Below are 72089 nucleotides of genomic sequence, written 5' to 3'. Positions count from 1 at the left end.
AATGGCCTCCACAGTCACCAGTGTCAATTCAATAGAGCACCTTTTGGATGTGGTGGAAAAGGAGATTCGCATCATGGATGTGCAGCTGACAAATCTGCAGCAACTGTGTGATGCTATCATGTCAATATGGACCCAAATCTTTAAGGAATATTTCCAGTACCTTGTTAAATCTATGCCACGATGGATTAAGGCAGTTCTAAAGGCAAAAGGGGGTCCAACCCAGTAAGATGTATGTAATAAAGTGGCCGAATATCAATAAAGGAATTAGGTAAGACTAATTTGTGTAACCTTTCAACCTTCACTTAATTAACCCTAGGCATCTTTGTGCATTAGACATAAATCTAGTCAATACCAAAGTATGATCAATAACTGTAAAGCGAAAACCATTGCAACAAAAATCCCATGATCCGTGTCATTGAAATATACGTCACAATGACCGAAATTTGCACTGCAGATGACTGTGAACTTTCTGACATGAGGCTTAATTATGAAATATAGCGACCGGCAGACCACCATTCAATATTTATGGTGCTCTTTGGAGCAGTCGGTTAAATCTCCTAAAACGTGTGAGTTTCTCTAAAGTGCATGAATCATCTGAAGCACCTCCAGAAGGAACAGAAGAAAGATATATGAGGCCAGAGGGAGAAAAAAAATGGGAGAGAAAATTATTCATTTGCATGCAGGGAAAGCGCCGCCTCCGCCTATCAATCATGGCTGACGCTCAGAGATTCTCATCCTGTCAACAGAGCCACTGCGGCCCATCAGTGAGTCAGCAGGACCGTCTGCAACATAAAGCGAATGGCATCTTGTAAACCTGTTCAGTGATTTGTTCTCTAAGATAGTGCCCACTGAGATCAGTGTGTGAGGTCTTGGAGTCCAGACTTAAAAAAAAATAAATAAATACTTCACTTTGGTGGTTGTCACATATTTCGCCTTTAGTATTGGAGTATACACAATAAAATGGAACATTGAAACACATTCACAGTTTCGCTCAGCAGTAAAGCCTCGAACTCGTTGGTGCTTATAGAGTGCATAAAATGCCCACTTTTCAATGGCATTGGCTTTGGAAGATTTCTTATTATTTATTAAAATGTTATAAGACATTGATTAAAACAATGAGCTACAAAGTTAACATTCATAAGGTGAACATTACCAAATTTGATTGAAATAAAAATGTGATTGAACATTAAAGAAAAATACAAAGGGTAAAAGTGTATGGCTTCAGTGAGGGAAAGACCTACAGTTGAAGTCAGAATTATTAGCCCCCTTTGAATTTTTTCTTTTTTTTCAAAGGGCCACGAAACCCCCCCTGTTTCAGCAGGGTGTTTTCACACCTCTAGTTTGGAAAAAGTCAGGAAAGTGGGCGTGTCCGGCTCTGTTTAGGGGGGAGTGTCGGAGAAGGTAAAGAGGGAAGGTGCATAAAAATTTGCATGAAAATGGGAGTTTTGATTTGGGCACACACCGATTTTCACAGAGGCAAAACAAACACAGAGGGCTCTATTTTGACCATCCATGCGCAAAGTGCAAAGCGCAGGGGCAAAAGCAATAAGGGCGTGTCAGAATCCACTTTTGCTAATTTAAGGACAGAAAAATCCGCTTTCCGCTATGGCGCATGGTCTAACAGGGTTGAGCTTATTTTCTTAATGACTTATAGGTGTGTTTTGAGAATAAACCAATCAGAGTCTCATCTCCCATTCCATTTAAGAGTCAGTTGCATCGCGCCATAGCGCATTTGCTATTTGCATGACAGACTTTGTAAGTGGAAAAACTGAGCATTTCACTAGCAAGAAAACAGTTAAACAGATCATCTACAGCGCGAGAATAAGAGATGAGCCTCCTCATTTACTTTCGCTTTCACTCTCGTGGATAAGGAAAGGTGTTGTATGCACAGACATCCATTAGCCTATAGATAATTAATTTTGTTTGTTAAGCGCAAAGATTTGTTTCAAAACTATTTCTAAATTCAGTTCTAATTTCCAGCAAACGAATAAATGAACAATAATAACGAAGTGTGTTCAAAAAACTGAGTCATATCCAAATACACATGCTGTGCCCCATATGGTCTAAAACCTGACAGGTGGGTAAATCTAAGCTTGTTTTTAATAAAATATACATATGCATATAATAAATACTACTACTAATAATAATAACATTATACAAAAGCAAATTGTTATGAATAAACTGAAAAAGCTCCCCGAGATGAAGACATAAAAGTATGGTTTTTATATTTATGTAGGCTAGAAAATAATATATTTTTCTATATTTTAATCCTTTATATTTATATCCCTAATATTTTAATTTTTCCATATGTAAAGATATTTGCGTATGGCTGTACATCCAGTCTGTATTAAGCAATGTGTAAGCAAGACGCATGGACTTTAGACTGGCTTTGTTCTGGTCTTTTGAACAGTCCATTATAGTTTCTCAAAATGCAATGCGCCACAACACGCCTCCTTTTTTAGACTAGAACGCTTATGGGCGCACATTTTAGCGCAAATGCATTTGCTATTGAAACGTCAAAACGACTCTTGCGCCAAGCTGAAACTAGCAAACAACAATTGCGTCGTGCCTTGCACTGGGTGTATGATAGGGCCCAGAGACGCAGGGCAGAAAGACAGTGACTGTGTTTACATGGATATCAGTAATCGAAGTATTTGACAATTTATTAAATGGTGGACTTTAACTGCAGTTTAGCACTTTCATTCAGGAATTTCATTCATGCTCCTGGTGACAAACGAGATATTTGATTCGAGGAATTGCTGGAAGCGTGTTTTTTAATGCAATGTTTGATACCGCACGGCGAATGAGAGAAAAAAAAGCCTCCGCATTTCTCGGAAACTTAGATGCACTCTGTAGGTAGCGTCAGAAAGCCGTGGGTGTGTAGACTATCCTGTCCAAAATGCGGCGAAAATCCTACACGATGGTAATAGTTTGAATATGGTGTTTACATGTTTACACTCGGAGAGCAACATTTAAAGCGAATCTTTCAATCCATAATATTGTAGCGATATTAACGTACTGTAAACTTTAGTAACTCAGAAATCATTTGACTAAGGTCCGTCTTTAAACACTGAAAGAGTACTGCTGATGATACGAACTAACTTTGCCATCTGAATAAACAAACAAAGACACTGACCGCTTACTTACCAAATCTGTAGAGACAGGACCATCAACACAAACTGGAACCGCGTCTTTATTAAAAGGAGACGAGCAGCAAATCCGGATTTCACCATTTCCAGATGAGAAGAAAAGCTCGGGTAAAAATGTTCCTTAGACACGTATTTCTGTCGCGCGTCGTGTACTGTAATCCACACGTGAGTCCAGCTGCGCTCTCATAGCGGGAAAATGAAAACAAAGCCTTCGATGCAGCAAATTATAAAAGCAGCACTGACGACCCGTATCTCCAAACAATTATTGTTCTCGCACTTGTTTTGGCAACACAACGTGGCGTCTCTGTGCCGTCTGAACACTGTACAGGTACAAACAGTCTTCAAAGTTATCATGCATATTAATGAAGTTGGCATACACAATAGAGCGCGCTGATTGGTTTGAACCAAGTCTTTCTCATGAATTAATGCAGCACACTCAGAGACGTCACGTAGTACTCCCAGGTACAGACAGCCACGTGACGCAGCTTCAAAAATTTGTTTCAAACCGGAAGAACAAATTTGCTCGAAATAACACAAAAACAACCAATTTTACCTTTTTATAAAATATATGTGTCCTAATAGTGTTTTTAGCAGCGTGGGACACATATATGACTGTTAACAGCTCCAACATTTCCCAAATGATGTTTAACAGAGCAAGAAAATTTTATGTATGTCTGATAATATTTTTGTCTTATGGAGAAAGTCTTATTTGTTTTTTTCGGCTATAATAAAAGCAGCTTTTTTTAAATACATTTTAAGGTCAAAATACTAGCCCCTTTATGCATTTTTTTCTCGATTTTTTTTAGTCAACAAAACAAACCATCATTATACAATAACTTGCCTAATTACCCCAACTTGCCTAGTTAACTTAATTAACCTATTTAAGTCTTTAAATGTCACTTTAAGCTGTATAGAAGTGTCTTGAAAAATATCTAGTCAAATATTATTTACTGTCATCATGGCAAAGATAAAATAAATCAGTTATTAGAAATGAGTTATTAAAACTATTATGATTAGAAATGTGCTGAAAAAAATCTCTCTGTTAAACAGAAATTGCGGGGGGGGGGAATAAACGGTGATAATAATTCTGACTTCAACTTTATATGAAATATGCATATAGTTTGTTAAGAAAGGCTTAGGTTTGTTTTTGTAATAATATGCATATTATTTGTAGTTTGTCAAAAAAACTAATTTGTTTTTAGTTTTTTTATATTTATAAACTGTATTTTACATAATTATGTATTTTATATATACTGTATATTATATTTATACAACTGTAATTTATTTAAAATATTAAAATGTAAAGTTATTTACAGTTTAAGTTATTACATTTTTACTTTTTCTATTTATTTGTTTGTTTGTTTATTTGTTTGTTTGTTTACTTATTTGTTTGTTTATTTGTTTGTTACTTTATTCATTTATTTATTTGTATGTTGCTTTATTTATTTGTTTAGTTATATGCTACTTTGGTTATTTATTTGTTTATTTTTTTGTTTGTTACTATATTTATTTATTTATTTTTATTTGTTTGTTTGTTTGTTTATTTGTCGTTGTTGTTGGCCGTCTAGCAATGGTGGGGTGGAGAAGGGTGGGTTATAAATTTGGACAGTTGCATTTCCTGAAGAAAATTCAACAAACAGTTGGCAAAAAAAGAGAAATTTTACATTTAGATTTTTTTTATTATTTAAAAAACTATTTAGAGAAAAAATGAAAAGGTCCCCAAAAAAAAAAGAAAGTTCTGACATTTACTCACCATTCACTTATCGACAGTTCACCCCAAAATGAAAGAAAAATACAAAGGCTGCAAGTGTATGGCTTTAGTAAGGGAAATACCTATTTGTGATATTTGCATGTTATATATAGTTTGTCAAGAATTATAATTTTTTTTAAAAATAATTTTTATTTGTAATTTATAATAAAAAAAATAAAAATAAAAATATATATATATATATATATATATATATATATATTGCAATTAAATATTAGAATTATTTACAATTAAGGTCTATAATACATTTTTATTTATTTATTTGTTTATTTGTTTTGTTTGTTTATTTATTTGTTTGTTTTGTAACTTTATTTATTTATTTATTAATAAAACATTATTTATTTGTTGTTGTTTGCCGTCTAGCAATGGTGGGATGGAGTAGGGTGGGTTCTAAATTTGCACAGTTGCTTTTGTTTAATATTGCTATTTCCTGAAGACAATTCAACGAACAGTTGGCAAAAAAAAAAGTAAAAAAAGAAAGTTTACATTTAGACATCTTTAATTCTTTAAAAAACAATTTTTTGTTAGAATTATTTAAAGTTAAGGTCTATAATGCATTTTTATTTATTTATTTATTTATTTGTTTGTTTGTTTGTTTATTAGTTTTTTGTTTATTTGTTTATTTATTTATTTATTTGTTTATTTGTGTGTTTATTACTTAATTTATTTGTTTGTTACTTTATTTATTTATTCATTCATTCATTCATTCATTCATTCATTCATTCATTCATTTATGGCAAAAAAAGGAAAGTTCACATTTAAACTTCTAAATACTAAGAACTATTTAGAGATTACCCAAAAATGAAAGTTCTGATATTTATTCACCATTCACTTATCGAGAGTTCACCCCAAAATTAACGTTTGCTCACAATACACCTGTCACTGTCCCATAGGTGGGACTTTTTCAGTACCTGTAGCATGGTGGCACTACTGCATTGTTTCCATTTTTTTATCAAAGGCTTAGTAAAAGGAAAAGAGTAAGCGCTGGACATAGGTTATTTCCATCTTTGGTAGTTCATTTGAGTGCATCTTGCGTAAAACATCTCCACATTTACTGAAATACATTAAAAAAACTGAACCAGAACTGATGCAACCTTGTACAGTTTGTTGCATATAACCCACACTTTTTCAACACTTCATATTTTTAAAGCATCTTTAGCTTAACTTCAAGCAGGTCTGCTACTGCTTTAAATCAATGAAACCTTTATATTCAAATAGATTATGACTGGCTATTGGCTATTGGTGCTTTATCATTTATCAAAAAATGCTTGTTACCCGTCGCTATCAACGGTTTGTTAATTATTATTAAAAATCCCCTATAGAGAAAATGAATGGAGTTTTGTTTTCAGGAACCCGGCTGTTCCAATTCTGTCCAAGAATCATTTAATCTGGTTGACTGGCCAATTAACTGTTTGTATTACGCAAAGATTATGAGGCTGAGACTAACACCAGCATGCATTTTTACAAACACAAAACACATAAACACAGCAGGACTCGCTGCTTTACTGGATGAACGTGAGATGGATCAGGAAGCAGACAATGGACTCACGCTTGGAGAAACAGTGATGTGGGGTTATCCCTCAGGATCAGCCCTAGTAACGCGAGACACAGATTCACCTTCACGCCAATTTATAGACTCTGTAAAACCACTGCCCTGAACCAGACTGTGTGCAGAAACAATGTGCCCTCATTTCTCTTTCTATCTGCAGAAATAGAAAGGGCACCGATATAAAAACCTACATCCAGAGATACTGCGGGATGAGAAAACATGGGAGAACTGAAATAATTTGATCATCAAAAAAAAAAAGTATATTCTGCCATAAGTTGTTCGTGAGGTTTCACACAAAAAAATAGACATTTTGAGAAATGTGCATGCTGTTCTTTTTATGCAATCACAATAAATAGGAACCAATGAAATGTGAGAATTATTCATATAGTATTACAGTTATTTTAAATGACCTTTCATAGTTTTCCTTTCATTTATATATTTTAATGGACATTTATATAACAAAATATCAAACTGAAGTGAATTTTTTCAGTAGCTTTATTAGTCCTATTACTAATTTATTTTACTCTCCATGGTGAAGCAGCTTCAATTAAAAAAATAAGCTAATTCGAAATACTGGTTTGAAATTCTGGCAGCTACATTATAAGTTCTGTGGGCGGCACGGTGGCGCAGTATAGCAATGCCGCCTCACAGCAAGAAGATCGCTGGTTTGAGCCCCGGCTGGGTCAGTTGGCATTTCTGTGTAGAGTTTGCATGTTTTCCCCTTGTTTTCGTGGTGAATTGGGTAAGTTAAATTGTGCGTAGTGTATGTGTGTCTGTCCTGATTCTCCAGGTTGGAGGTTAAGCGTTGAGCTAATGACCCATCTTGTAAAAATTTGATGTTATGAAACACCAACATGTGCGACTAAATATCAACTTCGATATAAAACAGTCCTCGGAGTAAGCAAGTAAGAGTAAGTAAACTCTCAGAAATAAAGGTATGCGAGTTGTCACTGGGGTGGTACCTTTTCAAAAGTTACAAATTTGTACCTAAAAGGTCCATATTAATACCTCAAGGGTACATAAAAAGTAAAAAAGTGTCCCTCTTAAATTTTTAGGTACTAATATATGGTTTTGAGGTACCAATATGGACCCTTAAATGTGTAACTTTTGAAAAGGTACCACCCCAGTGACAGCTCGCGTACCTTTATTTCTAAAAGTGTACATGATAAGTTCTGTACATATTAAATCCCAAATGTTGAACAGAAATCACAATCCCACATGATGGGGCTGTAATGCTTACAGAGTTCATTATTTTTAGTTTTACACACAAACATACACACTCTAAAAAAAGTTGACTCAACTCGCATTGCAAGGCAACTTTTTTGAGTTGTGTCAACTTTCAACCTGACTCAATTTAAGTCCACTCAAAAAAGTTCTGCAGCAAGTTATCTTACAATTTTAAGTTGAGTCAACTTTTTTACAGCACACACACAATTTAAAATAGGGTGGAATGAACTGGAAATACATTGACTGAAATACACTTTGATTTTGTTTGTTTTTTATAGCTATTTTTTAACTGTATAAATATACATACACTAAAAGGTCCAAAGTTTGGGGTCAGTTTTTTCATGTCTTTTTTTTATATACTCTACCGGTCAAAAGTTTGGGGTCAGTTTTTTTCCAAGTTTTTTATATACACTACTGGTCAAAAGTACTATTACCATTAATAATAACAAAATTAATAAAAGTAATAATAATAATAATTATATAATAAGTAATAATTAATATTAGAGTGATTTTTAAAGGGTGATGTGACTCTGAAGACTGGAGTAATAAAGCTGAAAAATCATCTTTAAATTCCCTGGAATAAATTAATAAATTAAATTATAAGCTTCTTTTGAACACTTATTTTACAATTTGTAAATAAGTTTGGTCACACTTTACAATAAGGTTCATTAGTTAATGTTAATTAATGCATTTACTAACAACAAACAATGAACAATAAATTTACTACAGTATTTGTTCATGTTAGTTAACATTAGTTAATGAAAATACAGTTGTTCATTGTCAGTTCATGTTAACTCACGGCACATTAACTAATGTTAACAAGCATGGACTTGGATGTTAATCAAGCATTAGTAAATGTTCAGTTATGATTACTAAATGCTGTACAAGTGTTTTTCATGATTAGTTCATGTTAGTAAATGCATTAACTAATGAACCTTATTGTAAAGTGTTACTATAAGTTTTCTGTATTTTTCTGTATTATTGATTAAATAAAGGCAGCTTTAGTGACCAGGATAAGCTTATTTTAAAACATTGAAAATCCTACTGACCCCAAACTTTTGACCGGTAATATATATATATATATATATATATATATATACAACTGAAGTCAGAATTCAGAATTATTAGCCCCCCTGAAATATTAACCCCCCTGTTTTTTTCCCCCCCAATTTCTGTTTAACGGAGAGAACACATTTCTAAACATAATAGTTTTAATAACTCATCTCTAATTATTGATTTATTTCATCTTTGTCATGATGTCAGTACATAATATTTTACTAGATATTTTTCTAGACACTTCCATACAGCTGAAAGTGACATTTAAAGGCTTAACTAGGTTAACTAGGCAGGTTAGGGTAATTAGGCAAGTTATTGTATAATGATGGTTTGTTCTGTATCAAAATAAAAAATCTAGCTTAAAGGGGCTAATAATTAAAAGCTGATTAAAAACAGCTTTTATTTTAGCCGAAATAAAACAAATAAGACTTTCTCCAGAAGAAAAAATATTATCAGACATACTGTGGAAATTTCCTTGCTCTGTTAAACACCATTTAGGAAATATTTAAAAAAAAAGAAGAAAAAAAAACATTTAAGGGGGGCTAATAATTCTGACTTCAACTGTATATATGTGGCTCTGAACAATACAGTCATAAGTGTAATTTACACATCTGAAAGCTGAATAAATATGCTTTTGGTTTATTATGATTCAACAATATTTGCCCGAAGTACTATTATATAAAAATATAGAAACTGAGGGTGCAAAAAATATATAATCTAAATATTAAAATGATCACTTCTTAACAATGCTCATTTATATTCAATAGTGTTGATATATTTATGGTGGGAAATGTTTTAATTTTGTTCCCATAAACCGTTCAAATGATAGCTAATTCACAAAAAGCTTTCATATGACTTTAGCAGGCTTGTAATTGAGCATCATTGGAATCATTTTTGATGATGGTTTTATTACCCTCCTGCGTCCCCTTTTTTGATGTTCAAAAGCCTCGGTTCCTATGGAAACTAATTGCATGACAAAGAACAACATTATAATTCTCCTTTTGTGCTCCCTGATGACAAAAAAGCAGTCTCAGATCAAATAATAAAACAATGACATACAGTATTAAATGAATTTTTAGGTGATCTGTCCCTTTAAGAAAGAGAAAGAGAATATCCGACTGGGCATCCAAGTGTAACACCAGCCATATGGTCATTACATAAATGTGGCAGTCTCACTTGAAGTCCCTCGAAGGCTACTTTCAGCATACATTCTCTGTGTGTTCTAGATGAGACGGCGCTGAAAACTGCCAGCATCTCCTGTGGACAGCACTTCTTACTGATGGTTTATATGACAAGCACCTCTAGCCTGAGGGGACGCTCTATTACTGAAAAGCTTGTTTCTCTCATAGACAACTCAGTAAGCCTTACACCTTCCCTCAAGTGCTGTTCGATCTGTCTAATTTATTCATTTTTAGTAAAACATTGTAAAAAAGAGATTTTACCAACTGATTGATCGGGATGCTAATTACGTATTGATCTCTTTTTTTCCATTTAAGAGCTGTTTCCCTCTTGATCTCGTACTCAATAATCATCATACAGTAGCCGTAGGCAGACAGAACACTGGCTGTGACTCGTTTAAAAATGAATTTGCACGTCCAATTGTTTTGCTGCAGAAGCTGTAATGCTATTGTAAGGGTTCCTAATTTTGTGTTGGAGGTCTCATACAGTTGGCCAATTCATTACTATGTTGCATTCACTCAAAAAATGATGTTTGCAGCTTGTTCAAACTACCTATTTAAAATGAGCTCAAACAACACAATTCTTAATGTTTTTTTGAGGGGAAGACTTAATTGTTTTATATTAAATTTGCAAAAATGAATCAGTTAACTTAATTCCTTCATGTTGTCCCAACACAAATCAACTGTGTGAAACCCAGAATTTGTTTTAAGTGTATTATTATTATTATTTTATTGTATTATTTTTGTTGTGTACACCTGCTTTTAAAAATGCTGTTGTAAATCCAGTCACAAGCAGACAACACTGTACAAAATGCTGGGTTCCACACAATTCCTCCATGATGTCCTGACACAAATCAGTTAGCTTAACTTAATTTTTTACAAATTTAAGTGGATTGAACATAAAATAATTAAGTTGCCCTCCAAAAAAACTCTAGAATTTTGTTGATTCAGATCATTTTAAATATGTAGTTTGAGCAAGATAAAAAGTGCAAGTGCAAATAAGGCTTTTGATCTAAAGATGTTGTTTTTATTCAGGCTTTTTTTTTCAGGATTTATGCAGGCTTGTTATTTTATTCTTATATTTTATTATAAGTTTTTTTATTTTTTTATTCATTCATTTATTTTTTTTCAGCTTAGTCCCTTTATTAATCAGGGGTTGCCACAGCGGAATGAACCGCAAACTCATCCAGCATATGTTTTTTATGCAGCAGATGCCCTTCCAGCTGCAACCCATCACTGGGAAACACCCATACACACTTATTCACACACATACACTACAGACAATTTAGCTTATTCAATTCACCTGTACCACATGTCTTTAGACTTGTGGGGGAAACCGGAGCACCTGGAGGAAACCCATGCGAACACGGGGACAACATGCAAATTCCACCTAGAAATGCCGACTGACCCAGCCGAGGCTCGACCTCCACCTCCAGCACTATCCTCTGCGCCCCCGCACCGCCCCTTTATTTTTCTATTGTAATCCTAATTCTTTTCTTTTTTTTCTAATATTAAAACACTTTTAATCAATCACTGTTGTGTTAAAATTGTGCTCGATAAATAAAGTTTGCCTTGCCTTCCCCTGCCAGAAACATCTTGAGCTTATCCACTTTTGGCCACTTCAAGATATAGTCAAAACAGATTTAATCAGATTGGATTTGTTTTGTAAAAGCCAACTCAGACTCATTATTGACACGTACACCATATACATTTCTGGAGGTCACAAAATACGTCCCAGGAGGTAAGTTTTTCTTTTGCAGTTTTTGTTTTCGTGAATCCACCAGAGTCCGCTGTGTACGATTTTTCAAAGCTCAAATTCGAGAGTGCTCGAGAGTGCTATTTGCTCCTGCTCTTCTCGCGTAAATCCACCAGAGGCCGCTGTTGACTGACTGACCGACTGACACCTATAAAGACCTATTATCTTTATACTGATCTAACATTTAATTGTAATGCAATGTGCTGTAAGAAAGTGCACCAAATCAAGGTGTTCATATTATTCTGTGTTGAACTAAAACACATGGATTATGATTTGCAGCATAGGCTACTGTCATCAACATCCTTTCCATTCATTTGTTTTTCTGTTCACCTGTAAGCTGCATAATATGGGGTTGATTATTCAATGGCACTCATGCAATGTATTGAGCTCTCCGGCAAAAGAGTTGTAAAGCTTCATAAAATATCCAAACACTGGTGGTCATAAGAGACACAACTAAACACTCAGAAATAAAGGTACAAAAGCTGTCACTGAGGCAGTATAATTGCCATGTTCACAGCCAGGGGTGTAGCAAACATTTAAAAAAAAGGGGGGGGGGCGGGGTATTGACAGCTGTATGAGATCATACGTTCATATAATTATTAATCACCTGTTTCTAAATGGTCTGTCTCTAAAAGTGAGAGAGACGGACAACCCCATCCCCCCCACTCCCCCCGGTTGCTACACCCTAGCTCACAGCTAAGCATTTTTAGAACAGCCCTCACATTTCTAACGCGCAAAAAACACATCAAAAAACACATGTGCCCTTAAAGTGAATAAGTAATCCATGCAGGTTAATCCATTTTAAAAACTTTTTAATCAAAATCGAACCATTTGTTTCCCCTGTGGAATGGCTGTCCTTCTCTGATGATGTCAGTTTGAAGGCTTAGGCAAATTTGCTTAGCCACGTCTCTCTACCTGTTAGTTTGTTGCAAGTGAAAGATGAGAGGGGAAGCAAACCTACTAAATATATTCCAACACAAGCTTGTTATGGATACATATCCCTGTCTACATTTCTGGGGAGCTCGAGTTATGTAGCCAGAGGTATGTATGGCTGCATTTTGTCTTTACACCATGAACAAACGAACGTTATGGGGTGGTATGATGCCACCAACAACTTCTGTTAATTTTAGCGGCTACCAGCTGACCGCTTACCTCTGTACGGATGGGTTTTCCAGTGTTACCAGTTTGCCCAGTAGCTCACCTCATACTTAGGACGTGGAGCAGAGTTGACTGTGACGATGGGGTTTGAATCTGGCGAAGAACGGTTCCAGAAACCAGGTAAAACAAAAGCAAAAAAATTATAACTAAATAAACAATAGGCTGAAAACGCGGTGAAATCACGTGGCTATGACGGCTTTTCTTTTTCTAGATTGCTTTTGAAAATGCTATCGGATGGGTTTAGGGAAGAGGGTGATGGGTCAGTCGATCAGTCATTCAGTCGACAGCAAGCTGGTCTTGTCGGCTGAAGTGTATTTATGCAAGAAGAGGACATGCAAGAGGAATTTGTGATCATCAAAAAGCATGCACAGCGCCCTCTGGTGCATTTGCAAAAACAAAAGCTGAGAGTAGACCTACCTCTGGTTACGTATTTCGCTGTCCCCAGAAATGTAGACCTGGTATCCGCAATGAGCAAGGGTTGAAATACTCTGTTTCAGTTGTAAATATGTCACCCTACTAAAATAAAAATGCAGTAATTCATACAGAAATTAAGGTTCCATGAGGTAAACTTTTATTGTTTTTAGGTACTAAAACAAATCAGTACAAATATGGACCTGTAATGTACACTATTCAATTCAATTCAATTCACCTTTATTTGTATAGCGCTTTTACAAAGTAGATTGTTTCAAAGCAGCTTCACATAAAAGGTCATAGTAAATAGGAACAGTGTAATTCAGTTTTTAGTGTTTAAGTTCAGTTCAGTTGAGCTCAGTTCAGTGTGGTTTAATAATCACTACTGAGAGTCCAAATACTGAAGAGCAAATCCAACGATGCGCAGCTCTACAGATCCCGAACCATGCCAGCCAGTGGCGACAGTGGAGAGGGAAAAAAAACTTCACTAATTGGCGAAAGTGAAGTAAAACAACTTTGAGAGAAACCAGACTCAGTTGGGCACGACCATTTTAATTTCTCCGCTGGCCAAACGTCTTGTGCAGAGCTGCAGTCTCAGCGGCGGAGGCTGGAAGCTGGCCTCAGCAAAGACTCGTCTGTCCCTGGAGCATCACAGGAATCAGTCTCATGTTCTCCACTCCTCCATGACCACCACAGTAGCTACTCAGGATATGACCTGGTCCAGGATATGGAAACTTTGGGATCATCTCGTCTTGGTCTTGGATCGAATCAGTGACTCTGCATAGCCTGAGGGCCTCAGGAAGAGTATCCCCAGGTGGAAATGGAGAATAAAGAGAATTATTAGCATAGCTGCTGTTCATAGTGTATATAAACAAGATGCAGAAACCTGTGTGGAAACCCGCTAAGTGGTGCACTGAGTGTATGCTTTAGTAAACAGATAGGTCTTTAATCTAGTTTTGAATTGGGAGAGTGTGTCTGAGCCTCGGACGTTATCAGGAAGGCTATTCCAGAGTTTAGGAGCTATAAATGAGAAGGCTCGACCTCCTTTACTCGACTTTGCTATTCTAGGTACTACCAGAAGCCCTGCGTTTTGAGATCTTAAAGAGCGAGTTTGATTTTAGCGAGACAGAAGATTGGTTAGATAAACAGGAGCTAGATTATTTAAAGCTTTATAGGTAAAAAGCAATATTTTAAATTCAATACGAAACTTAACAGGCAGCCAGTGTAAGGAGGATAAAATTGGAGTGATGTGATCAAATTGTCTAGACCTGGTAAGAACTCTGGCAGCTGCATTTTGTACTAATTGAAGTTGACACACATGAACCTTTTAAAAAAGTACCACCCCAGTGACAGATTTTGTACATTTATATATTTATATATTAATACCTGGTGGAAACAGTAAAACCTAGCTAACTACTTTTGCTCAAATCACTGAAAACACACAACTGCATCTTTTTCACCTACAGTATGTCCTAAAAGTATGTACTTTGAGTCTGAGTTCTTATTTAAAAGAGCATGTAAAGTAGGTTTGTTTTTCAGCACAGAAACTGTAGAAAAAAGCATCTTCTTTTCAGTTAAACCACCCAAATTTATCCAGATCTCAGCTACAACTACAGTGTATGACAGTCACAGTACACATCATTCACTGACAGCCACTAAACACCATTGTGCAAATCTGAGACATTAGGTTACAAACCTGATAATGTTTGTGCAGCAATTACTGACTACTTATTTCAGGCAGTGTCTTTCTTTTGGGAGAAAATAACATTTATGGTAATTTTTTTATTTTGATAACCTTTACATTCACAAGTAACAATACTACACAATACCTGAAAAGTAATATCTGAAAAGGCATAAAAGGAACACTGTATATTTCACATTGGGCCCACAATAACTCAAGCCACAAGAGACATAATAGTGATGAGCGATCAACCGTGTATATATGCGTTTTTGTCATCCACACAGTAAACCCACATTTAATCAATATCCCGATCAATTAAAGATGCTCTTAAAGTGATGCCTTGACGAACCTAAACACATTCATGCAAAATGACAGAGGCAAAGGAAACTGCTATCAGATCTTTATTCAGTGCACTGGAAAAAAAATAACTACTAAGCCTTTGCAAAAAGATGTAAGAATGTCCCAAATATTGTACCCAAGTTGTATCTGTCACAAGGGCAGGAATAACAAAAAAATGTGCAAAAAGTTTCTTCACAGATGGCAGAGTTTGGAACTGTGTATGTGTGTGGGGACACGCTGTCTCTAAATGTCCTGCTCTCTTAATGTCTCACTCAGCCATTAAAATCAGAATGTGTTGAACTCGTTCTTGCTCAGAAGGTCAGACAGCTTGCAAGGTAAGAACTCTTTACTTTACTTTGCTGAGGATTGCACATCTCTCCCAAATAGAGGAATGTATATTATGGTTATTTTTTATGTTAGGTACTGCTGCTGTTTTATTTTATTTATTTTTCATATTATATATACATATGAGCAATATCACAGTATCGCACTCGTAGCAGTGCGATATGGCTATATATTGGCACTTGTTGGAGGTGTGCGTTAGTGTCCCACCAGTGACAATATACAGCCATATCGCACTGCTACAAGTGTGATATTGCATTTATACAACAGTTTGATGGCATAATCGTGGATATAGCAAAGAAAATCAAACACGGAGAGTCTCAAAATCCTTTTGTATGGGGAATTACTTTCTTCCACCACTCATTTACATCTGCAGCTGACAGCAGAACAGCAGAAACGATTGTTTCTTCACCAACGTCAGTTTAGAGCTAGTATTTGAATGATTCTCTGTGTATGTGATTTTGCTCAACTTTTAATGTTATAAGGCTGAACGGCATAAAATGCCAACAGAATAGATTTCAGAAAAAACAAAATAGATTTCACAGTATTTCTTTGTTGAAATCAGGATACCACAGTAATTAACCCTGAAAAAGCTAAACCAGCGTAAACACTACCAGATTACTTTTGTGTTTGCGATAAGGAAAAACACTAAACACATGCAGGCATTTCTTCTGTCTTTCTACTGAACTAGTCTGCAGTAACAAGGAGACGCATTAGAAACAAGCAGATGGCCAACCAAAAAGTAACTCAGGGTTATGCAAAGAGTAGCTGACAGAAAATACATACATTCCTAATATCTAAGTTCCATCTCACACGCACTACACTACAAATACTATGGTATAAATATAGCACTACAACATACAAAAGAGAGAGATCGACTTAGAATGTCACTTACCAGTTTAATAATGATTTAATCAGCTGTAGTTACGTTTGAAATTACGTTGTTTTTATTCTCTAAGGGCTTATTATGCGGTATGTGTCGCCATCTTGTGGATGAACAACATCAACCGTCTTTGCTCTGCTCAAAGACAGGCTAATGGCCTCTATCTCTCAGATATTATAAATATTTAAAATAGGCACTATCCTTATGAAGGAACTGCATAGTCGCAATCTAAACAACTATATTCGCAACTAAAAAAGCCTCAAAAGTACATTACGTTGTCTAACAGCAGCAATATTTGTCAAACTGTAGAGTGTCCTCTGCTTGTCGCTGTGTGTGGATGGAGTAATACACAAGGGTAAAGAAGCTGGATGAGTGCTGTTATTTTCAGAATAACGAACGGCTATAAGCCAATCAAATTCTAGAACCAAAGAGAACGAGACAACGCACGCCTCTCACCAGTGCCAATATACAGCTATATCACACTGCTACTTGTGAGATTTTGCTCATATATGTATAGTATTACAGCTTCATTTTAATTATTGAAATATATTTTTTAAATGTTAATTAATAATTGATAATATGCATACAATAACTAATGGACAAACAATAATGACAATAATGTGTGACTCATAAACCATTTATAAACCATTACTGCATTAGCAACTACAAATATCTCATTACTAAATTAAGTAATATGTAAACTGCTATTAAGGAAATGTGCGATCATGTAATAATTTCTAATACATGTATTAGTAAATAATAGCAACCAACAGTTCAAAGCTTTGTATTTCAAACTTCTAGTTGTATCTTTATTATTTAACCACCATCTAATGCTTTACAAACACGATTATGTTACGATTATTATGACTTAAACACAAGATTTGGGTTTCAGCTTTGAAAATTGACATTTTTGGCTGTTTACTCAAACTGCTTATTTAAAATGAGCTAAAACAACACAATTCTTGATTTTTTTAATGGGACAACTTAATTATTATATGTTCAATCCACTTAAATTTGCAAAAACAAATAAATTAACTTAATTCCTTCATGTTCTCCCAACACAAATTGATTGTGTGGACTTTATTCATCCAAAATGCAGCTACATTGTATAAGACACAAAAACTGAGTATAGACCAAGTGTTACATTTGATAAAATCTCCATTGAATCAGCAAATCTTGAATGCATATGTTGTATTAATATTTGGCATACTGACAATATCAGGCCCACTGTACATTACAATAATGAAAATGTGACAGTCCTCATGAATGGAAAGCGTATTGTGTGAATTTAAAGTGGTGTCATCCTGTGGCAATTCCTTTTTTTGGGTATTCTCTCAGCACTTGGCACGGGAGTGTAAGGAGAGAGCTGGAAAGACCCCCACAAATTTAGGAGAGTGGTTTCCCTCAGTAAGCATTCTGGCAGGAGCAGGCAAGAGGGAGCGATGAAGACACCGCCAGCACTTTTCGCTCTGAAATCATAGGGAGACTGAATGGGCTGCAGTGGATGACTATAGAGCAGCAGTCACCGAAGCGTCCGTTTAGCTTTAGTCATCGTATTTTGAGCTGCTTTGTAGTTGTGTACCCCATGTTGTACACTGAAAGGCGTCGATGCGTGCTAAAGCTGAGGCTGTCATGCAGAGCTCAATACGTTCAGTGTCCCAGGTAGTGGCTACACAAGAGAAATGGATTACATGGGTAGAATGGCAATTACCATGACAAAGAGAGTCCTAAAATAGGTGGAGCTTAATAGCCAGACGATGACTCTCTGTATACAATCAGTGTGCAACTTGTACAGTGACATTAATGCTTTGAGAGCTTTACATATGCAATAACTTTAGTGTAAAATTTTGCTTTGCTTTGTTGTAATGCAAATTATGAGCTAGAACACCTTTATACAGGTTACCGATTTAAAGCAATAGTTCAAAATTTATTCATCATTTCTTTTGAGCACAATAGAAGAGATTTTGAAGAATGTTGCAGTTCACATCTGTTGTAGTAAAAAGTCAATGGAAGTCTTCCTTCTAACATTTTGCTAAATATCTTCTGTGTTCAACAAAAGAAAAAAACCTAATAAATTATAAACAAATGGATGGCGAGTAAATGGAGGTAGACTTTAATTTTGGATGACCTATCCCTTTAAATGGTTCATCTAAATCTATAACAACAATTACTGGAAAAAATACTGTGTGTTTTTGTGATTTAGTACTGATTATAACCGTACACAAGCTGATATATCTAACAGTATAGATAGATCTAACTTCAACCACTGTATTTTCAGATCAACCTCGACACACAAAAATATTCTGTCTAAGGACTGCCGCTTTAAGTGTTTTGAAAGAGCAGTAATGATTTTGATTGGCTATCAGTGTTTATATTATTCATCAGCAGGGAAAAAAACGTTATAAAATTAATTGTTCTTCTGTAACATTATTGCAACAATTGTGGTGTGGACTCAATAATTAGTAGTATTATTATTCTATTTAGGATGTGTTCACACTTGCCAGGTTTGGTTTGTTTAAACCAATGTTAACCAATTTCTCTGTTCCTGATTTTTTTATTTAAACAAAGTGTGAAAGCTGTCATCCAAAATGTGGGTCTCTGTCTTCTCTCAAATGAACTCTGCTACACAATTCACCAGATTTACAAACACTGCTAGCTTAATAAACCAAGGGTGTAAATTTGCTTTTGATATTGGTGGGGCCTAATTTAACCCCCTTCCCGCATTCCCCATCCCTGACTAAAAGGCAGTTTAATAAAGACTACCGTTTACTAAGGATTTATGTGCATCATCACATAGCATCACTTGTCACTTAGCGTCACTTATTGCAGTGTTTCTCTACCAAGTTCCTGGAGGACCACCAGTTCGGCACATTTTCCATGACTGTTTCTCAATTTCTGTAATCAGTGAATATAGTTGGGGACACGTCACCTCCGTCCATGCTAATTCTACACCCTTGAATAAAATACTCATTAGCTGTTTGTTATTATTTAATAAGGTAGAGGGTGGGTTTAGGTTTTGGGTAGGAATCGGATTAGGGATGCAGAAAAAGATCATAATTTATAACGACCAATGAACAGTTAATGTCTTAATAATAAGCAGGTAATAAGCCAGTAGTTAATTTAGCATGAATTGTGACCTACACTAGTGTTACCAAGGTATAATTTTCAGGAGTGTTCTTTGAAAGCCATTTTCCAAAGTTATCATAATGGTTGTCATGTAAATAAAAGCACAAAATGTTTTCAAAGTGTAGATGAAATCATTGTATGTATTATATTTTTCTTTTCTTTCTGTATAGTTGGGACCAGACCAAACAAATCTAAATAACTGAAATAGGCCTACAAAATACGTTAAAAAAACATATTTAGTACTCTAAAAATGCTGGGTTATTTCAGCCCAAATGTGCGTTAAATATGGGAAAATGCAACAGTTTGCTACTTTTGTTTTAATACATTCAACTTTAACCCAATGATTGTTAGCACATTTTACCCAAATTTAGGTTGAAATAACAGCATATTATACAGCGTATTCTTATCAATAACAGTGCACTCATTATTTTATTTTGTTCTAGTTTGAAAAATAGACTCTAAGTAACTCTAAGCCTTTTGTGGTTAGCTTCTGAAGTGCTGTATGAAAAGGCTGATGAAACATTTCAGGATTGTACAGTAACTAACACCTCCCTCAACCTCTGTTTTTTTTTTTTTTTTTTTTTGGGGGGGGGTCAAGCCTCAGTTTGAGAGTTATTATTTAGACCCCCTAACGGGTTGAGTACGTCCCACTCGTATTCTTCTCCTTCGGTTGTTTTTTTTTTTTCTGTTCACGAGATCCTTAAAGTCTTTATTTGGGTGTAAATGCGCATCAAGCCCACTGCTGGAACTTGTACAGCAAAGTCACGTGAAGCCTGTTACATTTCTCATCGCTGTTAAAGCAGTCCAATCACTGTCATTTTTGATGATATTATTCAGTGTTTTATTCGGCCTTTGTACAACGATTACAGTAAATAAACTCCATGTAAAATCCACATACGAATCGTTTCAGTTAATAGATGTCAACAAAAAGACTTTATAGTTTAGAAATACTCTTTAAAACAAACTAATATTTGAATGTGACTGAACGAAGGACTCGGTTTTTTTGAACCACCGATCGCCCCCTAGAGGAGATATACAATACGTCCCTTCGGTAATAGTGTCAATGCCGTCCAATGGGCTCACGCAGTCCTCTCATGTCGACTTTCTGCGGCAAGTACAGAGTTTAGATCCAGCGCTGTTCTAGACTGATGCGGGAATAAAGACTGCAACCAGTCGTGAATGTTAAACACACAGACGCCGACTAATAAGTTTCAAAAATCTTGCGAGTAAATGGGATTCAACGTCTTCCGGACAGAATGTAAAGAATTCCTTGAAGGATGTGGGGAATTAAAGGCTCGTTCTCTGCGCTGTTATTGCTGTTTTTGGCTTATATCTTCGCGTCCTCGGTTAACGCCGGTAAGTTTGCACGGTTGTGTTCGTTTAGTCTGGAATGTCATTGTTATTTGTGGTCATTATTGGGCTTTTGCGCACGAAATGGAAAGACGCGAACCCCTGTCACATTATTTTACGTTAATGAACAGAACGACAGCGGTTTTTTCACATTACTATGAACAAAATTCATGGTGAAATTGCGTTCTGGTGTGTTCGGAATGGTAGGGAACAGACAGGTTGCGGGTATGAGATGAATAAATGATGCGCTACTACCTGTTCAGCCCTCCATTGGGAAGCACAAGACGCTCGTGGGTTTTCCACCGTTCATTCAGACGGCATGTAAATGCTGTGAACAATTCGTGTGATCCTAATTGATCCTGTTCACAGAGACTGTTGAAAATCTGCTCGCCAGACAGAGATGACACTTTGAATGCACGACAGATCAGATTGTGGAGCTTTGGGATTTAGGGAATTCGTCTGGGTGCAGACACATATTATTGGCTACTTCGTTTCTTAATGATTTGATAACTAGTAGATTACAGCTAAATAACTACAGCAGAATTCATCCCCTTCAATCGAATTTGCGTTTGTCTTTCATTAGTCTTTCAAAGCAGCAGCCTTTATTGTATTTCGTATGTAGTGCATTGTTTTAGTGTGTGTCCAAAACAACCAGAACATTATATTATAATACTTTATATGTATTATTATTTTTATTATCGTTATTATTATTTTCTCAAATGTATGAAATAATAGCTTGTTTCACTGATGCCAAAAAAGTAAAATATAACATTTATGTGATAGGATATTCATATCAGGGCACTGAAAAAAAATATATTTCTAAGATGATTCCTTGGATTTACAATTTTTTTAAGTTAAGTGAATTTAACAAACTGATTAAGTTGAACATTACTAAATTTAATTTGTTTGTTTAAATTCACTTAACTTAAAAATTTGAAGTTCTGAATTATTAGCCCTCATGTTTATTTTTTCCTCCAGTTTCTGTTTAACAGAGAGACAATTTTTCAACACATAATATAATAGTTTTAACAACTCATTTCTAATAACTGATTATTTATTTGATCTTTGCCATGATGACAGTTAATAATATTTTATTAACTATTTTTCAAGACTCTTCTATACAGCTTAAAGTGATATTTAAATGCTTAACTAGGTTAATTAGGTTAACTAGGCAGGATATGGTAATTAGGCAAGTTACCGTATAGCGATGGTTTGCTCTGTGAACTATCGGGAAAAAAATTAGCTTAAAGGGGCTAATAATTTTGACCTTAAAATGGTTCATAAAAAATTGAAAACTGTTTTTATTCTAGCTGAAATAAAACAAATAAGACTTTCTCCAGAAAAAAAATATTATCAGACATACTGTGAAAATTTTCTTGCGCTGTTAAACATCATTTGGGAAATACTTAAAAAAAGAAAAAAAATGGGGGGGGGGGGGGGGGGGGGGGCTAATAATTCTGACTTCAACTGTATAAATTGTTTGCAATAATTTTGCAGACGTTATATTTTTTTCTGTGTATGAAGGACATATAATGTGTTGGACTTTTTCTACTATCTTATTTTACCATGCCGATACTTGAAAACAAATTAATGTAATAGTTTAATGTGAATAATGCTTGTAGCTCAATTCAGTGTAGCTCAATTCAGCTCTATTTGGTTTTTAAAAGAAGACACTGAAAGCACAAAAAGCATATTTAAATATGAATGAAGTGTTGAAGATGCAGAACAATATTATTAATATAGAATTGCAACCTGCAGCCTAAAAATCCAAAGCTCGGCTCAACAACAAGCAATGCATTCGATTCAGTGCCATTAACAATAATCACAATAGAGGCTCATATTTAGTGTTACACATCACCATATAACAAATTCAAAGTCATTTCAATAATAATGTTAATAATGTTTTACTTTTTTGAAAAAAAATTTTTGGGTTTTAGATGATGAACAAATTTTATGTGATAAAAAAGAAACTAAATTAAAACATGCATACAGTATGTAGATCAAACAGCTGAGAACTTACTAATCTTTACTATTCATTCATTCATTTTCTTTCGGCTTAGTCCCTTTATTAGTCTGGGGTCACCACAGCGGCCTTCCAGCTGCAACCCATCACTGGGAAACATCCATACAGACTCATTCACACTCATACACTACGGACAATTTAGCTTACCCAATTCACCTATACCGCATGTTTTTGGACTTGTGGGGTAAACCGGAGGTCCGGTGCACCCGGAGGAAACCCATGCAAACATGGGGAGAACATGCAAACTCCACACAGAAATGCCAACTGACCCAGCCGGGGCTCGAACCAGTGGCCTTCTTGCTGTGAGGTGATTGTGCTACCCACTGCGCCACCGTGCTGCCCAATCTATCTTTTAAAGCTTTACAATATTTGTGCATAAACATTAGATTGGTCAGTACTGAAGCCAAATCTGAAGCTTATCTAACAAAATAACTTACGATAACTGTCCAAAAACTAGTACATCCAAATTTATGTTATAGAAAAATATTATATACAATTTTAAAAAGAGGAAAAATCAAGAGAGGCAAAAAATTGAAATTGAAATTTTGTAGGTTGCAATTTTTTTCTTGCAATATTTTGCTTGAATTTAATTGTATTATCTTTCAATTTCAAAATATTAGGTGTCTAATATATATATATATATATATATATATATATATATATATATATATATATATATATATATATATATATATATATATATATATATATATATATATATATATATATATATATATTCCCTTTTTATTTATTTAAATAGTCAAAAAACATACATTCATTAATCTCATTAATCAACATAACTAACAAACTAACAACAAAACATATATATATATATATATATATATATATATATATATATATATATATATATATATATATATATATATATATATATATATATATATATTTAGTGCTTTAACATTGTACATATAACAATGACAAAAAAATGAACACAACATCAGTCAACATCAATACAAGCAAAAACTGACAGCATCAGCATCATTTTGTCCACTTATAATTTGTATTATAATCCATTTTGGCCACATGGCAGCGAACTTGGACCCATATAAATTAATTCTTATTTTTTCCAAACCAAGGAAATGCAACACATCATTGCCCACTGTTTAAACAAGGGGGGAAAGATTGTTTCCAGTTGATTATAAAATCAAGCGTCTTGCCAAAAGAGAAGTAAATGCAATGCAGTCCGATTCACTTTTTGATAAATTTTTATTTTCATTTACAATACCAAAGTGAGCAGTAAAATATTATTTTAATAAATATATCTGTTTAATGAATCTGTTTTGTTTAAATCCACCAAAATACATTGCCTATATTCACTGAGAAATGGATAAAAATATTCATTTTCAAAATGAGGTGTACTCAATTATGCTGAGCACTGTACATGCATGGTTTAAATTTGGTTTCTTTGTTTCATGGCATAAAATTTGTGCATTTGATGCACAAATTTTATGCCATGAAACAAAGAAACTAAATTCTTATGAATGCACACACACACACACATATATATATACACACACACACACACACACACACACACATATATATATATATATATATATATATATATATATATATATATATATATATATATATATATATAAAATATATAGACAATAATTTAAAATGACTTTGAATTTGTTAAATGCTGATGTGCACTGTATGCTGTAACACTAAATATGAACCTCTATTGTGATCATTGTTAATGGCACTGAATTGAATGCTGCATTGCATTGCTTGTTGTTGAGCCTAGCTTTGGATTTTTAGGCTGCAAGTTGCAATTCTACATTTAAATATTGTTCTGTCCAATTCTGACGAGCAAAACATAATTAGCAATAATCATCATCAGCTTTTAAACAATCAAATTCCATTAAGAAACCTAAGAATATACAGGTTACCCGTGACTACGTTTTATTACAATGGTTTTGTTGAAGGAGGTCTGCCTACTTTTTTTGATTATACACTTCTATTGTATAAGCTGTACTGTATAAGCATACAACAAAGCCTCTTTAAAAGTCATAAGAGTTCCTATGAAATGATATGGCTGTTCCATATATCTGGTCATAGAATATGCTGAAATACAAGCGCAACGTGTGCTACGTGATTACGCTGTAGTGGCTCTTCTGATGTGTAACATTATGTACAGATTAACTGTAACAGACATCCACGCTCTAACAGACACTAATAAAGCACACCGATCCGCTGGTTTTTCTCTTTTATGTGGCAACAAAGCCTCTGTCCATACGTCTTTATTCCGAGGCGCTGGCAGCGATGCAGGACGGAGGAATATTAATGAAGAGAGCAAGTGACATTTCCACACCATTATGAAAAGAACAGAGTTTCAAACACCCCGTCGAATACAGAGGAAGCCGGTGAAACAGACGTGTCAGAGAAGAATTGATCAAGTTTGGAGGCTTGGGTTTTATTACAGGCCCGTTGTGTTCTGTTATGACGTCTGTGATGAAAAGCAAGAGGTGCAGCGTGGAGTTCCTGGCTCTGGGCTCTCGCATGTTTGTTTCATCTGACAGTGTCAGGCGTCGCATCAAAGCTACCGAGGACATCGTGAATATTTTATGAGTCTGATGTTGTTTATTGGGGCCAATCGCCTGTGTATGTCGCCTTTTCGAGCAAATCTGTCAGTCTGACAAATTAGCAATAGAGATGTTAGTCAATTAGAGATGTTAATTGCAGGAAATGAATGAGTTGATCACAGTAATTAATATTTAAGTTACAAAAGCTCTCCAATAAAGGCTGCCAATAACAGAATAGTCTAGAATGTGATTTTAGAAGTTTCTTTTTTGGGGAGACAGTCTTAAAATTTAAGGTTCATTATAGAAAAAACATTTATCCATTTTCTTTTCGGCTTATTCCCTTTTATTAATCTGGGGTCGCTACAGCGGAATGAACCGCCAACTACCGTTTTTTGGTAAACAAAAATTTTCTTTTTTTTTTTGGAATCTTTATTTTGTGTAATTTAAGAGTGTAATTCACCCCCAAAATAAAATTTTGCATCCAACATGTAGGGGGCTTTTCTTGAACATTATACATTATATAGCAGGTTCCAACAACAGCATTCATTGCATTAAACACCTTTTGCACTACATTGCACATTTTCTCCAGGATTTTGTGAGTCCAATGGTTCCTGAGATAAAAAAAGGAGACATTTTTTCAAGAGTTATGTGTATTTTCACAGCAAAGTACAAATATTCAAGCAAAAATTACCATAAATTTTGAGAAATGCAGTCATGATTGGCTGCAAATATATATTAAAAGTGTCCTTGCAAAATACTGGAGGAACTTTATCATCCAATTATAAATTTGCTAAATTGAAATAAATTATATATATAACTGTTTTATCTGCATGTCATAAATTTTAAATCTCAGGGTCGTGCATTTCAATTAAATATTAAAGATGAAAATGGTTTGGCTGACAAAAATAATTTATTTGATCAAAGACACATTAAAACTGTAATATTCTGAAATATTGCTACAATTTAAAACCATATTCATTTATTCATTTTCTTTTCGGCTTAGTCCCTTTATTAATCAGGGGTTGCCACAGCGGAATGAACCGCCAACTTATCCAGCATATGTTTTACACAGCGGATGCCCTTCCAGCTGCAACCCATTACTGGGGAAAATTTAAAACCATATATCATACCATATTTAAAGATGTCAAATATTCCTCTGGGTGGAAAGCTGACGTTTCAGGAGACATAACTGCAGGAGAAAAAGGTTCTTCTAATTAATTTTTAAAAAATCTATATTATAAATAAGAAGCTTTAGAGAAACAATTGAGACTTGATCATTTTGTAGAAACTATGTTTTTAATGTCATTTTTCATTCATTTATTCATTTTCCTTCGGCTTAGTTCCTTATTTATCAGGAGTCGCCACATCGGAATTAACCGCCAACTATCCAAGCATATGTTTTACGTTGTGGATCCAGTACTGGGAAACACAAATACATTCTCACATTCATACACACTCATACACTACAGCCAATTAAGTTTATCCAATTAATCTATAGCGCATGTCTTTGGACTGTGGAGTAAACTGGAGCAAACGGAGGAAACCTACACCAACACGGAGAGAACATGCAAACTCCATGCAGAAACGTCAACTGGCCCAGCTGGGACTCAAACCAGCGACCTTTTTTGCTGTGAGGAGACAGTGCTAACCACTGAGCCACTATGCCGCCCCTCTTCTTTCTTTTTACTTTATTGTTTAAGAGTGTAGTTCACCCCAAAATAAAAATTTGTGTCCAATGTGTAGGGGACTTTTTTACAACTTTACGATTACACAATATGTTACATTTTTTAACAACACCAATAATTACATTAAAAATCTGTGAATCCAATGGTTCCTGAGATAAAAACGGGACATTTTTACAAGAGTTTTGTGTATTTTCACAGCAAAACACACACAAAAAAGCAAATAATACCATAAGTTTTGAGAAAAGCAGTCTTTTTTGACAGCAAATGTATATAAAAAGTGTCCTTGCAAAATACTGGAGGAACTTTATCATACAATTATAAATTTGCTAATTGAAAATACATGATATTAAAAAGAAAACATTTTGATCTGCATGTCATTAGTTTTAAATCTCAGGGTCGTGCACTTCAAGTAAATATTTTAGATGAAATGAATTTGGCTGATAAAAAGAAAAGAAAAATAATTTATTTGATCAAAGACACATTAAAAGTGTAATATTCTGAAATATTGCTACAATTTAAAACCATATATAATACTGTAGCATATTTCAAAATGTCAAATATTCCTGTGGGTGGAAAGCTGATGTTTTAGGAGACATAACTGCTGGAGGAGAAAAAAGCATTAATATTAGTGTTTAAAAAAATCTATATTATAAATAAGAAACGTTAGAGAAACATTTGTGACTTGATAATTTTGTGGAAACTATTTTTTTAATGTCATTTTTTTACTCACAAATTTAAATAGGCTGCATGGTGGCTCAGTGGTTAGCACTTTCGCCTCACAGCAAGAAGGTCGCTGGTTCGAGTCCCAGATGGCATTTCTGTGTGGAGTTTGCATGTTCTCCCCGTGTTTGCGTGGGTTTCCTCCGGGTGCTCTGGTTTCCCCCACAGTCCAAAGACATGCGCTATAGGTGAATTGAATAAACTAAATTGGCCGTACCGTATTTCACGAGTTCACACTCACAGATATTTGACTGAATAGAATATGTACTTGCCGTGCTGTCCGGGGAGAGGGCTCTGAGCTCGGAAAGACCCCCTAACTCGTTTTTTTCCCCCTATCAGGATAGAGAGCGATAGGGTCCGAGTGCAGTGTCTAGCCCAGCTCGAAAACGCTCCCGCTCAGATTTAAGTAGGTATTGGGTTTAATAGTGTGGAGTTGGGGTGGTGGAGAGATGCTGAAGTCAAGAGAAAACGGAGGTATGACATGTTTGACTATTTATAGGGGTTTGGTCTTGAGCTGATTGGATAATAGAATGATTGTCTGTGATGAATAAGCCTGCAAATACTGATCGTGCTCCTCCCGAAATTTGTTTATGAAACATCACGTGTGTGAATGCTAGAGTGTATAAGTGTTTCCCAGTACTGGGTTGCGGCTGAAAGGGCATCGGCTGCGTAATATGCTGGAATAATTGGTGGTTCATTCCGCTGTGACGACCCCTGATAAATCAGAGAGCAAGCCGAAGGTTAATAAATGAATGAATAAAAATAAATGACAACTTTAGATATTGTGGATACTTGCAGCATGGTATTAATCTCTCACACAGCATATTGGTGGAAGTATCTGAAAATAAGAGGTGGTCAGATAGGGTTGCAGACTCCAATCTAAGATGTTATTAGATGCTTGAGGGGAACCGTTTGCATCGCTTCCCTTGAGTTCAAGGCAGGCCGTGGCTCTCTGGATCACAGAATGGGATTTGAATCTCAAGGGTATAATATTCTCCGTCTAGAGGTCAGCCAGAGCTATGAAAGCGCTTAAAGACTTCAGGCAAAACTGCCTCCTGTCATCTCTGACATCACTGAATAGATAATCACTGGCTCAGTCTTTACTTCCCATATGGGAGCTTTGCCAAATTACTCTACATTAAGAAATAATCTCGCAGGTCAAGGAAATAATGAAACTTGGTTTGAGTTGCCAGTTTTCCTCACAAATTCCTGTCACTTTAGGGACTTTTTTTGAATTCCATTATTTTTATGCTGAAGTAATGGTATTTTATATTCCCAAACTCACACAGAAACCATTCGATGTTTTTTTAGACTTCCATTCAAGCATGATTTAGTACGTTTAATAAGCTGTTTTCCTTGTGGGGACCATTGGCTGTCTCCACAAGGTAAATGACTGCAGACTAACACAAACATTTACTTCATCTAAATAAGGACCTGCAGTAGACTTTGACTAATATAATGGACAGTAGATTGTTTTTACATATAATAAAGCTAATAGTGATCACAGTACAAGTTCATCTCTGACACTGAAAGTCAACCTTTTTTATCTGCACCTTTTTTATAGATTTTCCAATTAAAGACAAAGTGGAGGCAAGAACGCATGCACCACACATTAGAGCTACACGATATTGGAAAAATCTAGCATTGCGATATTTTGTTATTCTGCGATAAATATTGCAATATGAATACAATTAATTTCAACAGAAGACTCAAATAGCTCTGCATAAAGTCTAACAAACATATTAAAAGCATAGATAAAGAAAAAGTTAGTCATCTAGCAGTATTTAGGAACAGTAATTGAATAATGAAAATTGTAACAATTCAATAAAATGAATCAATAATAAAGTTAATAATGTTACACAGGCCTCAAAAACACATGTAATTGATAAATTATAATACAATCTTGCATTGCAAATCCTGATGCAACTATTGTGAATGATCACATTGCGATATCGATGCTGAAACAATATATTGTGCAGCCCTACCACACACACATACACACACACACACACACATTGGTACAGTTATCTTCATGGGGACTTCCCATAGGCATAAAGATTTTTGTACTGTAAAGACTGTATATTCTATCCCCTTACAATTAAACTCAACCCTTAAAGGAAACAAAATCCTTCATTTTTACATTTTCACTATAATATATTGTGTGTGATTTATTTATTGAGCCATTTAACTTATGGGGACCAAAAAAAGTGCCTAAATTTACTAGTATTGCTATACTTGAGGGGACATGTTGTCAAGCACACACAAACACCCAGGCCCACACACACACAGAACGAAAGAGAAAAGTAAAAGGATTGTGTTCAGGTAAATTCAGAAATTTTATCAAAAGCGTTTAACATTACAAAAGGTTTCTATTTCACATGAATACTGCTCTTTTCAATTTCTATTCACCAATTAATCTTAAAAAAACATGAATTGATTCCTATTCTAAAAAAATCTGATTCTATTCCTCAATTTAAGACATGGTTAACTTATCTCACTCAAATATTGCACTTGGAAAGAGTACGTTATGGAGTTATTGATAATCTTGATACGTTTTACAATATATGGCAGCCGTTGATCACCTGGACCAATATAATGTGGATTCTGAGCAGCAGTGTAATGCTTATTATGCTCACTACCCCTATTGACTGCCTCTTTGTATTTTCATTGAAAACATTTACATGCCCTAATAGTTTTTCAATAATAACTTATATTTTATTTTAAATTTAATTTAATTTGTTTAATTATTATTATTACTATTATTTTCTTTGTATTATCATGCTTATTCAGTGTAATGTTTTTTACTGTTGTTGTGTTGTTTGGTAATTATTGAAAAATGTAAAACTAATAAAAACACTTGTTAAAAAACATTAATCGATTCCTCAAAAAATATTAGGCACAGGCATCACAACTGTTTTCAATATTGATTATCATGAGAGGCGTTTTGAGCAGTTAAACGCTTCATGTTTAATGGTGGCATATGTTTTATAATTCATCAATATATCATCAACACAGTATTCATATCAGTATTCATATCATGAGCAATGAAATGCTGTAAAATCAGTCTGCCCTGTGCAGGATAAGGAAAAGAAATGAGGCAATACAGATCAGATGTAAAATACTTGAATACATTCAAAAGCACTACAGTATGTGCAACCAAACCAAACCAGGCCAAAATGAAGAGAAAGGCTGTATGCTGTATCTGAAATCATTCACTATATAGCTTCATTCTCTATTCCCTACATTAGTCCACTGGTGTAGTCCACTTGAAGGAGTGAATGAAATGAGAGAGTGAATTTGAGCTTTAAATAGGAAAAAAAAGTAGTGTGCTTTGCTGTTTGATAAATCCCTCAGACAGTTAAGACTTTTTGGTCAGACCCTGTGAGAGTTATTTAACTCTTAGTGAGCTGTCTATTAGCAGTGAGGCTTTTGAGTTCTGTCATCTATTGACCTTATTCTTGTTGTACAAGCAGGCGCAACCATTGGAATCTTTTTGGCTCAACACTTCCGGTCTCATTCCCTTCCCCTGATATTTAGATAACAGCTCGTTATGCTGCTTCATTTAGCCAACTGATATTCATTCATTCATTCATTCATTCATTTTCTTTTAGGCTTAGTCCCTTTATTAATCAGGGGTCACCACAGTGGAATGAACCGCCAACTTATCCAGCATTTATTTTACACAGCTGATGCCCTTCGAGCTACAACCCAACACTGGGAAACACCCATACACTCTTGCATTCACACACATACACTACGGCCAATTTAGCTTATTCAATCCACCTATACCGCATGCGTTTGGACTGTGGGGGAAACCGGAGCACCCAAAGGATACCCACGCCAACACAGGGAGAACAAGCAAACTCCTCACAGAAATGCCAACTGACCCAGCCAGGGCTCGAACCAGCGACCTTCTTGCTGTGAGGCGATCGTGCTACCCACTGCGCCACCTTGACGCCCAAACTGATATCTTCTTATTATATTATTCTGCTTTTTATGTATAGTCATGAACACACTTGTTTGTAGAGCTAGTAGTTTGATTGTTTTCTGCCATGTCTTATAGGGAATTAGGTGTCTGAATTGGAAGTTCTAAAACAATCGCAAAAACAAGCGCACATCCACATTGCAGATTAAGGTCAATACAAACATTACTTTTATTAAATGATATTTATTTTGAAACTTTATTTTGAAAAGGGGAAAAACAATATATCATTGTATGAATGCTGTAATGTTGAAATTATTTTCCATGTAAAATGCGTGAAGGTCACGTGACCATCAGGAAGAACGCAGCATCTCATTTCTTACAGGACGCATTCTCTGGTCATCACAAGACCGGTCATCACAAGAACGCAAGTCCGTTCTCTGCGTTCTTGGAATTGAGAAACAGCCATAGACTGTAGACTGGTTGTTGCTGTGCATTGTGGGGTTGATTGAGTGCACTTCATAATGTCCACTATGGTTTCGGACACCACTAGAAATGACTGCTCTACCAAACAGTGCACTATTTTTAGGGTATGGGGCAATTACGGATACAACCAACGCGGTACACAGTCCAAACTAACAAGCTAAATGGTGAACAGGTGAGGTCAATCAGTAAATAAGGCAACAAATAAAAACATACTTCGAAACAAAGACAACAAAAGGAAAGAGAAAACAATGAGAGACAAACAAAACTCTGTGACAGAAAGAGAAACAATAACAGTATGTTTATTTTTTTACCAAATTCTGATTCATGATATGATTTTAAAAGCTAAAGCTTCAACAATCTAGTCAGAACAAATTTACTCAGAAACTAAACCGCATCACAACTTTTACTCATCAAATGAGCTTCAGGATACTGTTCATACACTGTGACAAAGGCACAGCTCCAGGCCAAAACTTACCGCAATATATATCCCACCCAGGCTTGCTGTGGGACAGCAGTGCTAGGCTACATATTTACAAGGACTGCCATGCCCAGGGACTGAGGAGAGTCAAGCAAAACTTGGGAGATTCACCTCATTGCCAAGGCTCTCTAAATCACGGCCGCAGGTTTAGGTAATGAGTATCACTAGACCGCCGCTGCCCACACGACTGCCCACTATTCAACAACCAGACTTCTAGAATGCTCCAGCTTCCTACAAGGGTGAAGAGGAAATCTATGGAAAGATGTTTCAGCCATAGGACAAACAAATTGAATGAATTGCTCCCTTAAAATCATTCTTAAAACATTTGCTTTCTTAAAAACATCCTTAAATTATTAAAATATAAAGCTAAAAATGCCCAGATACAAATGTTCAGATGTAAAAGAATTGTAAAATGTTAACTCACCATTGTGAAGAATATAACCTGAAGGCCAAAGTTAGGTAAAACGATGAAGAGATGGAATAGAGGTGAGAGAGAGAATGGAGAAAAGGATAAAAATGGCTTGCTTCTCCTCCAGATTCATAGCTTCTGCACAATTCATATTGTTTTAAAGCAGGTTTACAGGGATGAACAGGCGAAAATAATAACAATAAATCAGGTATTAAGTTTCATCATTGTGAAACAAGTGTGATGTATCAAACACATTTAGTTCAGCTGAATTTTGGTATTGTTCCAGTTTTGTTAGTGGTTCAGTTCAGTTCAGTTCAATACGAATGTCATTGTTGAAGGATGTGATTGACTGTAGGGCAGCTCTAACTTCCTCAAATAATGAAGGCAAAGGTGACAGTGGCAAGGAACCCAAACACCTTGGGAGAAACCAGTCTCAGTCAGGGAGAGGCAAGAACGCTGTTTTCTTCTGGCCAAACTAATAAAGAGGCAGAGCTGCAGTCTAGCCAGAGGTAGACGACTTATCGGTGACATTTAATGAGCATCCTTCTTGGTAGAGTTGCAGATCCCAGCTGCTTCTGGGTGGTGTGTGTTTAAGCCATCTAGGGTCTAAGAAGATTGTCCCATATTCGAGATTATTAGCTGAGAAACAATACTGTGGTCATCAATGTCCCCTCTGACCATGTGGAATTGTGTCGGCATCATCCTCAGGGCACGTCAGTCATTTAGGGTCTGATTTATAAAGTTTGTGTAGAAACCTTCCTTAGAGTGAACGCACACCAGAATTCATTTACATTTATTTATTAATGATTATGGCTCATATGATGACTTAAAGTGGTGCAATTAAGTCTGTATTTAAGTTAAATATGTTTACTTAGAGTTTACTTAGAACTAAGCACATTCTTTCGACAAGTTTGTTTTATGGATCACAACTTGTGTGTGGGAAGTGGCATACGCACATTTCCGCCACTGTCTTGTGCCTACGCTACATTTATAAATGAGAGCCCTGGCCTGGATATGAACCAGATCCAATGACTATGTTTCCCTTGGATAAGGGAGAAGCAGATAGACTACAATAATCAGAGGTGTCATTCTTTTTTTAAATAAGTTTTTGGGGTAAGTTTTTTTAGGTGTTAGTATCAATACGTTTTAGTCTTAATTTGAACATTAAGAAGATACAAACATCCATAGCTTCCAGTTTGCTCCACCCCAGCATGCAGGTACATGGTCAACTTTATCCCAGAGAGATGGCAGCACAGAGCGTATCATATATGCGAGTTTACATTAACCACAAAACATATCAGCCCCGTTTGAATTACACTGAAGGTTTAATTCAAAGCAGAGAGACGATCAATCAGACTCAACACTGTTATTAGACTGTGGCTGTCTTGAATCTGATGCGTTAGAGCTTAACTACTTGACTGGCAGAGCTTTGATAGAAACAGAACGCAATTGACTGTTCTTGAAAAAGGGGGACTGGTATGTCCCATCCTGTCTTTATGTTCTGATGAAATTACGTCAAACATTGAACAAACCGTGGATTTCAAAGCACTTCACAAGACCCTTCCTTCCCTCTCTGCTTTCTATCATGGTAGAAGACAACCGGCCATTCAATCTCTTGGTCCAGCATCACCATCACAAGCAGTCCCAGTGAAAGATTCTGCTTAGTCCTTTTTCCAGCCAGAATCACAATCTCCGATAAAAGTGAAGAATCTCCAAAGTGTGCCCCTCTTCCTCCTGAAGACAACAGGCCATTCAATCCATACCCTAAACTTCACCATCACAGACAGTCCCAGTGGCAGATTCAGCTTAGTTCTTTATGCTGCCAGAACCACAATCTCTGATAGTAGTGAGGGATCTCCGAAGTGTGTTCCTTCTTCTCCTGAAGACAACAGGCCATTCAGTCCCTCCCTCAAGCTCCACCATCACAGACAGTCCCAGTGGCAGATTTTACTTAGTTCTTTATGCTGCCAGAACCGCAATCTCAGATAGTAGTGAGGGATCTCCGAAGTGTGTCCCTCCTTCTCCTGAAGACAATAGGCCATTCAATCACTTGCTGCAGCTCCACCATTGCAGGCAGTCCCAAGGGAAGTTCCTGCTTAGTTTTTTATGCTGCCGGAACCACAATCTCCAATAGTAGTTAGGGATCTCCGAAGTGTGTCCCTCCTTCTCCTAAACACAACAGGCCATGTTTAAGCTCCACCATCACAGGCAGACACTGTGGCACATTCTGCTTAGCCCGTTATGCTAACAAATCCACAATCTCTGAGAGTAGTAAGGGATCACCGAAGTGTGTCACTCCTTCTCCTCGGTTTCCACACTAATGTAGCAAAGTTCATAGTTGAGGGAAGAACATAAACCCTAATAGCAACATAAACAAATATAACATGGCATGAAGAACTGCCACATGGACATAACCATGGTCTACTATTGTTGTTGCTCCATCTTTTAGCTCCAATGTAGTACTCAAAAATTCTGGGGTGCACAGGTGATGCTCTTTAACATTCACAGCACCAACTTTGATTTCACCGTGCACCCTTGCAAAATGGATGCACCGCTCAGCCACATGCCGTGCCACGCAGTGCCATGCATTTTAGAATTCTAAACATAGATTTCTATCAGGGTACGCAGACCAGCACCACAAGTCGCCGGCTGTCCGCGGCGCCCAGCTACGACTCACGACACTGTTCATATTTCTCCCGTGCTGTTCAGAGCGCCATCTGAACAGTTTCATTTTAAATAACATGCGAATGTACACGTCTGGTGTGCGATACTTCCAACTGTAATGAGCGTGCCGTGTCGTGGCACTGAGTGGACCATCTGGTGTGCGACCTGCTTTAAGCCTCATTCAAACTAGGAGTGGCTTGCAGTGGCAAAGCGACAAGCGCCCTTTTATTTTAACTGAGAGTGAGTTCTGGCGACCTCCGTCTACACAAGCAACAGCTATTATTGGCAGTCAAATGGGTGATGCAACAAAGTTGGGGATCCTTCAACTTTTTGCAAATGAAAAGCGACTTAAGTGATAGACAGTAGGAGCACCAGTAGAAGTCAAGTGATCCTCTCTCAGCTCCTGCAGTGGCTGGTTGTATTCTCAGTGCTGTAGACCTACACAGACCTACGTTTGTAGCAGATTGCCTCCCAGAATGACAGGCAGTTTCTGTATGTGGTCGCTGCTAGTGTGAATGAGGCAATAGCCCACGGTGGCACTTTGAAACTCTTTAGTTCTAATGGTTAAAATGCATAAAACGTTTGCTGCCTTGTTCTGAGATGTTATGTAAACACCTTCTTAAAAAAAATTATCTTGATTTTTTGACTTGACTCCAAATTGTGATACTGTAAGCCAATCTCTCTTTTTTTTTGTCACAATTGTATGTTTAACAATCTTGTTTGCTTTTGCTCAGAGTTCTGTGTAAATCTTTCACATCATTTTTGGGGGAATTAAAAAAACCTTAAAAATGACAAACATAGAACTGCAACATAGAATCTTCATAAACGTTTAAATTCTTCACTCCATGACAGAAACACACTTTCATACAAGTCTGATTGTGAGTTCAGTGTGACGTTTTGAAAATGTAATTAAATGAACTTTTCTAGTGGATATTGTTTGTAAGCTGCACTCATCGCAAGATTGCTAGTTAAACTAATGCCCTTAGAGTCTATACAGTACATTCAGAACACGTTTGTCTCCACCGACACACTAATACACTTTAGGTTTGGTGTCTGGCTGAGAGCCAAGGACCTATAGAACATTCCCATGAGTCTCATGAGAACAGTCATTATACCCACCGATGGGATCCAAAAGACTGAACATCCTCAGACCAACCTGGGTTAACATTAAAGCACTGTATGTGTTAACATCATGTCTGACACCTCAAATGTTCAGTGATGGTAACAAAAATGGTATATTTAAGACAGCCTGACCTTCTTTATTTATAAGAGGATAATTTAAGTTGAAAGCAAATGCCAGGAAGTATTAGGTGAAGCCCTGGTGTTGAGGATTTTTGGAAAAAATCAAAAAGAAAATTACAAAACACATCCCATCCTTAAAAATAAAGTGGATAACTTCTGTGGCACACATAGTACTTAAAGGAATAGCTTAAGAAATGCTTTGTTTAACCAAATTGGTTTCATAAATACTTTTAAAATTAACCCATATATAGCTTGATGATATTTTTGTTTTATGGGAAAAATACTTCCTTCACTCATTTTTCTTCAGCGTAGTCTATTTCAGAGGTCGCCACAGTGGAATAGGCCACCAACTATTCCAGCATATGTTTTACGCAGCAGATGCACTTCCAGCTGCAACCCAGAACTGGGAAACACCCATACACGCTCATTCACACACACACACACACACACACACACACACACACACACACACACACACACACACACACATACACACACACACACACACACTATGGCTAATTTAGTTTACTCAATTCACCTATACCGCATGTCTTTGCACTGTGGGGAAAACTGGAGCACCCGGAAAAAACCCGCACCAACACGGGGAGAACATGCAAACTCCACACCGAAATGTTAACTGACCCAGCCGGGATTCGAACCTTCTTGCTGTGAGGTGACAGTGGTAACCACTGAGCCACCCAAATACTTCAACTTTAAAAATTAAAACATTTTAAACCTTATGTTATTTCTTTATTTAATGGAAGCCAAAAAATACAACTTTAGCTGCTCTTTGTCATATAATGGAGTCGCCACAAGTTAAAAAAGCCATTCAGTTACATAAAAGTATACTTGTGTGCTGTATTGAGACATTCACATTATTAAAACAATGTATTAGCGTAATAAAATGTGCAGTGTTGTCATTTATTAGCATAAGCCAAGTTTTCTATTTGGATCTGTTTCTTATTTTAGTTATATAGATTAGCAGTCAAGTCAGTACTTGCAATTTGCATTTAAGTTGAAGACTTTCATTTAACATTTATTTTATTTAAAAATGTTTTAATTTAGGTTAAAAGAACACTCCACTTTCTTTCTTTTGTCTGATAGGGAGCAATTTTAGTTTAGCTTAGCATAAATCATTGAATTGGATTAAACCATTAGTGTTAGAAATTTAAGAGTTTTGATAATTTTTCTATTTAAAGCTTGTAGTTATATCATGTACTAAGGCCAAAGGAAAATGAAAAGTTGAATTTACTAGGTTGATACAGCTAGGAACTACTCTCATTTGGCTTAATAATCAGAGAATTTTGCTGGTGTGCCATGGCTGCAGAAAGGTGAAATGATATTATGCAGCACCTGAAAATACTCCCCTGCTCGGTAACTGTCGGCAGCTAGCTCTCTGCAACTCTCACATGGTTGCCCAGTATATTGATGGGGACTCTATACTGCTTAGCGAGCACTGTCTTTCGGTAAACATTAAACCGAGGATTTGACTCTCTGTGGTTGTTATAAATCCCAGGATGTCCTTCGAAAAAGAATAGTAGGGGTTTACCCCAGGATCCTGGCCAAATTTGCCCACAGGTCTCTGTCCATCATGGCCTCCTAACCATCCCCATATCATTATTGGTTTCATCACTCTGTCTCCTCTCCACCAATCAGCTGGTGTGTGATGTGCGGTCTGGCACAAAATGGCTGCCGTCATGTCATCCAGGTGGATGCTGCACACTGGTGGTGGATGAGGTGATTCCCCCAAAAATGTGTAAAGCGCTTTGAGTGTGCAGAAAAGCACTATATAAATGTAAGGAATTATTATTAATGAATGCACTGCCAAACATCAATGTCAATCTTAGTACATGAAGTAATTACAGAATAGTCAATCTTTAAATAGGAAGATTATCACCGAGATGCTAGTGGTCTAACCCAATTCAATGATTTATGCTAAGCTAAGCTAAAAGTGCTCCCGGACCTGGAGATATGCTGAATGGAATCAAAAATATAAAAATCAACTGTTTAACTCTAGAAAACTTGCAAAACGAGCCTATTTCTAAAAACAAGTGGAGTGTTCCTTTAGTAACAACACTGCACAAATGTGGAATATTGCACAAGTTGTGTGAAAATCAACAATTAATGTCGCTTGTTGTATAGCTTTTGGTATATGAAGGTGAGAATGAGCAATTGAGGATAGACTTTCCAACATCTACAGCAGGGGTGGGCAAACTCGGTCCTGGAGGGCCGGTGTCCTGCACAGTTCAGCTCCAACATTAATCAAACACACCTGAACAAGCTAATCAGTGTCTTCAAGATCACCAGAAATCTAAAAGCAGGTGTGTTTGGATTATAATTTGAGCTAAACTGTGCAGGACATCGGCCCTCCAGGACCGAGTTTGCCCACCCCTGATCTACAGTATACAACATTTTATAAACTATGAATTCTGGTATGTGAACAAACACCCCAAAGGCATCAATAAATTATACAGAGGTATGTTTCTAAATACATCTTACATTACTCACCTATTTAAAGTGTAATGTATGACTGTTCCAAACACATCCTGCCCTGTGGGGGACATATTGTGTCCTCAGGGATGGCTGGCTTTCTCTGTCTGTCGCCCCCCCTGTAAATGCATTATTTCCCACCTGCAGGGTGTGAATTTGTTACATTGTGATGGATGATGCCAAGCAGACAGCCATTTCACTCTGTAGTCAACAAACATTACTGATGATTCGATCTTCACGCACCGATTTATGCATTGGCACATTATCGTTCTGACATGAGATGACACACAGCACAACTTCTGCAGTCGTCACAAAATTTCCATTTAACTCATGAACAAAATGCCCAATGGGCGAACGACTGCTGGCTTTGTGTACTCTAGACTCTGCCAGGCCATTTTCTTTTGTTTGATGACCATCAAAGACAAAGAGGCTGGTTCAGATAACCATCTAAAAGCTCCCACACAGTAAATAAAAGTAAAGAGCAGTGGAAATATTGATCTAGAGCAAGCACGGAGCTGAGCATCAGAGCATTTCCATCAGCCAAACCACACTGCTCTCTTCAGCATCGGTAAAAAAGACAGAATGACATAACAGAGAATGAACCTACACAGAATGATGTATTTGGGCTAAAAATACATTTGTGTTTACATCATCAATTCAATTCAAAGCAATTCAAGATTGCCTATGAAGATCAGGCAAATTAACAAGGTAACCATGATAACAGTGCTTCAAATGCTATAGCAATCATTTAGCAACACTATAGTTGTGTCCCAAATGACACACTATGCACTTTTATACTATGCACTTATTAGTGACGTGCAGTGAGGTTTGTGGCTGGTGACGTAATCTCAAGCAAAACATGAGGAGAGAGTGGGACATAGTGTAGCTCCTCCCCTAAAAAGAAACAGCCAATAGCGTTTTTTATTTTTATCACCACTCTGCCAGTGAGAGAGGATGAGCTCAAGCGCATCAAATGTTAAGCAAGATTTGATGAGAAGCTGTAGTATGAGTTGATGTGAATAAAACTGTTGATACGTTTAAGCAAACTTCAAGCTTTACATGTTTAAATGGATTTTAAATCTCCTAAAGTTGAATTTTGTAACTGTTTTAGTGTGTAATAGCTTATAGATATACTAAAAACTATACTAATAATAATGATATTAACATCTAAAAAACCTTTATTTTAATTTCATGAGCCCTTTAAACTGGGTGACATTATCACTATAGTTGCTATGCCTCTACTGCGGTGACTTCCATCCCATCCACACCTCCACTACACTGAGAAGAACATCTGGACCTCTTCTACTGACCACAATGCTGCCATTTTGAATGTTTTTCTTTCAGTGCTGATCGGTGATCAGTGCTGTGTATGTCACATTTTGGTAATGGTATGGCTCATTTGGAAACTCACACGAGGTAATATAAAAAGTACTCTGTACTAGAAACCGAATACAGTGGAAAAGCCTTCAGAAGTGAGCCGTATCAAACCAAAGTGCCATTCCATGCAGTGGAAAAGCACATTAAGATAATGAATAATGGATATGTCATTCAGAAATCCCAAAGCAGATCTGGTGGTGCGTGAAAAGGTGGAGGCTTTTCACAGAAACTGATCATTTGCTACAGTTATCTCACTATTCAACGTAACCTCATTGCGCATCAGTCTCATCAGCTTGTGCGTCTGCACCATAGACTTTCATGACTGAATGATATGTATTCATCTTTAGCATTCTCACATGGGCATGGCAGATTTTATTTAATTTAAATTACACTTTAAGAACAAAACTGAACAATTCATTCTTTTACAATCGACAGAAAACAAGCAGGACGAGCAGATGATCTCCCAATTGTGAATCTTTCATACACAGAATTTTTTGGGTGGCAGTACACAGAAAAAAATAAATAAATTGGATTTATAAAATTTTATAAAAAGGTAAGGGGTTGGAAACTATTTACATGCACTGAATTTAAACAAACAAATTAAGTTGAACTTTAATCAGTTGTATTTGTTTGTTTCAATTCAGACCATATAAATTGTTTGTAACCACTTACCCTAAAATAAATTTGAACAATTGAATACCTTATCAGTGTATGCATTTAGTAGTTAATGGTCAAACTTATCTGCTTTGCCATTGTGCTATTTGGATCTTTATAAAGGTTCAGTGCTGTTACAATTGGGACTTTATATTAGGTGGCCTTAACTACTATGTGCTTGCATCAAACAAATAAATACAATGTACTTACTGTGTTTATAACGTATTGCAGAGCACTTCTGGTGCTCTTGCGGTGGGATACAGGTATGATTAGAGACAAGTTTGATGGTATGGGAAGGTTTAAGGGTGGGTTAAGGTGCAAGGGATAATCCACAGTGTAATTACAGCTGTAATAATTACAGAAATTAATTAAAGATGTAAATACATGCAGGTATTTAATCAATCTTAAGTACAATGTTAGTGAAAGCCACCCAATATAAAGTGGGACACAAAACTATTAACATTAAACAAATTAATTATATTAAATAATTATTTTGTGAATGATTTAAAGGGCACCCATGGTGAAAAATCTATTTTTCAAGCTGTTCGGACAGACATGTGTGTAGGTATAGTGTATAGGCTGTCATATTGGGGTGATATAAAACACACAGTCCTTTTTTATTTTCAATTTAACAACATAAAAATGGTGGACCAATTGGAGCGGTTTTTAGATTGACCGCAACTTGACGCAGGAGTGCGGTCCCCCCGCCCACCAAATTGATTGACATCTGCGTATTAACATGTCCCAGTAGTCACATGTATACTCATACTAACAAGAGAGGACGTGCGCAAAGCAGCCGGGAAAAGGTCTGTTCAGTTCGCTAGGATCATCAATGATCATCAAATGTGATCAAGAGTGAGTTTTACAAATGTTTTAAAACAGAGCACGTGTGTAATGAATTACAGTGATTCACTTCAGCTTTACTTTATCACCACAGCTGTGTGTCAGAACAATTATAAAAGTAGACGCTTCAATCCCGGATTGTGGACGTTTAATCAGGTTTATTTTGCACATTAACATAACAGATATCCATACAGCAGTGGAGATTAACCTGCATCCTGTCACATTTGCATGGAAAAAGAGTGCAAAGCTAAACGAGTTCGCTGTCTGTGTGTGGGTGTGTCTGTGCTGTGTATGTGTGTGTGCGCGTGAACTTTGTAACGACATTGTGTGTGACTCATTGTTGCAAATCCACAATAAATGCATTCAAATACTCATTGGTAAAGTTCTTACTGTAGTATTTCTCACAAACGTTACGTGAGATCTTCTTCCTTTATGTCTGTCTGTTGTCTGAATCAGCCGAGGGAGGAGATTGAGACACGCAGAAAGGCACGTAGAAACGGTGGGCGGGGAGGACTAGCCTTAAAGGCGCAGTACAACAAAACTGCAACCTGATTCAAAAAGGTATATAAAAGAAGCTTATAAAAGGTATAATAAAAACTCTGATGGGTGTTTTGAGCTGAAACTTTACAGACACATTCTGGAGATGCAAAACACTTATATTAAATCTGAAAAAAGGGGTAACCTTGATGCCCTTTAATTGCGAAATGAATCATTTGTTTGCTGTATGGAATCAATTCATATCCTAAAGTGCTGTGTGTTGTGTTCAATATTAGCTATTAGTGTGTACTTTTTATTTTTCAGGTGCTCATATTTGCAAATGTCCAAATATATTCTTCATTATAAATATGAACCTATAAAGCGACAGAGATCTTACTGGATGTCACACCAGCACCTTTTATCCCTTCATATCTTTTTTCCTTCTTCCTGTCATCCTCAGACAGTTTATCAGCTCCGCTCAATGTGACCATCAAAGCACTGGAGGGGAACTCAGCGATTGTGACATGGGACATTCTGGAGGGAGACCCAGTCATTGGGTTTGCCATCACCCAGCAGGTATAAAATCATTTTATGGTCAATGTTTTGTGTAAAACATGGGAAAATCACCTCATAACTCAAGCGTAATGAGGCGATATGATGGAGGAATGCTTGTGTAAGCATGTTAGTTATGTGTCGATGCAGACTGGTTTGCTTTTGATAGGTGGCCTTGAGCATTCTGTAAATGTTTTATGCATGCATGCATTAGCGTGTGTGTGTGTGTGTGTGCAGATTTGAGGAAAGCAGTCACTGTGGAGACCTCTGTAATAAGGACTGCAGTGACCATCTGCTAGAGTACAAAGCCATTACAGCTTGTCATCAAACTGAGCGAGACACAGTTTCTGCGGTGTTCATGAATGTGTGTGTGTGTGTTTGTGTTTTATCTTCTCATGAATTTCTTATGCCACTTTTCACAATTACAGGGGGAATTCATTAAGAATGAACTGCACTGATTGCAGTTTTTATTACTGCTGTAAATCTGTTCTGCGCTTTCAGAAGATTAAAGTCAACATTAAACAGAATTTTAGACCCATTTCTATATATTCACTATAAGACACATTGCTTATTGATGAGCTAAAACTAATACTTTTGATGGTGTCGCATTTAGAGGATAGATTAATAAAATAGCAGCATTTGTACTATTAATTGCATTAAAAAGTGCATTAAATGTTGTTTATTTTTTCCATTTCAACTTCAAAAAATGTTTACAGGGATTTTAACAGGGATTAAAATGGTTACAATTGCTATGTTTCCATCCAAAAAATGTAAATTAACCTTATGTGCAAAACTGGAATATTGCATAAAAGACATGCGAATAAAGCAGCGTTTTCATCCAACAAGTCAAATGATTAACTGGCGTCAAATATCAACAGTAAAATTGGAATTTGCTGCGATAAGAGAAGCTGACTAAACATTTTCTTAATTTAATAAATGACCTGCACCTCAGAAGTCAATCCTGACACAAAGTGAACGCGTGGTGGCGTTTGAAGGCACAAGACATGGCGCACAGATGCTCTTGATTCTGGAGGTTATTAATAATATAATAACACTAATACTGAAACAGTTAAGGCGTTTTAGAATGACCAAAACAATACTTTAGATGTTTTACAGTGTGCTCAGCCTGCTGGTTTGTCTATTCACACACATTATTATCGTCACATGATCTCTTATAACAAAATCACATGACTTTTTTAATGCGCATACTGGAATTCGTTCGGTAAAAGTGTTTCCATTGTAGTTTATGTGCAATTTTTCTTATCGAATAAAAAGTTTATCCTACTTACTTATGCGCATATGTTTTTTATGTGTATTTTCAAAACGCATGCGCATGTTGGCGTTTCCATCAACTGTTTTTCTTTGATTGGGCACCACGGTGGCACAGTGGGTAGCACGATCGCATCATAGCAAGAAGGTCGCTGGTTCAAACCCTGGCCGGGTCAGTTGGCATTTCTTTGTGGAGTTTGCATGTTCTCCCCGTGTTGGCATGGGTTTCTTCCGGGTGCTCCAGTTTCCCCCACAGTCCAAAGATATGCGAGTATAGATGAACTGAATGAGCTAAATTGGTCGTAGTATATGTGTGTAAATGCAACAGTGTATGGGTGTTTTCCAGTGTCAGGTAGTGGCTGGAAGGGAATCCGCTTCGTAAAACATATACTGGATGACTTGGCAGTTCATTCCGCTGTGGCGAGCTCTGATCAACAAAGGAAGTAAGCTGAAAATAAAATGAATGATGCTCTTTTATTTTGAATGGTCACACCACAGACATCGTGACCAAATATAGGCTTTACATTATAGAGAGAAATAACAGATAAACCAAGACTGCTGTTCGGTCAATTTTCCTAACGAATAAACAGGTAATATTTCAGCATGCTTTTACTTTCGTATTCGACGTGAAACACATATTGATCCTCCCTAGAGTCTGTATAAGTCAAGTCAAGACCACCTCATTCAGGCGATCTCGGACCGATTGATTTGGTGCGGCTCTGAGCGCGATTGCTGGATTCACATATGCCAAACGAACTGTGCTAACTGGGAAACAAGCCATGTTCCGAAACAAATGTCTAGGTGTGAAAGCACCCTCAGTGTATTCTAAGTTGTTAAAACTTGGCAAAGCCAAAAATAACAATAATAATAAAAGTAAATTAATTAATTAATTTCTTAAAGGTGTTGTATGGAAGTTTTTGACTCTACTAAAGCATAAAAATACCATAAGATGCTTGTAGATATTTAGGAAACATGCTAATTGAACATTCTTGTTTATCTGAAAAACAACTCTGAAGTCAGATATTCTGCTTTGAAAATGAGCATTACATGCTGGAATATCTGTCTTTGTTTTGGTCCCTTTTACCCTCCCAATGCCAGTTTAGCCAATTATATTTCAGCACCCTGGGTTGCCGTGGTGGAAAATTGCGTATTTGATTCATTCTGTCAGGTGCATGTTCAAAGCATGTGATCACGACTGAAAATTTGACCTCCGGTGGACAGTAGCAGCCTCCAAAATGAGAAGCAGATTCAGAGTTCCATCTGAGGTGATTATTATTTAGCAAATAATATAAATATTACAAAAGTAAACATTAGACATGCAGGTTACATTGTAATCCCATGCCCTAACAACACATTTAACACTGAATAAAGCACATGAGGTGTACCTGAGGTGATCATTGTCAGTTTTCTATTGTTTAGCTGCAAGAAAGAAAAGACGTTTCTACAATATAAATTCCAGGTGTTGGTTTGGACAAAACACATTTTAATATGGAAAATATTCCTTCTATCACACACCGTTGGTTTTATTAAGAACACGACTTAAATCAGCCTTGAGGCTCGATATTCAGGCACACTGCTGTTGGTGTCGTCAATCTGGCAGCCCGCACTTAGGTGGAGTCGTCAGAAGAGGGGCCGACTGAAAATGTGTTTTGAATCAAGAGTGCAATACTTAGTTCAACCACTGGGTGTCAAACTTACTGCACATTTATCGATAAATGTGTATTGTATTTTAAAAAGACATGTGTTTTTGTTTTCATGTTGACTTTAATGGAAGTGGCATCAAACACATCTGACCGTCGCTTATTATTGCTAGCCTCACAATCTCACTGATGTACGTTATTTGATTATTGTTTTGATTTTTCTAGAAGAAGGACGTGCGCATGCTGCGATTCATCCAGGAAGTGAACACCACAACTCGCTCATGTGCATTATGGGATTTGGAGGAAGACACAGAGTACATTGTCCATGTTCAGTCCATTAGCATGAGCGGCACCAGTCCTCCGAGTGAACCTGTTCTGTTCCGCACACCCAAAGAGTCAGAGAAACTGGCCTCCAAAAGCCCAGGTAATAAAGCAATATACTTCAATCAACCATTTTTGGATAACAGCCCATAATGCTGAACACTACCATGGTATTATTTGAAAGCATTTCAGGCAAGAAACTGCGGGTGAGCAGGGTGAAACTAAAATATTAATAGTAATCATTATTACTTTTCCAGTCGATTGGTTGCATTAAATGGTTAGTTCACCCCCCCCCCCCCCATGCCCCCCCAAAAAATAAGTAAATAAAAACGATGTACTATTTACTCACCCTAAAGTGGTTCCAAACCTTTAGTGAGTTTATTTGTTTTCTGTTGAAAACAAAAGAAGATATTTTGAGGGATGTTGGAAACCAATAACCATTAATATTGTTAGACGTAAAAACAAATACTATGGAAGTCAATGGCACAGTTTAGAACATTTTTTGAAATGTCTTCTTTTGTTATTAACAGAAGAAAGAAGTGAAGGTTGAGTATTGAGTACACAATAACAGAATATTCATTTGTGGGTTCAAAAGACTAATTTTAAGTATAAAGTTTTCTGAAACACTATACTTAAAGTCCACTTAAAATCAAATGTACAATGTTTATTTCGCTTGCTCACATTGTTATTTTTGTTTGGTTACATTTTGTTTTTGTGAAAGCTTCCATAAAGCAACTGCATATTAATACCTCTCGCTTTTTTTGAGCAGTTTTATGAGCAAAAAAAAGTCCCGCCCCTTTAACTCAATATTTCGTTTCAGTTGGAAATACATCAACATACTGAAAAAAATCAATCTCTGCAACTTCTGGTTGCATCATTGTTTCGATCAAAATTCTACTTTATTACTTCTGTTTATCACTCAATTCAGAAAAATATATGATAATGATTTTTTTTCCGTTGGATAAAATGCATACAATCAAGCAAATTATACATGAATCCTTTTGTATAAACCTTCACAATGCAGATAGGAATACATTTTCGAAGTTTGGAGGAAGTGTTGCTGAAGGAAAATATGGATTGCAATTGAAATATATAGACACAATTTAATATAATGCAAAAAGTTAAAAACTTAAAGGTGCAGTAGGTGATCTCGCTAAATGCTATCTATTAGTATAATATCTTTGAAACACAGTCCCTCCACTGCAGTCCAAAACATCTGAAATCATGAACGCCCAAACTAAAGATGTCAGAGACCCACTGGATCATGTCATTCACCTGTTACTACTATTCTGAATGAAAAACTGTATTATATCTAGCACGTTTTCAGTTGTGCAGCAAGCAAAACATGTTATAATGTGCAATAATTCATGCATGCAAGGATGACTGGTCTCGGTACTGTATGCTTAGTGGTTGGTCGGTGGCGTTCAGGAATTACACTTATTACTTAGCCATACTTACATTCTATTTCAGACCGAATTTTCAAAGTAGCATGGTTCTACATTTATTGACAGACAGTTTGGGCCACTTATCAGAATTATGGGAATTGTCTGCCTGACAAATTTTAATAGGACAAACATTTTTTGTGTCATGTCTTACCCAGAATATTAAAATACATATAAATACATTTAGATCATTTACTTTAATCATACTAGAAGAATGTGAAAAGACTTTCAACCAGCTCAACAAAAAATGTTTCTGAAGACAATCACCTACTGCACCTTTAAATGTGTATTTTCGATGTTTTCTTTATATTAGACTGAAAACAACAACAAACACTTAAAGAGAGTTCAAATCTAAAAGCCCAAAATTGAGAGATGCACGGCAAAAACGGCAGTGTCTTGTCTTTTGGAATTTCAACATTGCAAATTTAATATCTTGAAATTGCAAACATAGTATATTGTATATGTCAATAATATTGACATATCTCGCATTTGTGACTAGAGGGACTGCGGGATCAATCCTTGCCAAAATTCTGACCATTTAAAGTCTGTTATGCTTTTTCAAATCTAACCTTTACAAAAGAAAACAAATGTGTTTTCAGCATAATGAAATATGTATGAGGATCGAGCCCGTCAAGCTCTAAAATAAAAAAAGCACCATAAAACTAGTTGGTATGCCTTGTACGTTATACATTCCAGAACTTCTGAAGCCGAATGATTGCTTTGTGTTTGGAACAGATTGAGACGTACATTTACTCATTAAGCAGATGCTTTTATCCAGAGACACTTACAGTTAGGGAATATGACGAAGCGATGCATGTTAAAGAAGTGGTAATGTGAGAAGTGCTGGAGTACAGAGTTTATAATTGTTTAGAGGAGTACAGGAATGGAATACAGACTCAAATAGAGATGAAATATACTGTGTTATTTATCATTTTGGCTTCAGGTTAACAGTAGTTCTCTGTGGTGTGTTCAGTGGTAAAATTACAATGCCTGATTCAAAAAAAAAAACAAAAAAAACTATCATTTCTGTCTGTGCCAATGGTGTAGTGGTCAGTGCGTCGACACATGCACTCCGGTGTTCATGGCAACCTGAGTTCGATTACCACCACGCAGTCCTATGCTGATCCTTCCCCTCTCGCTGCTTACCATGCTTTCCTGTCAATAATCTCTACTGTCCTATACATTAAAGGTGAAAACCCTGAAAAAAATAATTATATATATATATATATATATATATATATATATATATATATATATATATATATATAAACTATAATTTCTCAATGGCTAATATAGTTTTTGAAACATATTTATGATATTTTTATGTATTGATTTTTTTATTTAAAGATAAATAAAATCTCCAGTTTCTACCAAAAAATGAAAAAGTTATAAAAAAATAAACATAATTTTGACTTTTTCCTTCTGAATTCAGTTACTTTCACAATATTCAGATGGTTCTTCCCTTACAAATGAGATATAAAACATCAACCAATCAGGGGAGAATAACGACAGAATTGCAAGCTCAGAATTCTGAATTACACTCATCGGCCACTTTATTAGGTACACCTGTTCAACTGCTCGTTAACACATGGCAGCATCAGAATGGGGAAGAAAGGTGATTTAATTGACTTTGAACGTTCCATTGTAGTTGGTGCCAGATGGGCTGGTCTGAGTATTTCAGAAACTGCTGATCTACTAGGATATTTACGCGCAGCCATCTCTAGGGTTTACAGAGAATGGTCTGAAAAGAGAAAATATCCAGTGAGAGGCAGTTCTGTGTGTGCAAATGCCTTGTTGATGCCAGAGGTCAGAGGAGAATGGCCAGACTGGTTCGAGCTGATAGAAAGGCAACAGTAACTTAAATAGCCACTTGGTACAACTGAGGTATGCAAATGAACATCTCTGAATGCACAACACGAGGCGGATGGGCTCCAGTAGCAGACACTGGGTGCCACTCCTGTCAGCTAAGAACAGGAAACTGAGGCTACAATTCACACAGGCTCACCAAAATTGGACAATAGAAGATTGCAAAAACGCTGTCTGGTCTGATGAATCTCAATTTCTGCTGTGACATTCGGATGGTAGGGTCAGAATTTGGCATCAACAACATGAAAGCGTGGATCTATCCTGCCTTGTATCAATGGTGCATGCTGGTGGTGGTGGTGGTGTAATGTTGTGGGGGATATTTGCTTTGGCACATTTTGGCCAATTAGTACCAATTGAGCATCGTGTCAATGCCACAGCCTACCTGAGTATTGTTGCTGACCATGTCCATCCCTTTATGACCACAGTACCCATCTTCTGATGGCTACTTTCAGCAGGATAACGTGCCTTGTCAAAGTGTGAATCATCTCAGGCTGGTTTCTTGAACATGACAATGAGTTCACTGTACTCAAATGGCCTCCACAGTCACCAAATCTCAATGCAATAGAGCACCTTAGGGATGTGGTGAAACGGGAGATTCACATCATGGATGTGCAGCCGCATAGCAACTGCATGATGCTATCTTGTCAATATGGGCCAAAATATGGAATATTTCCAGTACCTTGTTGAATCTATACCACGAAGGATTAAAATAGTTCTGAAGGCAAAAGGGGGTTCAACCCGATACTAGTTAGATGTACCTAATAAAGTGGCCAATGTGTGTATATCTTGCATATCTTATTCATTTTATTTAAAATTTTCACATTGTTTGCTTTATTTAATTGCAAATATAACTTTATATGTATTGTAAAAAAGTTTGCTGTCTTAATTTTTTTTGAAAAATTATTCTACAAGTTATTGCAAAGTTAAATTCACCTAAAACTCAAATCTTGCACAACTTAAATGAAGTACAAAACATTAACTTAAATTAAATAAAAAAAAACACACAAAAAATTACTTATTAGAACAAGTTAACGTTACAAAAACCATCATGACTTTTTGTTCATACCATTTTTTAGTGTGCTTTCTTAACGTTTTGAGTTTATATCTGAGTTTATAACTCAGTTTATGACTTGCAATCTTTTTCTCACACTTGCAAATTTATTTTGTTGGCAATTATGAATCGATATGCTTTCTAAAATATCAGAATTGCAAACAATTTGAAGTTAAATTCCATGTCAGAAACAGGCTTCCATGTTGAGAGGAATTGACTAGAAGAAACAGAAAAATAAAGGTGTTTATTTAATTGTTTTTAGGATGAACCTTATTAGGTTAGTAGATGCAGATTATTATATTCAAGATAATGTACGACACTGACATGGTTCAAGATTTGTTCAGTTAAAAATAAAGATTGATTTGAAAGATGACTAACTGTGAAATCACATTTGTAGAGGAAAAAAACAGTTGCGAGGAGGTTATACAACTGCTCTAAAAATGGTGCTGTGTCATAATTCAGGGCAGAAAGTGTTCATCTTTTGTTCGTTTTCCATTAAATATACTGTTAAGGAGATTTCTGTACACTCAAAAATTACTTTTGCTGCTTGTTTAAACTACTTATTTAAATGAGTTGAAACAACAATTCTTCATTTTTTTTTGGGGGGGGGGGGGGGGGTTATATATAATAAATACATAAATAAAACATATATGAACACATATGTTACCAATTACAAAGAAATTACCCAAAGCATACATTTAGGCCTTATTAACAGTATAGATACTGTTCTTCTTCTTAGCTTAGTTCTTAGGATTTTTTTGAGCTTGTGTCGACCATGGCTTGTTATTATATGAATATATTATTACAGTGTAATGTCTCGGCTGTGGCACTTCCTGTGTTCTCATTCTCCTGGCTTGTTGTATGCGCTAGTGACGTTTCTCTGTAAACCAATAGCATTCAGCTGCACAATAACTTCCACGTCTAGCACCACTGTTAGGTACCCTTTTGAAAAGGGTAAAAATTATAGGGTGCGGTTCGATTCTTAGTAAATTTTGACAGTGGAAATGGACATAAAAGCGTACTGAACTGTACTGTACTGTACTATACCGTAATATCATCTTAACTTAACTGGCATCTTAACAGCTTTATGTTCAATCCACTTTAATTAGTAAAAACGATTAAGTTATTTTAATGGATTTGTATTGGGACAACATGAAGGAACTGTGTGGAACCCAGCGTTTTTACAGTGTATCTGGAGCACCACACAATAAGTCATTCTTGTTTTGTTAATATAATCCACATTTTAATGAGCCACATATCCCGATTGGCCAAACATCTGCTGTGGAGGCTCGTGTTCCTCAAACTCTTGTGATTTTTCTGGATAAGCTTCAGCCTTTGGCTCTGGACTGTGTTCATGACATCTGGTGCCAAAGCCTCAGTTGTGCAGGTTAAAGTCACCGCAGGAGTTTTTATTCATGTTTCACCTCTGACTTCAGCCAAATGTCAAACTCTAGCATTGGTTCATCCCTCAACTTCATGTGTTTGAAGAACAGGGAAACACCGTTCAGTCAGTCATCATTTATTTAGGGCATCAAATTTAATGTTACAACAATAAGTGACAAATTTGGGATACATCTAAGGCTTCGTTTCCACTGAGTGATATGGTTCAGTTCGGCATGGTACGGGTCACCTTTATCAGGCTGGTGTCTCCACTGCCAAATGGTGCCCTTTTGGTAAGCATGGTCTATGCCAGAAAGTTTCAGTCAACGTCATTCTCACTAAAAGAAATGTAAAACCAGAACCATTTGGGTCGTTCACATATCACATGAGAAGTACTTCTCACAAAACAGATGCTTTACACATAATATGTGTATAAATGTTCATTATTAACCGTTCTATGTAGAGGATTTGATGATAGCTGTAGATCAATGAGTGCAAAATAGCCTACTGTAACGTCTGCGATTATATAAAATCAATACATAAATAAAACATATATGAACACATGTTACCAATTACAAAGAAATTACCCAAAGCATACATTTAGGCCTTATTACACATTTAGACGGCCTCGTAAACAACAACAGGACACACTGCAGATTCTGTTCTTCTTCTTGGCTTTGTGGCTGGTCATCATGACAACGACAAGGATTTTTTTGAGCTTGTGTCGACCATGGCTTGTTATTATATGTATATATTATTACAGTGTAATGTCTCGGCAGTGGTGCTTCCTGTGTTTTCATTCTTCTGGCTTGTTGTGTGCGCTAGTGACGTTTCTCTGTAAACCAATAGCATTCAGCTGCAAATTAAGTTGCACATCTAGCACTGCCGTTTGGTACCCTTTTGAAAAGGGTAAATATGATAGGGTACGGTTCGATTTTTAGTACATTTTGACAGTGGAAATGGACATAAAAGCGTACTGAACTGTACTGTACTGTACTATACCGTACCACTCAGTGGACGTGGGCCATTACAGTATTTGTTTACACATTCAAATGAAAGTGTACATCTTTTTATTGATTTTGGTGGTTCATTTGACACTAAAAAGGCAGAAGTTCCATATTAGTTCCATTTTTAGTTATGCACTGTAAAAAATGTAGTCACAAAAAGTCAACACAACAAATATTTTTATGTTGATTTAAATTAAGTTATTCAGGTTTCAACAAAATTTTTCAAGTTATATAAAGTTTAACTTTGTATAAGATTGATTGATGCAAGTTAAGATAACGACAAAATTTAAGTCAGCAATATTTTTTAAAACTGTAACACTGTAAAAAGAATGCTGAGTTCCGTGTAATTCCTTGATGTTGTCCCAACACAAATCGATTAAGTTAACTTAATTGTTTTTACAAACCTAAGTGTATTGAAGATAAAACAATCAAGTTGTCCCCCAAAAAACTTAAGAATTGTGTTGCTTCAGCTCATTTTATATGAGTTGTTTGAAGCAGCAGCAAAGGTATTTTTTGAATGAATACACTGTAAAAAAGGATTACTTAATTTATTACCTTTAGAAATGACAAGTTGATTTTACTGAAATGTAAATATTTCTGTTGTAACTTAGAACTGTTAAGTTCATTCATCTTAATTTTGTTAAGCACAATATTAATTTGTTTATTCACTCAATGAGTTTACTCTCTTTTTCAACTAATCACTTTTTACAGCGTAGTGAATGGTTTTACTACAGATTAGTAAGAGTTCACAATATCCTCACAAAGGTAAACTATAGAGACACTGTAATAGTGTCAAATATTGTAATAAACATAACACTTTTCTATCTTAAGTGCATGAGTTATTTTTTCTGTGTATTCAAAATTTTTAGAAGTAGTGAATATCAGAGAAATAGGATAGCATTCGTTTCTGTTCTCTAGATATTGCTTTCTAATACTAAATACATTTTATGGGTTTGTGTCACTCAGTCAACGATGGACTTGATGATCCATTTTTAACACAATATTATATTAAAATTATTATTGTATACAGTGATTCAGTTCTCGTGCTTTCAGCTTTCTACAGTTAAAAAATAAACTAAATTAAACTGTAGGAATTTATTTTAGAATTAGCAAAAAAAAAAGTCAAATTATTTTGGATTTTGAATTATTTGGTTTTAATTGAAGCATTGACCATTTTTAAAAATAATAATGACACAGTTCTAATGCATAATATAAATGTTTTTTTAATTTCCTCACATATGCCTTTTTACTAGTATTAACTGTTGTAACCCACTTCATATAAAAATCCACACCGAGCTGTAAATTGAGATCCATTATATTTAATGGATGCTCGCGTGTCATTAAGTTAATCTTAAAATCTGCAAGTCTGCATTAATGCCATTGTGATGGATCTGCAGGATCAGTGTGTTTTCTCCATGGCAAACTCTTAGCCGACTCACGGGTGTCATTTAGATAGCAGGAGCCTTTACAAAAAACACTTTAATCATCCAGCATTAGTGCTCACCTTACACTCTAATTAATCAAGCGGCCAGCATTACACTTCACTAAACAGCAGAGCGGCTAATAAACACACCGTTTATCTTTCTCTTCACAGGCCTTCACGTCAGGACGGCTGATTCTGTTTGTCTATCAAGACTTTTATTGATGCGGATGAAGTTTTCCATATTTTTTTTAGCTTACATCTCACAATTCTGACTTATCTTATGTCTTGCAGTACTGACTTTCTTTTATATATTTTATTTTTTGCAAGTATGGATTTGTTTGATTTATTGTATTTTGATCTGAACTTTATCTGTCCCAATTTGCAGAATTTACAGATTTTAAGAAAAGAATAGTTTTTTTTCTTCATTCTATAGCAGAAAAGAAGCATCCATACTGAGTTCTTTCATAGTTCATTCAGAACTATAAGTGTAAATCAAGTAAATTTACATTTTCGGATTAACTTTATTCATTCATTTTCTTTTCGGCTTAGTCCCTTTATTAATTCGGGGTCACCATAGCGGAATGAACCGCCAACTTATCCAGCATGTTTTTACGCAGAGGATTCCCTTCCAGCCACAACCCATGACTGGGAAACATCCATACACACTCATACACTACGGAGAATTTAGCCTACCCAAATCACCTATAGTGCATGTCTTTGGACTGTGGGGGAAACCGGAGCACCCAAAGGAATCCCACATGAACGCAGGGAGAACATGCAAACTCCACACAGAGACGCCAACTGACCCAGCCGAGGCTCGAACCAGCGACCTTCTTGCTGTGAGGCGACAGCACTACCTACTGCGCCCCTGCGTCGCCTCGGATGAACTTTTTAGAACTAAAATGAATAACTGACTAACAAAAAGATACCCCTAATATTAAATAGAAAAAAATTATTAAACAAAGCAAGACAGTAAAAATATAAAATACTATATTTAAAATAAACCTTTTCCAATTTAAGTGATGTCAAAGCTATGTCAACGTAACACTTGGTTTACCTTTTGTTGAAATTTATTAACTTACACTACCGGTCAAAAGTTGGGGTCAGTTTTTTTATTTAATAATTTAAAGAAACTTATTCTGTTCATCTAGGTGGCATTTATTAAATGTAAAACAAATTGTTAAATATTTATTTAATATATATTTATTTATTACTATTGTTTGTAGTTCAAGTGAAATTATTGCTCCAGTCATTAGTTTATTACTATTACCATCAATAATAACAATAATAATAATAATAACAATAATAATTAATATTAGAGTGATTTCTAAAGGATCATGTGTCTCTGAAGACTGGAGTAATGAAGCTGAAAATTCATTATTAACATCACTGGAATAAATGATTAACATAAATTATAAAATATTTTGAACAGTTATTTTATACGGCAATAACATTTCACAATTTTACAATGTGTACTGTATTTTTAATGAAATAAACGCAGCTTTGGTGAGCAGGAGCTTATTTTAAAACATTTAAAAATCTTGTAAAAAAATGAAAGCAAAGTGTATCTCCTGGTCATTATGAAACACAGCGCTGCCGCTTCAGATAAACAGGTCATTGAGGAACTTTACTTTTCCCTCTGGGGTTCATCAGTGAACATACACCACAGCGCTTTCGTTTAACTAACGAGACCTTAATTACTAGCTGCTTTAAATCTCCAGTCAGAGAATTGAGCCCTGAGGTCTGAAGCCTGATGACAGTCCACAGCTTCATCATACCCAGTCTGACTTTTAAGAAAGAATAGAAAGGTTCTGGATGTGTCAGAGTCAGTGAAGATGGCATGCTTTAGGCTCTGCTTGATATCCTCTTGAGACTAATTAAAGAATTAATTAGATGGTCGAAGATGGTTTTAATTTCTGGAATAATCCTACTGTGGTTTGTGTGTTGTCACAGTGCCTGTGCTTTGATAACTGCAGAAGCTGGCCTGTTCTTTTTTTGCTCTTTAAAAATATTTTCAAACAAACAGTTGTTCATTTAAGTCTATGATGTACAAATATTCAGCATAGGACTTATTTTCTCAAAATTACAACTATCCCAGCTCCCAAAACCAGGACCCTCTCTTCTCCACATCACACCACATGAAAACCTCAAAACAATATGCAATTCTGAGTGTGCCTCACACAGGTGAGTGGGCTTGACAAACCTGGTGTAGAAACACGATCTTCATATGTAACTACATAGGCTCAATCCAAAATCTCCCCCTTAGCCCTTCCTTTACCCCTACCCCTTGTTTTGCATGTTCACGTGAAGGAGTAGGGGTGTCCCACTTCTCTTTAGCTTGAAAGCATAGGGCTAAGGGGAAAGGCTAGATATCCCTTAAGACTGAGATTTTTTTGGACCCACACTTGAAACCAAGGGGTAGGAAAATTTCCCACAATGCACCATCTTCAACGACAGCATGGCTGCACACGGAAGTAAGGAGATCCACAAATTAGTATTTTTTTGTCATTATTACAATTTTTTTGTAAATAGATAGTCCAGTCGTTATGATAACTTGATATATGTCTTCAGTGATTTCCTGAAGATAAATACCCCCCCCCCCCCCCCCCCCCATCCTAAAAAAAGGCAAAAAAAGAATTGAGATTGGACCGTAAACTCCTGAAACACTACTAAACACTACTTAACTACTGTGGGTTTTTCTTCAGTGGAAGGGTACCAACAATTTTGTCCAATTCTGTATAAAGCAAAGGTCATACTTGGTCTGCAATATCTTTATCAGATAATCACTCAACTTTCTCCAAAAATATTGAACCTCTGGGCTTTTCCATAATACATGAATTAAGGCACTTCCTTCATGGCATCGCCAACTTTCTGAATTGTTTTGAAAACCTGCTTGAAACAGTCAGTCCAGCAGAACCCATGTCAAATTTGAAACTTTACAAGATTGAATAAGTGTGTTTCTCTGACAGATGAAGTGACCATGGAGGAGGTCGGCCAGGCGGCTCAGCTCAGGGCTGGAGAGCTTATTATCATTGTGGTGGTTCTCGTCATGTGGGCAGGTGAGAATCCAACCACTGAGATAGATGTGACCACGTGACCATGGTGAGAACTTGCAAACTCCACACAGAAAATCCTCCTGGCCCAGCCAGGACTCAAATCAGCAACTTTCTTGCTGTGAGCCACTATGCCGCCCTATATAGCACAGCATAAATGAGGACACCCCTGCTTGAAAATGAATATCATTATACATTTCACAGTGAATATAAACAATATATTTAGGTTGATTTAAACACAATGGTTTTATTAAACAGTTTATTAAACAGTTTTATTATTATGTGGTCATGCAATATGTTTACAAATAGAAAGAAAATACATTTAAATTCAAATTAAATTTTCACATTTACAAACTAAAAATTTCAACTAAATAATGTTTTTTTTCCTCTTAATTATTTTTTTCTTTCTAACATATTTGAGTTGTACTCACTTTAACTGTGACTAAGTTATTTAGTTAGATTAGTTGGCTTTGGAAAAGACTAATCTAATGTACAGTATATGCAAACATATATTATTGTATAGAATCCTATAGAAAGTATGTATATTAAAAGAGCAATCTGTAAAGGGGTGTACTCATTTATGCTGGGCACTGTCTGTTAATCAACAGTTGCCAATAGTTTTTAATTTACAGATGCTTTTCATTTATTTATGCAGAAAACCTTATTTGCTTGTAAAAAACGAGAAGATCTCTAATGCTATACTTGGGTCCTAGGCCCTGTTCACACCTGGTATTAAGTCGATCCGATCACAAGTGGACTAACGTAGAGGTGTCAACAGGGTGTGAAACGTTTTGAGCTTGTCCACTTTCAACCCCTTCCAGAGGTGGTTGAGAACGTATTCGATCACATTGCTCTAACAGTGCGAACACAAATTAGGTTTAATGCGTTCAAACTGCCGCAAAACACCACCTTCTCTCCACCCAGCCCATCTTTAATCTTAGGTTTTGTATTAGAGATGAAGAGAAATGCATAAAGTTGAAGCATCTCTCAGGAGTCCCAATTGGTTTAATCATTTTTCTTTTGAAAAAAATAAATAGGATTTTTAAAATACGGCTGTTTCATTCTCTTCAAACAGCAGATGTCATGCAGTGCCCGTGAACTAGTTTTTCGTAAAATACATTTTTGCGAAAGTTTTATTCATGTGTAAAGAAGGAAAAAAGTTTAAGCCTCAAAACCTGGGCAATTTTGCATGATCAATTCCACTTATAATTTGCATAATATTTTTTATTCACCTAACTGAGTTACTTTTGATGTTCTAAGATATTTGTTAAACTTTATCAAAACAACAGCATATATACCCATTAAAACAGTAAAACAAGACTAAAGTGTCTAGGCAGAGGTTGATCAGAAATAGAATTTATATGATCGGTATTTTCACCGGATCCTTTTCATAGTAATTTTCCTTAAAAACACCTAGTTTTATTATTTTCAATGTTCTAGAATATTTGTTAAACTTAATAAAAACAACAGCATATATACCTATTAAAACCGTAAAACAAGAGTAAAGTGTCTAAGCAGAGGTTGATCAGAAATAGTATTTATTTGATCTGTCATTTCACCTGATTTCATAGTAATTTTACTCAAAAACGCCTAGTTTAATTACTGTCTAAATTCTGTATTATTTGTTAAACGAATTTTAAAAAACAGCATTTAACAGTTCTCAGCATATATGAAAGTACACCCCTCACAAATCTCTCTTTTAAATTCATATTTTTAATAGGAAAGCTCTACAATGTTATATTTGTGCATATACATTAGTTTAGTCAGTACTGAAGCCAAATCTGGAGCTTATCTAACAAAATAACCTACGATAATGGTCCAAAAACTAGTACACCCAAATTTATATGTTATAGAAAATTATTAAACACAAATTTAAAAAAAGAGAAAAAAATCAGGAGAAGCAAAAATGTTTTTAAATTTAGTTGAAATTTTGTAGGTTGTAATTTGTTTGAATTTAATTGTATTATCTATCAATTTTTAAATGTTTGGTGACTATTATATTATTTGAATAAATATATCTGTTTAATAAATAAATTTTGTTAAATGCACCAAAATACATTGCCTATATTCACTGAGAAATAGATACAAATGTTTATTTTCAAAATGAGATGTACTCAGTTATGCTAAGCACTGTATACTGTCCATGTTAAAACTGTAGAACAGAACAAAAGTGTCTAGGCCTAATAGGAGTTGATTGGAAATAATATAAATCAATTATCTATAATTTCATTAGTCTAGCATACGTACCTATTAATAAAGCATTTTTAATAGTTCTGGTAGGCTACTTTTAATACAATTTTTATTTTTTTGTAAATTATGAACATTTGCTAAAGCTTTCACAGTGTAAAAAGAAAAATCCAGCACCCGCCCACAGACTCTCGCTCATCAGAAGTGGTTAAAAGTGGACAAAAGAGACGCATTTAAACTCTACAGTAAGTGAGAATGGTAATGTGTTTCATTTGTCCACTTGTGATTGGATCGACGACAATACCTCTTAATACCAGGTGCGAACAGTTGTTTTTTTTATATACACAAATCAAATAAAGCAAGCTAAATAATGAATCATCAAAGAGGACAGTTCTAGCACAACTTAAACTCAAGGCTACAGTGCAGCTCAGCATCCTGTTCTTGTCGGCCTATAATTGATATGTTATTATTTGTGGCAGAATCACAGTGCAATCCATCATTATATATATATACGTTTTGCCTTTCCTTCTTCGACAACGTCCTATCCATCACTAGCACCGTGCCATGCTGTCTTCAACACTCTGAATCCTCTCATTTGTGCACAGGTGTGATCGCTCTGTTCTGCCGCCAGTATGACATCATCAAAGACAACGAGCCCAACAATAACAAGGACAAAGCCAAGAACTCTTCAGAGTGCAGTACCCCAGAGCACCCCACAGGGGGACTACTGCGCAGCAAGGTCTAATTACGCCTTCCCCTGTCGGCAATAATAGGCTTCAGCCTCAGGACAGGTATGTTTGCTTGTTTGTCTGCTTGCGTGAGTGAAGTTTGGTAGGTTTTAAGATACATCTCACTGTTTTTCGAATACGCAGAATTACATTTAGTATAAGCGATGCGTCTATGTGGATATTTTGAAGCGTATGGCTAATAAATATCTGAAAATTGTTAAAATTTTGAAGTTATTAATCAATATTTAGGCCGATATTTGCTCAGCCTGGTTGCTAAACAAAATGTAAAATAATACAGTGGACAAATATATCTTAAAACCTAACCTCAAAGAAAATAAATATCTATTTATTTATACCAAAAGTACTATTTTACTAGATGTGCATAAAATGCATGCACAACTCACAAATGCACTACAAGGTGTCAAATCTGGACCAGATAGTCTCCATATTTTTGTATCATGAGTGTTTTACATTTATATATCTATTTACATCGCTGTAGAAGCTTGATCTCTGCTCTGACAACTGTAACATTTATTGTTGAGCCTACACTGGTCTCATGGTTCGGTTCAGGTATGATTATCATGCCATAATTTCAGTTCAGTTTGATATCTCGGTGCATCACGATGCATTGACGATGCTTTCCATATACAATTATATATTTTACTTCACAGCACAAGAATTCTTGTGTTAAAATGTATACTTTATAAATATATTTACATTTTTTATATTATTTGTAGTACAATTTTGTCCTTAATTCAAGCAGTCAGATTTAAGAACTGGATCTTTAATTTTACCTGCTCAAAGAAAACACTTTTTTTGAATGTAATAAACAAAACTCAAGTACATAGAGAGAACAAGAGCATTTGAAGCAAACAAACAAACGTAAATATTATCCCGCTTGCTTTTTGAGCGTTGTTGAGCGAGTTTTTACACCGATATGATTGGTCACACGCTGAACAGAAAGGGCTCTAATTGGCTCAAATGCTCTGGCTCTGTTCACCGATGAGTGACACTGATAAACGACAGTGGCGATCACAGCTGATCCATGATAGATGCGGTGGAGAAAACTCGCTCTGCAGACACGCTCATAACACGCTGTAACAGCCGAGAGGAGAAGAAAAGTTTCCTCACGCCAGTAGGTCAAATGTCCACAGTGAGAGAAAGAGAGAGAGAGAAATGCAGTTTACAGCTTTTATTTTCTCCACAGCAGTGAAATAGGGGCTTCAACTGTAACTTCAGTATCAGAGAAAAACTGTCCAGTGAACTCACACACAGTGAATTGTGCACATTTTTTGTGTTTTTTTAAGTTTTTGGAGCATTCTAATTACTCATGGTCGCCTCCCTCGCCATAGTATGCTACCACAATATAACACATATGAGATGAAGTACGTCACTATGTATTAATCTGTTAGGATATATTACTGAATATATCGAATATACTGATATCGAATTGTCTGCCTCTGCATCGTGGTGCACCTGAGAAACAATTAAATTTGTCACCCCTAATTTATTGGCATTTTTAGCCGTTTAAAACATGTCTTCAAATAAGCCTAAATAACAGAAAAGGTTGACAGACAATTTGTTTGTTTCAAACAAATTAAGTGTCAATAAAAGTCACTTTTCAACATCAAAAGTTGTCATTACTGAGACCAACTGCCCATAATCCAATTTGAAAGCATAAATAAACAATGAATGAATCAAAACTACAGCAAACTGTTGGTGTGTGTTAATATATGCCCAAAAAATGTATTAGCATACTCACTTTTGACTTTTAGATTGTTTATATTCATATATTTAAAGGGTTAGTTCCATCAAAAATGCAACTTCTCTTATTAATTACTCACCCTCTAATGTCGCTCCAATCGCTGAGACCTTTAATTCTCTTCAGAACACAAATGAAGATATTTTAGATGAAATCCGAAAGCTCTCTCATTCGCCAACTGTCATGAGATGTCCAAAAAATTAACCAAAAACATTGTCACTTCAGTGGTTCAACTGTAGCTGTGCGTTCACACCGCAGATTGCGAGAGTGTCAAAGTAGCCGGAAGTCATTCATTTTCAATGGGAGCTGGCAGCCATAAGCGACAAGAAGGGGCACATTTTTTAGGTGGTGTGGGCATCGAGGAGAGTTGAAATCAAGTCAACAATATGATAATGAGCTATGATGTGGTTTGGCAGCAAGCAATCAAAATATAGAAGTCCACCGCTTGAGAGGATTCCAGAGAACACCGTCCTGTGAACTTTAGTTCCAACCACAATTGTTCTCGAGGAATTGATTATTACAGTAGCCAGATTTTCAATTATTAACAACGTGTTTGCCTACATCAGTGGTTCTCAAGTCTGGTCCTCGAGCCCCTCTGCCCTGCACATTTTGTATGTCTCTCTTATTTGACACACAAGGATCAGTTCATGGATCTCTCTGTTAACGAGCTGATGATCTAAATCAGGTGTGCCTAGTAAATGAGACATACAAAATGTGCAGGGCAAATTGAGAACCACTGGCTTACAAGGACTTACGCTTAAAAAAAAAGTTACTGATGTGCATTAATGTTATATAGTTTTGAAAAAAAAAAAAAATCTCATGCGGGAATCTCATGCTAACTATAAAGACAGTACAAAACAGTATTGCTGCTTCAGAACATTTCAGACATAAGGATATAATGGATAAGCGGAGCAAAGCCACACCACACGCAACAACTTGATCTTCCATAGTTAAATGAATTTGATAAAATGTGCGCTACATTTTCCTGGTAGAAAGCATATTTTTATTGAGGAATCTAAGTGATTTGTTCATATGCTGCAACGGCTCCTTTAAATACAAGATCAATGTAGCAAATTTTGATGAGGACAGAGCTGTGAAGGCAGACAGCGTTGCCGGCAAGGTGGCCAGAGCAAACTTTGACGCTCTCGTCGGCCATGGTGTGAACCCACAGTAATCATACAAACCTCCATGTAGGGATGCAACGATTATAGATTTTGGTTGTACAATTATAGTCTAGGAATAATAACAGTTATCACGAATATTCTGCATTCATTAATCTCAAAACACTACTAGTTTAGAAAAATCACAATTGTAATTGTGAAAGTGTTATTTATTGCTGCTCAGTAACCAAATAATAGAGCACACAATAATAAAAAAAAACAACAATAGTCTATTTCTCTTTGATTTTAAAAATAAGTGAAAAAAAAGTTTTATTTAAATGTAAGTTATAATTTTACACTGAAAATAAATGACAGAACAATGAATAAATCAATAAATAAAAATAAGAAAACAAAATAATAGTATTTGTCTAATGTAAATCTAAGCATCATATTAGCTAAGTATTTCCCTTTTAAAGAGAACAAATGTAGTCAAAGGCTGCTGAACCTCTGTCTGAAAGGCTCTTTTCATTAACTATATTATGAACTTGTTTGGTATTTTCATTTTGTATTTTTATTTCTCTTTGTAGGCTATGGAATATGCACATTTTTTTTCCAAAGTATGACGCTTAATGGTCAGTTCTTGTCACGTAACTCGCGGTTCGTGCACATCACTCTCATTGCGTGCAAGAAAAGAAATTACAAATTTGTGCATGCAAAATACATGACATGTTAACCGCCTTTAGTTAATTGCCACAGCCATAGTTAATATAGTGTGCATGAGTATTAACTTCAGTGTACAAGCTTGGAACTTTAAACCAACGCTCAACTGGCATAACTTTGTTTAGTTACCACAGCCATATCACCCCGCAGCCCAAGACAGGTTACTCACTGAAGCTAAGCGGGGCTGAACCTGGTCAGCACCTCGATGTGAGACCATGAAAACCAGGTTGCTGTTGGAGTTAGAGAGGCCAGCAGGGGGCGCTCAACCTGTGCTCTGTGTGAGTCCTAATGCCCCAGTATAGTGAAGGGGACACTATACTGTCAGTGAGTGACGTCTTTCGAATAAGACGTTAAACTGAGGTCCTGACTCTCTGTGGTCATTAAAAATCCTATGGCACTTCTTGTAAAGAGTAGGGGTGTAACCCGGTGTCCTGGCCAAATTCCCTCCATCGGTCCTTACCCTTCATGGCCTCCCAATCATCCCCATTCACAGAATTGGCTCTATCACTGTCTCTCCACTACACCAATAGCTGTTGTGTGATGAGTGCACTGGTGCCATTGTCCTGTAGCTGCCTTCACGTCATCCAAGTGGATGATGTACACTGGTGTTGGTGTGGAGAGACCCCTCCCCCCCTCTCCTCATCATGATTGTGAAGAGCTTTGGGTGTATGGCCATACACGATAAACGTGCTTTATAAATACACATCACTTGCTTACTAGTTGCAGCAGTTTTGTTCCATGTAGAAAAGAAGTGTTAAGCCTTTATGATTAATTAACGGTGACGAATTAAAGTGGGGGTTATAGTGAAAATGGTTAATCGTTGCACCCTTACCTCCATGGACACTTTTTTAAAATAACCCATTTTGAAACTCCATTCTCAAAGCTAGTCAGTACTCACACATAACCTCATAAGAAAGCATGCGTCATAAACAGTAAACAACTGTGTGAATGATAGGAAAGCCTTCATCATGCCTAGGGCCAGACAGAATCTGCCGACATTTTTTGCTATTTCTGCAAAGAATTTTGTAAAAAATCTGCGGATTTATGCAGAATTATTTTGGGAGTATTTTAACTGAAAACTTAATATCTGAAATAAAAAAATTATAGCTTTTTAATAACTTTTCTTTAATGTTTACAATGCAAATCCATCTAGATCCACTTATTTGGTTAAAAAAAAAAAAAAAAAAAAAAAAAAAAAATATATATATATATATATATATATATATATATATATATATATATATATATATATATATATATATATATATATATATCTACTAAAAAGACAGGAAACTGTATTGTAAATACATCAAATGAACACCTTCATATTAGTCAATAATATTACTGAAAATATTTAAAAAATTGAATATAAATTTACACACATTTACACAAGTAAGTAAATAGACTAAATGATGACCCAACAATCTGCAGGAATCTGCGGATTTCTGCGCGTGCAGATTCTCATTGTGGGCCTACTCATGCCTTTGTATCACACCTTAAGTATATTTTATGTATATACCTTAAAATGCCGCTTACATAGTCAGCTCTCTAGGATTTGGAACGGAGCATGTTTATTGATTCCATTGACTGACAATAAAACACACTCAATGTCCCACACTAAAACTTCCACTCTTCTTTTGCTGCCTAGTAAGCAGTACTCTTATCTCCTTGAGGAAATGCACTTTGTTCTTTTAACTTCTCCTTCTGTTTTATCTTTTCAAAGTGCTCCGAGACAAAACAAGTAAGCCATCAATTCACAGTTGTGAAGCCCACCTCTCATCCTCGACCAAAACGACCTTTTAAGTATTCCCATCGATCAACATCAACTCTTTGGTGCTTGTCAGTTTGGGACATTGACACAAACTTGAGGACGAAAAATGGACAGGACGGTTCCGAAAACAACGCTAGAAGTTTCAGCCTTTTAAAGAGAGAGAGAGAGAGAGAGAGAGAGAGAGAGAGAGAGTCGATGAGTTTTGATGCACAAGACTCGAACCCGGCTGTGAGCTGGAAGACCAGAGATGCCGAACCACCAGGAGTGTTCCTATTTGACACACAGAGATAAGGAGAAAACCAACCTGCCTCCCCCAATAAACCAGAACAGTGTGCTGTGTAAAAGAAGGGATAAGTGTTTTTTTCCAAACTCACCGCCATTATCAGCGCTGTTCCAGGATCAGGTCTCTCCACATTTGTTCTCTGATTCTTCTCTTCACACCTCTAGTTGCTTTCAATCCTCCATTATCCTCCCTCCAGCAGCCAATCATGGACACTCTAGATTGTTTGATGTGGTTTAATTGGTGCAGTTGGATCTTTCTTCTCAGCACTCTTGCTCTCAGGGCATTCAGGAAAACATCAACAGGAAAACAAAACTAAACGATGGACCACATAGGCCACATTGCGTTCATTCATCTGTGGCCAAATCACAACCGAACGGCGACTGAAGAAGAAGAAAAGCTCCATAATATAATAGTCATAGAAAACCTATTTAACCGCTTGTGTGTCTCAAGTAAATCAACAGCTTGCTGTCTCTAATGAGCACATTTCTGTACAGTGATGGTTATTTTGGTCCTCATATGACATTCATTAGCATATTCGTCATGAGTATGGCTATTTACCGCTTTTTACGTGGCGCTGTGATATAGAGTTGGGTGCCTTTTTTTCTACAGGCTCTTTTTTTCCCCTGATTACTTTCCCTGTAATGAGTTTAGTCTTAGGGGCGTTTACACGACAATGTTTTCGACTAAAAATCTTGGATGTTCATATTTGCTTAACTATGGCCTGAAAATGCTAGACTTTCAAAATGGGTTTCAAAGAGCAAAATTTTTGGAACGGATAATATCGACGTCTCTGTGAAAACAACCAAAACGCCATCTTGTGAAAATGGGTATATAATGCGTATTATATGTGCAGTTGTGTAGGCATGCGTGAGTACCTGGCAATCAAAACAACATTAGTGGAATACTGGAGGATGTGTGCACAAAAGCTTAGTGATATCGCCACCTACTGGCGTGGCATACATAATTCAATGTTGTTGTTTTTTTACTGTGATTTCTTCGACTACTTTGACAAATTTACTGAAGTATTTCCGTCATATTCTTAAGGTTATTGCACACTGAATCTGAAAATTTTCGTCTGTTATTTTCGCATGTAAAAAAATTAATTGGACCTCAAGTTGTCTGAACCGTATTGACACACTGCCTCTGAAACTTTCGTCTGTCATTTTTTCTGCTTTTCGCATCCGAAAAAGTGCTTTGAGAGGTGTTTTGACAGTTCAGAGCCACCATACAAGCGAAAAGCTAAATACAGAATGCCGTCATTTGAGCCACAGATACCTTTATGACAAACACAGTGCATAAAATAAAGTCAGAATGTGGCAGACAGTTGACTGGATTCAGTGACAGGTGCACCTCAGCCCTGCTGCTGCTGTTTGGTGTGTGTGTGTCCATACACTTGACTTACTGCCCACAGACATTATAATAGAAAGCATGGTCCGCTTTCGGTCCGTTGCTTCAACACATCAATGCAGCCACCATCTATTATAATGTCTATAGGTACTACCAGTCACTGTTCAAGATTTGTGTGAAGACCCACAAGCAATGTAGCAATGTATCAAGCAATGTATCAAAATTCCACTGATTTCCTGAAATTAATTTTGCATTTCGGCATAATCCAGTACATCCAATCCAGATCTTAGTTAATGAGCTGAACTCTCCTTCCTCTCTATGTAGGCTAGCATTGGATGAGCACAATATGTATGTAGCCCATTCCTCTTTTTTTTCTACTTTGGAGAAGAGAACGGTGAAAAAATGATCACTGAACTGAACGTTGAACTGAGTCCAAAATGTTTTGCGTGACTCAGTGTGCAAGGTTTGTTTACATGATGAATTTTTTGCATGGGACTACGAAAAAAACGTGTACGAAGATTTTTAGACTTCAGTGTGCGAAGACCTTTGCTGTGAACAATTGTCTATCAAATTTGACAATTTCTTCTTTAAAAAAAATCTAAATCAAATCTATTCTCGATCCAAAAATCAAATCCATTCTCGATTAATAATCCTGTCGTTAATTTGTTTTCTTTGAAAAAACTATGGAGCTCACAAATGACAGCAAACTGTAGTCATGAAGACACACAGTTAAACAAAACATTAATAAATTAAACATATTACTCAAACATGGACACAAACAATTTCTTAATTTGCGTTTAAAATATTATTTTTTCCTGTCTTTTTTTAAATACATTTTTGATAGTCAAGGCTTTTATTTTAAATAAATGACTATTTATAATGTTATACTTTTAAGTTATTATATTTTTACTTTTAAAATGCCTTCTAATGCCCCCATATGAATGACAACTTGATAAGAATTTCAATAATTCAACCAAATATGTTATAAACAATCATTAGATTGCTTTCCAAGCAAGCTATCTTAAGTAAAGTAAACCACAAGAAAAAATATTTTAGTGTAAAAGAGTTTTTAACCGAAAACTGAAAACATTGTATGCATTTTATGTGTTCATTTACACTACAGAAATATTTTGACATCACACCAGGTATACTTGACAACCAAAATGACAATGCCAAACTACAGGACCATGTGTGCGCAGATACGTAATTTTTCTTTACTCAATGACTTTGCCACCTACTGGCCTGGCGCCACCTACTGGCAACTTTCTTGTTTGTATGCAAAACGTAAAAAATACAATTAAAATTTTCAGTTTTTCCTAAGTAAGTCATTGTCGTGTAAACACACCCTACTACATATTATTTTAACAAGTTCAGAAATCTAGACAAGTACGAAACCGACAGTCAGACAGTCTTGAACGAGTAATGTCCCCATCAGCTAGTCTCTCGGGCAAACTCACTACGTCCTCTGGTGTCAGGAAAGAAGAATTATGGCAATGCAGGTCAGAGGTCTAGAATACATTGATTCCCTCAGCCACTGCTCATTTGGGACCCGACACGATCATGATGAGTTCAATACGACGACACTTGACTTTAATGAGGTCATGAGACTTGTATGCATTTCCCAAGGACGTGCATTAGACTGTTAGCATTTGATTTGAAGAACAAAAACTCCCATTAATCTTATATACAAAAATAAGAACCCAATAAGTGGTGGTATCGATATAGAAATACGCCATTTACTATTTTTTTTGGATAGCCATTCACTCTCAGTCAAAAGCGCTCATTGTTGGGACGTATGGCATCATTAATCAAGCGTTGGATTTCTGAACAATTAAACGTTATGCATTGGTGACCGTTGTCTCCTCGGACTGTTCTCTCGTCTATGAAATGTCTGCGCCTTCATTTTTCATTCTCGCCAGTGGAGAAAAAGCGTATATTTCTTCTTTAATGACTGCTAATTAACCTTGGCCATGGGGAAAGAAGCTCAGACGGACTGCTGGGTGAAAAATGGCTCATATCAATATTCTGTCCGAGAGGCTTTACGCAGGACTGGCTGAAACCAGAGAGAACCGGCGATGAGTTTTCTGGTAAGAGACGGACTGAGCTTTTGTGTCCTGGATTAACTGGAAGCACTTTTATTATGATTATTGATATATTTAATGTGAAGTGTCACAGCGGGTTGTGGAATAGTGCAACATTTACTGTTTGCTTTCCAGTTTATGGGAATGTCTGATTTAAAATGAAGTGAAGAATTCTTCTTAAAGATTTTTTTAAATAATAATTTTCATCTGTCATGCGGGAAACAGAAAATGAAGTCAATGCAATATTGAGCATTTTGGCATATTTCAAAAAAACTTTTTGAAGCTGCAGGTCTAGGTCATATTTTAACCCAAATTCTACTAAACTAAAAACAAATGTAAAAAAATGAAACCCTCTCGAGAATAATTGTATTATAATGTGTTCACACTAGACAGTACGCGCGGATACATTATGCTATTCGGGCATGAATAGACGTGTGAACATTTTGAGTTTACTCGCTTCATTCGCGCATCAAATCTGCTTCATTCACGTGTCAAATTCCCTTCACAATAGATGCAGATTCACGCCATGGGCAGGACTTCTGTCTGCCCGGTGACTGAGTTCACTAGATCCATTTAGAGGTGCACTCAGCTCTGTGAGCTGATAAACTCCTCCAGAAACTTAACCTGGATGATGGAAGCTTTCAGCGGTGCTTCTGATTGAGCAGAGCCCATTGATGAACTGTTGTCCGGTCTCGGCAGGAGGATCCCCCGGGACACCAACAACAGGCGATACGTCATAATCACGCTCCTACAAGAGAAAGCTCTTGATTGGTTAGTTCAAATTTTTCAACTCAATCGATTTGCCTGAAATGTGCGATATGCCAACACAATCTCACGGCAATTCGTAACTTTTTGATTTTGTGGCTAATTTGTATGAATTCGTACAATCTAATTCGTACGATTTGCTCATCCCCCAATGATGGTTGGGTTCAGGGGTGTGATTAGGTGCCATGCCTCCTTTTTAAAATCGTACAATTTTGTACGACTAAACTAGCTACAAATTAGCCAACTGACAAAACGCAAAATACTTACGTTTTCTCGTGAGATCAGGCTGGATAAGCACGTTAAACGTGGCAATTTCGCAAAACGCTCAACTCGCACCGCTTCATTCGCGGGATTGCCGTCATTCATGCCACCTCATTCGTGCGTATCTCGCCACAGGATGTCTATTCGCGTCTTTGCATTAACTTAACATGTGAATCACTCGCGATTGATGCTTATTCTGCATCTGGTGTAAACGCAGCATTAAACTTCAAGAAAAAAGTTTTAAATATGAAACCTGATATTTAACTTTTTTAATTAAACAACTTTATTATTAAAATGTTATTTATTTATCCTCAACATTTTATTTCGTAATTCTTCTTGAAAATGAATGACTTTAACATTACAATTACTTTCATTTAGATGTATTTTTATTAATTTATAATTATTTAACTTGACCCTAATCCTCTTCAGTAGTTTTGGCAAAACAATCAAAAAAACCACGTCTTTACATAATCATATACAAGTACTTGACAACCAAAAAAACAACAAAAGTGGACAACAGGATCATACATGCGCGGTCAAGTGCTTCTTTACAAAAGTGACATCACCACCTACTGGCCTGGCATAGCATTAATCTCCTTTTAAATCGCAGGTCTAGGTCATATTATAATCCAAATTCTACACTTCAAAAAAACGCTAGTTTGTTGTAAGCCAGCATTGGGTCAAATATGCACAAGCCCAACGGTTGGGTTAAAAAAATCTCCCAACATAGGTTTTATCCATATTTGACCCAAGCTTGGTTTATGACAACCAAATAATTTTTTGAGTGTAAAGAAAAAAATAAATATTGTAATATTTATTTTGATTTTAAAATGTTTAATATACATTTATGTGAAAATTTGAGCACATTTAAATCCATAATAAATAACAAAGATTATATGTAATCAGTAATATACATTAAATGATCTTAAAAGAAAGTTTTATAATGTTCTCCACAAAATTATAAACTTTTTTAAACACTGATAATTGATTCTTAACCATAAACTTGATATCAGTATTGACTGGAGTGATTATGCTTAAAAATAAATTTACATTGAAATAATATTTCACATATTTATTATTATTTATTT

The 72089-nt window shown here is 36.1% G+C and overlaps 1 protein-coding gene across 1 annotated transcript; it reads left to right on the top strand.

The window, feature by feature from the left end:
- The first annotated feature begins 20726 nt into the window (after window positions 1–20726).
- fndc5b (fibronectin type III domain containing 5b) lies at window positions 20727–67554 on the top strand. The gene is made up of 6 exons (XM_056480055.1): window positions 20727–20979; window positions 43453–43568; window positions 46679–46877; window positions 57913–58002; window positions 60789–60974; window positions 66217–67554. Exons 1-5 carry the CDS (start codon window positions 20901–20903, stop codon window positions 60926–60928), a joined length of 624 nt encoding a protein of 207 aa, XP_056336030.1. The 5' UTR covers window positions 20727–20900; the 3' UTR covers window positions 60929–60974; window positions 66217–67554.
- Window positions 67555–72089: the final 4535 nt, after the last annotated feature.

This window comes from Danio aesculapii, chromosome 19 (genome assembly GCF_903798145.1).
Source record: "Danio aesculapii chromosome 19, fDanAes4.1, whole genome shotgun sequence".
Lineage (NCBI taxonomy): Eukaryota > Metazoa > Chordata > Actinopteri > Cypriniformes > Danionidae > Danio > Danio aesculapii.
This window is presented reverse-complemented; position numbering and strand designations above follow the sequence as displayed.

What these genes read in the sequence shown, in the direction of transcription:
- fndc5b (XM_056480055.1), top strand. Translation starts at nt 20,901, where the DNA reads ATGTGGGGAATTAAAGGCTCGTTCTCTGCGCTGTTATTGCTGTTTTTG. An exon ending in GGTTTGCCATCACCCAGCAG is followed by an intron (nt 43,569 to 46,678) that starts GTATAAAATCAT and finishes TGATTTTTCTAG; the next exon opens with AAGAAGGACGTGCGCATGCT. An exon ending in GGTTCTCGTCATGTGGGCAG is followed by an intron (nt 58,003 to 60,788) that starts GTGAGAATCCAA and finishes ATTTGTGCACAG; the next exon opens with GTGTGATCGCTCTGTTCTGC.